The 72089-nt window shown below is 35.7% G+C and overlaps 3 protein-coding genes and 1 long non-coding RNA gene across 4 annotated transcripts; all 4 read left to right on the top strand.

Annotated features, from left to right (window-relative positions):
* The first annotated feature begins 1897 nt into the window (after positions 1-1897).
* Positions 1898-4745, top strand: LOC104085800 (E3 ubiquitin-protein ligase RING1-like). The gene is made up of 2 exons (XM_009589922.4): positions 1898-2902; positions 4442-4745. Exon 1 carries the CDS (start codon positions 1958-1960, stop codon positions 2900-2902), a length of 945 nt encoding a protein of 314 aa, XP_009588217.1. The 5' UTR covers positions 1898-1957; the 3' UTR covers positions 4442-4745.
* Positions 4746-36926: 32181 nt separating this feature from the next.
* Positions 36927-38499, top strand: LOC104085802 (transcription factor TCP7-like). Its single transcript, XM_009589924.4, has one exon. The coding sequence runs from the start codon at positions 37238-37240 to the stop codon at positions 38021-38023; it is 786 nt and encodes a 261-aa protein (XP_009588219.1). The 5' UTR covers positions 36927-37237; the 3' UTR covers positions 38024-38499.
* A 1591-nt stretch (positions 38500-40090) lies between these two features.
* On the top strand, positions 40091-44896 carry LOC104107838 (uncharacterized). The gene is made up of 19 exons (XR_011415281.1): positions 40091-40123; positions 40240-40273; positions 40390-40479; positions 40596-40629; positions 40746-40835; positions 40952-40985; positions 41102-41191; positions 41396-41429; positions 41896-41985; positions 42102-42135; positions 42252-42341; positions 42458-42491; positions 42608-42697; positions 42814-42847; positions 42964-43053; positions 43170-43259; positions 43502-43758; positions 43875-44045; positions 44161-44896. It is a non-coding gene; the product is annotated as an uncharacterized lncRNA (long non-coding RNA).
* Positions 44897-69557: 24661 nt separating this feature from the next.
* LOC138909316 (uncharacterized) lies at positions 69558-70019 on the top strand. Its single transcript, XM_070200501.1, has one exon. The coding sequence runs from the start codon at positions 69558-69560 to the stop codon at positions 70017-70019; it is 462 nt and encodes a 153-aa protein (XP_070056602.1).
* The last annotated feature ends 2070 nt before the right edge of the window (positions 70020-72089 follow it).

The following is a 72089-nucleotide window of genomic DNA, read 5'->3' as shown; positions in this document are numbered from 1 at the left end:
TGATGAGGAACTCCTTGGTCCTGAAATATCCTATCTTAGTTGGTGCACTTATGTATCTTGCTAATGTTATAAGGCCTGACATAGCATTTTTTGTTAATTTACTAGTAAGATATAGTTCTTCTCCTACACGGAGACATTGGGACGGGATTAAGCATATATTCTGATATTTAAAGAGAACTCTTGATATGTGTTTATTTTATGCTAACAAAGGTAGTGCAGATCTTGTTGGTTATGCAAATGCAGATTATTTATCTGATCCCTATAAAGCTCGGTCTCAAATCGGGTACGTGTTTACATGTAGAGGTATTTGTCATATCATGGTGCTCCACAAAGTAATCTATTATTATTGCTTCTTCAAATCATGCCAGGATAATAGCTATTCATGAAGACAGTAGGGAATGCATATGGTTGAGATCAGTCATTCATTTAATTCGAGAAAAATATGGTTTAGAATGTGATAAAAACCCACAATTTTATACGAAGACAACATGCATAGCCCAATTGAAGGGAAGATTTATAAAAGGAGATAGAACGAAGCATATTTCACCAAAATTATTATACATACATGATCTTCAGAAAAATGGTGACATTGATGTGCAACAAATCCGTTCAAGTGACAATCCGACAGATTTATTTACTAAATCTTTGCCAACTTCAACTTTTGAGAAGATGGTATACAAGATTGAAATGCAGAGACTCAAATATTTGAAGCAAGTTTTTCATCAGGGGGAGTAAAATACGCGTTGTACTCTCTTTCCTTCACTAAGATTTTTTCCCACTGGATTTTTCCTAGTAAGTTTTTAACGAGTCACATTATCTTTTAATAAACATCAAATGAGCAGTGTTATGAAAATATTATATTATGGATGTCCATTTATTACTGCATTGTAGATAATCTTTCTGAAGAAGATTATCCATTTAGTACCCTATTGAAATTTATTTACAAGCAGCTGATGCAAGCAGGTTGCAAGCAACTCAACGAAATGACTTACAACAACTTCTTATTAAATAGGTAGGTTGCGAGCAGCTCATGCACCCATCTTACAAAGCATCTCAAGAAAAGCCTCTCAACTGCTTCCTGAAAAGCCTTGCAGCTACTTCCTGAAAAGCCTCGCATTTGCTTTCTTTCTTCTATAAATAGAATAGTTTTTAGTTCATTATATACATCACTTTAAAGTTGAATAATATATCAGTTTTTCTCTATACTTTGATTTATTTACTTTACAGTCGTTATTTTATAACATCCTAAACATTTTACAATGAAATATCGTTGATTGAATTGAAGAAGAAAAAAGCTACTAAAGTGTATATTCTTTTATTTCAAAAACTTATAGTATCAAATACTACGAAGTTCTAATTGTCAAAGAAAAGACCGTCTTAACTTAAATATGTGAAATAAAATAAAATGTGAAATTAAATACTAGACTCAATCAAATTAATTGATCAACAATATTACAATTAATAGATGCTAGTCATTCACTAGAATCATCTAGAATAACAAAAAATTCAATTTCCTTTTATATTTATTTTTTAGCAAACCGTAAAATCCATATTAATTTTAAATTTAAAAATAAAAATGCAAAGAATGAACTAATAAAGTACTCAGTATGTATCATCAATATATTACCTTAAACATTAAATTCAAAAAGAAAAATTGCTTATTTTTATACCCGAACGTACTCTAACAATTTTTGCTACATAAAATTTCTTGAATTTTCTTCGTCTTAGCAATCATAAAAACTTTTCTTTTTTAAAATCTGAAGCAAAAAAGAATACGTATCGTTTTCCAGAATTCGAAATAAGTACCTAAAGTCGGTTAATTTGCAATTTTCCTAAACCCTATGAGTATTTTTTTTAAATATATATATATATATATACACACAATATACATATATTTGACTGTTCAACTTCCCACATTCTTTTCATCTTCCATTTTTCTCTTGGGAAAAATCAAAAAATGTCTTCCGCTGGAATCACCGTCGCTGGCGACGGCGCATCGCTGTACTTCTGCCACAAATGCAGCAACACCGTCACCATCACCCCTTCTCCGACCGGCGATCTCCTCTGTCCTACTTGCAACTCTGACTTCGTTGAAGAATACGAAGAACCGGATCCCGACCCGGATCCATATCCGAACTTCCCCGACCCGGTTTACTCCTTGTTCAGCACTTTATTTAATCCTTCTCGCTCTACCACCGCTTCTCTTGACTCCCAAAACCCTAGAATTTACTCCTCAGCCCAAAACCCTAGGGACGAGATCCTCGGGTCGGGTGGTTTCGACCCGATTGGCTATCTTATGACCCATTTATCATCTCAGAGGGCAAGTGGTATCAACTTCGAATTCGTGATTGAAGGGGGTAATGGGGGTAGCGGGTTAGGGTTACCGGCGAACATAGGGGACTATTTTATTGGGCCACATTTTGAAGAATTGATCCAACAATTAGCGGAAAATGACCCGAACCGCTATGGAACCCCACCCGCATCGAAATCAGCTGTTGAGGGGCTGCCCAGTATTAAAGTTAATGAGGAATTGCTTAAATCCGAGCTGGCACAGTGTGCTGTGTGTAAGGATGATTTTGAGCTAGGGTTAGATGTGAAACAGCTGCCATGTAAGCATGTTTATCATGAGGGTTGTATTCTCCCGTGGCTTGAGTTGCATAATTCGTGCCCTGTTTGTCGATACGAGTTGCCAACGGATGATCCTGATTATGAGAATAGGGGAAGGGATAATGCTGGTGGTGGGGAGTCGAGTGGTGGGGGCGGCAGTGGTGGTTCGGGTTCTGGAGGAAGTGGTGGGGCAATAGGAGGGAGAAGGTTTACTACTATAGCGTTGCAATGGCCTTGGGGGAACTTTGAAGGATCAGAGTCTCGTGGTGGACAGCAGAACAGGGAGTCGAATTAGGTAGAGATATATACCAAACTGTAAATCTTTTTTGAATCTTTTTGATTGTTCAGTTCGTTCGATTCAAATACTGTTTAGTTTAAATGGATTAATGTGGTCAGCCAGTATTCATATTGCTTATCCCAACTTGTTTGATACTCAGGCGTAGTAGTTGCTGTTGTTGTTTAAAGTACTGTTTAAAACAGAAATTCATAGACTTGACTCTAGGAGTTGATATACCCTAAGTGCTAGAAATGTTTAAGGAACTCTCGAGTATGGAAGTGGCTAAACTGTTGTTCTTCACTTTACCAGGTAGTTGGGACATATCTAACTGTGTTCATGAGGCATTTGAGTCAATCAGCTATACCTAATTCCAGAACAGTTGGGTTCGGTTATATGGATCAGTTACATCCATTGGGGCTATTTAGGTCCATTTTTATGTTCCTATGTTCAGTGTATAGCCTGGTCACAAAAATAGACTAAGGAGGGGGTTGCGTTAGGTTTGCATCTAAAATAATTAAATTACGTGGATCCACGAGGCATTTGCTATAAAAATTTCCATTAACCTTGAAGAGTGATTTGTATTTAAGCTTCTTTTGGAAATGTGTTTAGTCAACAGTTCTGTTTCTTCAGATTCATATTTTTTATTACTCCTATATATATTCCTATATGCTTTGTATAAACCAATTAACAATGTTGGCAACATATGTAGATATGTCAAGCAAGCTTGGCTACTAGAGGTTACTGAGACAAGCTCTCTATATGTGGGATTTTAAACTGCATGTTTGTTTGTGGAATGTCTTAATTTAGCCTCTTATACTTTGCTATCTGTAGATCTACAAATGTATTTACAGCATAATAGACAATTAGACGTTCTTTTTCTAAGAAGTTATTTGTATTTGTCTTTATATGATAATGTACAAATAAATAGCCATTGAAATGCCCATTATGCCACTTCTTGAAACAAGGGATAGTGACCAAATCTTTATGAAAACCTTTACAGCAAAAAGTTGAGAAGAGTGACGTTATCTCCTGAATTTTATACCGTACGAAGAAGACTGAGTATCCCATGTATTTCCTGCGTTATTAATGGGTAGAGTTATTACATGTCCTCCTTAAGCCTTTGTTGAGCTCTTCAATGTGAGATTATACATCTTGTTGGTCTTCTTCATTTTGTACATCTGCTGGTATTTGGTGCGTGATATGTTTTAATGATATTTCACCATTGAACTCTAAAGTTTTGAATTTGCTCAAGTTGTCAAATAGGCAGGTTGAACCAACTTTTGCAGGTTAAAGTGAATCGAATGAATAAATGGGCTTAATCATAACCCGCCCAAAATATGCCTGGATCAAAATAGACGGGACCAATTTAGGCTAAACAACTGGTTAAAACCCAACCTATACAGCTTAAAATCATTTTTCATTTGTTTATCTGTTCTTTTTTAGTTTGATTAATTATCAACTCAAATTAATTTAAAAGCTCTTTCTTTTATTTATCTTGGCTATATTTGACCAATCAAACTCAATTTTATTTTAACATATGCTTTAATTACTGTACAGGTTAAAGTTTACTTGGCTTCCTTGCTTGCCAGCGTGTATCATGCATGACAAAGTTGGAGGAGTTTTTGGGTAGATAACAAGAAACTGCTAAAGCCCTACAAAGCTAAAGGGTTTGATTTCATCTTTTAACATAGATACATGTTTTACAGAATTTTAGATAGTAATACAAGGTTTTTGTCAACAATTTGTTTCAGAGATGTCCAAAGTTCTCTTTTGTGCTCCATCACGTGAATATTGTGGATTGCGTTGTTCTTTGTTTTGATTGATCTCTGTGCTGCTAGTTGATGAATTTCTTTGCTACATATATTTTATTCATCATAGGCCTATGATGCTAGTTGGAGGAGTAGGTTCGTTATGTTTTTGTGGATTTGACATTCAAATGCATAGGGCCTAATATCATTAATGCTGTGCGCCTGAATTGAATGTTGTCAAATTATTAATCTTCATTGTGAGCTGCTGCTTGTGCATTAAAATAAATCCCTTCTGACTACCATGACCCTGTTAATTACTTCAGTGCTGGTAAGTTACTTTTGACTATTTCTGTAACTCCACCCCTAAAGCGTGGCTAGAAGCACAGACATAAAGAGAAAAAGTAAGAGCACTTCTTTATCTATCTTGCTCAAGCATTGCAATTGGGGGTCGCATCGGAAGTGTTCTGCACTGTAATTTGCTATCTGGAATTTTCAGAAACCACTATTGTTTAGTGGCTATTAACTTCCTATAGCTACCATATACATAATTACTTCCTATAGCTACTATTCAGTTGTTACGGTAGTGTATTCACATGTATTCGCGCTGCTGTATTCATGAATACAACAGCAAAAAGCACCTAAAATCAGGTTAGTCCAACTGTACGCGCATGTACCATGTATTCATGAATACAACAGTATAAAGCGCCTAAAATCAGGGCAGTCTAGCTATACGCGCATGTATTCACATGTATTCACGCTGCTGTATTCATGAATACAACAGTAAAAAGTGCCTAAAATCAGGGCAGTCCAGCTGTGCGCGCATGTATTCGCGCCATGTATTCATGAATACAACAACAAAAAGCGCCTAAAATCAGGGCAGTCCAGTTGTGTGCGCATGTATTCATATGTATTCGCGCTGCTGTATTCATGAATACAGCTGTACGCGCATGTATTCACATGTATTCATGAATACAGTAACGACAATCCCTTAAAAATAGATATGTCCAGCTATCTAAGAGAGGAAAAACATAAATAGCGTATTTTATGTCTCAATGGTAGTATATACCATAAAATATTTATTTTGCTATAAAATATAAAAGATAACTATAGAAAATAATATTTTAAAATAATTTTGGTTTATAATAAATAGGGTGTATACCTTTACTATAGTAGTTAAAATTTCCAAATAACATCTCTTAGTGGTAATAATGTCTGCGCTAGTGTCTGCTATTAGCTAGCAGACTTTTCTCTTGAAAATTCTGCTCTTGATTTAACTTGTTCGGTAATAATGTCTGCGCTAGTGTCTGCTATTAGCTAGCAGACTTTTCTCTTGAAAATTCTGCTCTTGATTTAACTTGTTCTGTAACTTTGGTCTTCATAAAAACTTGAAGTCAAGTCTTGGGTTGTGCCTATATCTAAGGGCTTACGAACGAGTGAAGTGCTTACGGTTATGGTAGCAGCAGGTTTTTTGGGTCTTGCTTGCTTTCTCTTGCGCGTAGCGGTGTAAAATGGTTCGAAGAAAATAGTTAATCACCCATATTATCCACTAAAAAATGGGTTGGATAATGAACTTTTTAAAAACGAGTCAAATATAGATAAGAACCATATTATCCATTTAGAAAATGAATAACCTATGGGTCTAACTTTTACATTTGTAAAGTCTCAAATTGAGGGTTTCTCAAGTTAGGGAGACTAAGAATTCTCCCAAAAGTAATCATATGCAAGAAGTCATGGATAATATGGTTATCCATATTATCCGTCGGTTAGTCCGGTTTTTATCCGTATTAAATATGGGTCGAGTCGGATAATTTATCCGTTTTTTCATTATCCGTTTTCGACCCGACCCATATCCTACCCGACCCTCCTACTCGCGCGTGTTAGTGATCCTTTCTTTTTTTGCTATGCCTATCCATCCATTTAATTGACATCCAATCGGGTGAGTGATATCAATTCTTCTTACTAATCGATTTGTTGCAGCTAGTATAACAAAAAAAAATGCACGAGGATTTAGAATATTAAAATAAATTGATCTTCTGTACTTCCTTCACAAAGAAGGAAAAGCCAAACAGTTTGGCCTAACAAGAATGAGCAACGATGAAATGAGAAGATGAGGTGATTCGGTCACCCCCATTTTGAATTGAAAGAGAGGTTGAGGTCCAGTTGTAGCTTTCCTGTCCCCTTTTCGTAAGCCTAATTTGGTAACAGAAATTAATATAGTAATACCTTATTATAATTGCTAAAAATGCACTGAAAAATGTGGACATTCTGATGTACTATATAATTTAAATCTTTATACACAATTAACAGGGGAGTTGGGAAGATCAACTGCTAGCAACGATTGGCAGGCTAAAAAGCTTGTTGCCCACTTTCTAGCGTTTTGGCAAAATAAAGGCCCATATAAATGGGCCCTTATAAAATAATAGAAAAAAATTCGCTTTTAAAATAATAGTCGAAAAAATATCTTTTATATATTTTTTGTATATATATACATTCTCTATATTATTTACTAAAATTATACAATCTTCCACTATCAAACATAAATAGTTTCTGGCATTTGATTAAAAGTGAAAAGGCCCTAAAATAATCGTTTATAGAAAGATGAACCCCAAATTCTAACGGGCATTTGACAAAATAGTCCGAGAAATGCGAGGCGAAACCGTAATTTTTCGGGCCCATTTATTGGGCCCTACAAATCATTGTGTTGTATTAGGAATTAATAAAATAAGATCACAGATCATTATCTCAATATTAAACTATGGATTAGAAAAGGAATGTCTCATCATTTCCTTTTAAAAAATTGGATATTATCAACTCCCAAAAAGCACATCAATATCCATACCAAAGATCTTGCATCGTCGTGTAGTGAATATTAAACCATTATCATTATTGTAGTGCTTGGGCTAAAGCTAATAAATCTTTTTTCTCTTTTTTTAATTTAACTATTTAATATTTAAAATTTCTAACCCGATTAATTCGAACTTGCACAAAGTAGGCCCACTAGGAAAATAAAGTGCTCTTTCTAAAACCGTTTTTCATAATCATAGATCAAACTCAGACATATCTAGTTAGGGTAAAGAAGTTTTAATTTTAACCATTCATTTTACAGAGCTAACCCATATCCGCAGAACTAAGGAGTCTTCAATCCTTACTCTTTATCCCATTTTTGCACAGGTTAACGGGGCCTTACTTATTTAAGGAAGCCTCGAAAAGCACTATTGAGAGGAAGATCCTTGCCCCTCTTCACTCATTCATTCCATTGGGGGACAGGTGAGCGAACGATTACTCCAAACGTCACACATCCGCCGCCTACTTCCCATTTAGGTGGCACCAACCAGATGTTAAGATAAGGAATTCACGTTTCTCAATGGTAAAAGTAAATCTTATAATATGATGACTATCAAGGAAGTTGATCAATTTTTTGGCAAAATGTGCAGTAACCTAATGTGGAATATATGCACCCGTGTGCTTAATTTAAACTTTATAATTGCATGGTAATCATTGAGTAATGTCTTTTAAGCTGTACAGACACCGCATTACGCGGAGATTAAGCCGCCCTTATAATGATTAAATTAAACAAGACAAATCATAAAGTCTAGAATAAGTTTATTATTAGACAATATTTAATCATGTTTATCAAGAAACAATCATAGCTTTTGTTACGCTGTTAACAATTAAAATGATTGCTGCAAAAGTTATACAGGGTATTATTCTTTGTTTTAATCAATAATGTCAGTATATAAGTTGTTATTCCTTCTAATACGTTGTTTTCTAAACTTTGTTTCTTTATGTCAGTCAATTAAATGATTGAAGTGCCGCCTAATTCTCTACTTCCTATTTTTTGTCCAAAAGAAAATACTTAGATACTTCTACACTCTAGAGCTTCCAGGTATAGTGGATAAACGTAAACTTTAATTCATACCAGCATCTTGAATATGATAATCTTACATATAATCGATATAGAAAACATATCTGAAACGGAAGTCATCATCACGAAGTGGAAGCGTTAATTGGAATTGGTTTCTCGCCCCTTGCCCTATCTTTTGTTACTGTCGACTTTAGTAATGGAAGAGAGAATAGAAAATACGGTAACCCTATTGGGTGGGGAGAAGACCAATTTATAGAGATTCTCATTTAATCTGGTACGTCCATCAAGTAACTGATCGGACGGATGAGATTTACTCTTTAATTAAATATTAATTATGGGCCTTAAACCTATTGGGCCACCCATACGTAGAAAAATCTTACATTCTCCCACTTAGCCCAATAATCACATAAGATTAATATTTAATCACATAACATTAGTTGCGCATAAACAAATCTCTTCTATAATGTCCATCATAAATACCATTACGACAAATTACTAAATGTGAGTTATGGTGGTTATACATATTTTGTCTACATACTCCCTTCCATATACTGCAACATTAGTAACTCATCGTACTAGGTCCATAAACTATAAAATATTATGATCCACAATAATGTCTCGTTGAGACTTATCTAGTAATATCTCAAAATAATAATGTGTACACCATTATGAGAAACATGAAATCATTAATGTATATCAGAAATACATAAATGAGCTCAGAGTGTCAAAACATTATAAACACATCAATCATAAATACAGCCAAGTCCCATTTTATGTACATGTTCTTTAAATATCTTTGGTTGTAAACCTTTCGTTAACGGATCTGCAATCATGAGATCAGTTCTAATATGCTCAAGTGACACTCTTTGTTTCTGAACTTCCTCCTTGACGTTAAAGTACTTTAATTCCATATGTTTGGCACCTTTGGAGTACTTATCGTTCTTGAAGAAGAATACTGCTGCCGAATTATCACAGTAAATTTTCAGCGACTTGGTAATGGAGTCGACAACCCCAAGTCCTGAAATAAAGTTTCGCAGCAATAATGCATGAATTGTGGCTTCAAAACATGTCACAAATTATGCTTCCATCATGGATGTATTAATGACAGACTATTTGGCACTCTTCCACGATATTGCTCCTTCAATTAATTGGAACAAATAACCAAACGTGGACTTCCTAGTGTCAATAAATCCAGTGAAATCTGAATTCGAGTATCCAACAACTTCCAAATGCTTGGATCTCCTATACACGAGCATATAATCCTTCGTTCCTTTTAGGTACATCAAGACTTTCTTTGCAGTTTTTCAGTGATCAATTCCTGGGTTACTCTGATATCTTCCCAGGATTCCGCCCATAAAACTAATATCCGATCTTATGCAAGTCTGAGCATACATCAGACTACCAACAATAGAAGAGTAAGGAATTGATTTCATTTCTTTTCGCTCTACATCATTCGTAGGGCATTGCATGAGACTAAATTTATCCCCTTTTTGAATTGGAACAATTCCCGCTGAACAGTTATTCATGTTAAATTTCTTTCGATATAGTCTTTCTGAGACAATCCGAATAATCCTTATGATCTATCACGAAATATTTTTATTCCTATCACATAGGATGCCTCACCCATATCTTTCATTTCAAAATTCTTAAAGAGAAAATCTTTAGTCTCACGCAATATGCCTAAATCATTAGCAGTAAGTAGAATATCATCAACATACAGAACTAAAAATATAAACTTGCTCCCACTGATCATTTGGTATATACACCGATCAACAGTATTTTTTACAAATCCAAAAGATGTTATGGTATTATTAAACTTTATATACCATTGTCGTGAGACTTGTTTAAGTCCATATATTGACTTCTTCAGTTTACACACCATTTGGCATTTTCCTTTAGTTTCGAAACCCTCTAGTTGGTCCATATATACTTCCTCCTCGAGATCTCCATTAAGAAAGGTAGTTTTCACATCCATTTGGTGTAACTCTAAATCATAATGAGTCATCAAAGCCATAATAATTCTTAACGAGTCTTTCTTTGAGACTAGTGAAAAGATCTCTTTATAATCAATGCCTCCTTTTTTAGTACAACCCTTGGCAACAAGTCTAGCTTTAAATCGTTCAATATTGCCATTTGAATCGCGTTTGGTCTTAAAGACCCATCTATACCCAATTTTTTTAGAACTTTCTGGCAATTAAACGAGATCCCAGGCTTTATTGTATTCCATGGATTTTAACTCCTCCTTCATGGCATCAATCCATTTGTCAAGCTCACTACTTTCAATAGCTTGTGAAAATGAAATTGGATCCTTATTAAGACAATTGTCAAAATCTGACTCTTGCAAATAAACCACGTAATCATCCGAAATAACCAATTTTCTAACTCTTTGAGATTTCTTAATGGCATTTCTTGTGGTTCATTTGTGTAAGATATTTGTGAGTTAGTTTCTTTATGAAGTATTTCATCCAAATGTTGCTCGGTGTTGTCAAAGTGTTCTTCAACAATTGGAACAATATTTGGTATTTGTGTGAAAGTAGGCACATTCGTGGGTAATGGAACATTGACCCTCACCTCTTTTATTTTCACACTTTATTTTTAACACTCCCACTAACTTCAAAATTCTCAATGAATCTTGCATTATCGGTTTCAACAATTCTCGAACTATGGTTTGGATAGTAAAATGCATACCCTTTAGAATTCTGTGGGTAGCCAATAAAGTAACCATTTACCGTTCAAGAATCTAATTTCTTTTCTTGCTGATTATAAACTCTAGCCTCCGCTGGAAAACCCCAAATATGTAGGTGTCTTAAACTAGGTTTTCTTCCTGTCCACAGTTCAAAATGAGTCTTTGGAACTGCCTTACTAGGAACCCTGTTTAATAAATACACAACGATTTTAAGAGCATACATCCACAATGATTTGGGTAATGAGAAATTAATCATTATGCTCCTAACCATATCCATAAGTGTTCGGTTACGCCTTTCTGCAATACCATTTTGTTGAGGTATTCTTGGCATAATATATTGTGCACATATGTCACGTTCCTCGAGAAACTTTGCAAATGGACCTGGACATTGTCCTGATTCATTATATTTTTCATAATATTCACCACTTCTATCTGACCTAATAATTTTTGCATTTGTATCTAATTGCCTTTCAACCTCATTAACAAACACTTTGAGAGCATCTATGACTTGAGATTTTTCTTTCAGCAAATAGAGGTATCTATAACGTAAAAAATCATCGATAAAGGTGATAAAATACTTTTCTCCACCAAAAGATGGAACATCAAATGGTCTACAAATATCGGTGTGTATAATTTCAAGAAGATGGGTGCTTCTTGTGGCACCTTTCTTACTATGCTTGGTTTGCTTTCCCTTAATGCAATCCAAACATATAGTAAGATCAGTAAAATTTAGATTCGAAAGAATCTCATTTTTTACTAATCTTCCTAACCTTTCTTTGGATATATGACCCAGATGTCTATGCCACAAGTAAGCAGAACTTTCATCTAGTGAACTATATTTAATTCCAACATTATGTTGAACAAAAAGAAGGGATTCAGAAAAATCAATATCGAGTTTCAATTATATAAACCATCACTAAGAACACCATAACCAAAAAAAATAGCATTCTTATATAAATTGAAACATCCATTTCCAAACTTTAAATTAAATCCAGAAACATCAAGTCTTGAAAGAGAAATCAAATTCCTAGAAACTGAAGGTACATAAAGAGTATGTAATAGATCAAGGTGACGTCCAGTCTCTATGATCAAATGATAAGTCCTTATGCCTTCAATTGGAGCCTTCATGCGATTTCCCATGAACAAGAAATCCTTATTTGGATTTGTAGTTTGGATCGTAAGGAATCCCTGCAACGTAGTAGATACATGAGCAGTTGCACAAGAATCAAGCCACCAAGTATTATTAGGAACTTCTACTAAATTTGATTCGAAACATATAAAAGCACTAATTGTACCTTCTTTTCGAACCAAGCTTTACATTTCAGGCAATCTTTCTGATAGTGTCTTTCCTTGTCATAGAAACGACATGTATATACCCCGTGTTCCTTCTTAGCATCCTGTGAAGCTTTTGCAGGTGCTTTCTTCTTCTTGAACTTGTTGGCCTTCACTTTAAGTCCTTTACCAGCTCCTTGACCCATGAGGTTAATTGAATGACTCCCTTCTTTCTTAAGTCTTGACTCCTCCTGAGTAAGCATACGGGACAATTCACTAATATTTCACTTATCCTTAATAGTGTTATAGTTAATTTGAAAAGGTCCATACTCAGGAGGTAAAGAGTTCAGAATAAACTGAACCAAGAAGAAGTCATCCACTTTCATCCCCAAGGTCTGAAGTCATGTTGCGATGTTAGTCATCTCGATGATATAATTTTGTATAATGCGCGACCCATCAAACTTCATGGTCGTGAGTTCAGCCATTAGTGTACCAGCGAGAGACTTATCTGCAGAACGAAAACATTCTTACACAAAATTCAGGTATTCATTGGCACTTTCTGTCTGTGGAATAGTACTCTTAATGTTGTTGGCAATAGTCATCCGCATAAATATAAGGCTCAGCCTGTTAGAGCGTTCCCATGCTTTATGGAAAGACTTCTCATCCGTACTGCTCGTATTAGTAATGGTAGCGGGCTTATCATTCAACAGAGCCAAGTCAAGATCTATTACACCTAAGTGAAATTTGACTTGTTCATGCCATTCAGAGAAGTTCAATCCGTTGAATACAGTAACAGACGAAGCATGAGAATGAAGAGGAATAACTACAAAATAGATAATACATGCTCACAAATCAATATGGATTCAGTTAAACAATTAAAGCATATCGTAATTCTTTTTTGGGTAAATACTACGACACATTATCATAATTTAAATGCCATTTAGTCTTCAATAGATAATTAAATATTTTTAACCAAACATATATGACATCTTTGTACAAATAATATATATTTGACTAAAGAATATAAATTTACCTCATCATATTCACTATTCATAGAATAATTGATCTACCTTTGGGTAAATCCGTAAGTTCTAGCAATAGTGAAAATTAATGTATCCACTAATTTACAATTATAGGCGTTTCATTAATTTTATGGATAAACTATAATTTTATGTATGCACACTTTTTATGAACATACTAATTTGGCCACATTGGTGACTAAAAAGCTATATAAACATAAATGCACACATAAAATACACATCAGAAAATTTTATGCATGTAAATATTTTAAACATTCTAATTTGATCACTTTGGTGACTAACAAACTATATAACTTTTACGCACATACATTAATTGTTTCACAGTATAAGAACCAAATCACAATCAATATGTGGGGTTTACATATTGTTACTACAACATATGCAAAATCTGTAAATTAGTGGTCCTACATATTTAGGAATTAGACTGCATCATCTTCTTGAGTCCAAAGACCTTAGGCGGCTCACATACAAAAGTAATTAGCCTAATCTTCATATTTGGCTTGTTCTGGCTCAAGTAGATAATATAGTTATTTATTTATTTTAAAAACTAAACCATAAAATTAGTAACCCTAAGAGAGCATCAAACAGATATAGCAAAAAATATTAGACAGTGAAGGCTGTCGACATTAACTTTCTAAGAACGCCATCTCTATGGCTTTATCACCAAAATCCCTTAATTCCTAAACGTTGCTTTGTTTCAATTGCACATGATTCCATTATAAAATTATTTTAATGTAGATGCTTTAAACACAATAACATAATATTGTCTCCTACTTTGGCAGAATCCAAAACGGAATTTACGAGACAAATCTAAGCCTCCAAAACGTAATATTAGATTACTACTGTAATCATATTCAAATAAAGATGTTATCACGTCGAAGCTTAAGTCATCTAGGCTTTCATACACAAAGATTATCGGTTCAAATTCCATGCTCTGATACCACATATAAGCGTAAACTTTAATTCATACCAAGATCTTAAAAACGATAATCTTACATATAATCGGTATAGAAAATATACCTGAAGCGGAAGCGAAGCCATCATCACGAAGCGAAAGCGTTAATTGGAATTGGTTTCTCGCCTCTTGCCCTAACTTTCGTTACCGCCGACTTTAGTGATGGAAGAAAGAATAGAAAATACGATAGCCCTAATGGGCGGGGAGATGACCAATTTATAGAGGTTCTCATTTAATCCGATACGTCCATCAAGTAACCGATCGGACGGATGAGATTTTCTCATTAATTAAATTAATTACGAGCCTTAAATCTATTGAGCCACCCATACGTAGGAAAATCTTACATAGTGAACAAAATTATTTTAGAGCCCGTAATAAGAAAATAATTATGTGGTGTTATCCTTATATTACATCCGTTCATGTGTCTGGAAAACTTAGCATTGATTCGTTAGTAACTTCGTGAGAAGGAAGAAATGTCGAAAATATGGCACAACAACAATAACAGACTCAGTGTAATCTCACAAGTGAGGTTTGAGGATGGTAGTGTGTATGTAAATCTTACCCCTACCTTCAAGAAGGCAGAGAGATCGTCTTCGAAAGACTTGTTTGACCCAAAAATTTAGATCTGAGCTCAACCAATTAGATTTAAGTAAAATAAAGTCAATCTTAGCTAATAATAATATCCAAAAGACAAGATTATCGATTTTATGGTAGATGATATGTATATTTGGTCGGGTGACAATAAATGTGAGCAATAATAACGGTATTCAACGATCCAAAAGGGTGAAAGATAACATTAACTAATAATAAATAATATTTAAGTAAATAAAAATATGTGAGTCACTCGAAAGAAGGTGAGATCTGTGGATGTTCTTTCTGACAATGATGAATGATTGATGAGCCTTGGAACACTCAGGTTATTCTTGGATCAAGTGAAAAAGTTAGACAAAAATCTTAGTAAAAAGTTTGTTTTCGTATGCTTGTAATAATGTCAGATTCTCTCTATAAAGTCAATGTGTTTTTTTACCAATGGATATCTCATGTCCCCTATCATTATGTCTCTTTCTATTTATAGGGATTAGGGAGCATATTCCTAAAAACCCTAATAGTACAGGTACAGAGAATATCCACTAGAATATTCTCTTTTGTGTCATATCCTAAAACTAGTCGTTATAATTCTGTCTAAGATGCTCGACCTCGACCTTGATCTGCGACGACTTCTCGACCTTGATCCTTGCTGACTCTTCGGCCGCACCCTTCATCGCTTCAGGAGCCACTTCGACCTTGAGCGGGTTTGTATTGAAGTCGTGTTGATTACACATGGCAGTCTGTGAATGCTTCCTTAATGTTAACATGATTTGATCATATTAGAGATATTTTTTTTATCCATACAAGACCCTCGGCTTATAAAAGATACCAAAAATATAATCCAACATACATATCCTTCGAAGTCTCAAATGCACTTTTTGATCGGCAGCAAGGTGGGCAAGGCTCATTTGGTTAGCTGAGGTGAATTAATTCGACATGAGTTCTGCATAATTAGAGGATGAAAAGAGGATGGAAAGATGTAAGACCGACCAAAGGTCGTTTTATATAGCTCTTGTGCTTTTCTTGTGATATTATACTTTCATCGCAACAAGTATTTTGCTTTAGCTATCTAGTTATTTTAGCTGTTGTTATTTTTCTTTACGCGTGAAAAGTGAAAATAATTTTTAGGTTTTTATTTTAAAAAATCATTATTAATGTAATAGTTGTTTTGGCGAATTAAGTATTACTAATATTGTAAAACTACATAACTTATGTTGAATAGTAATACAACATTTATAACGTACATTCCAGTACGGTAATTATTTACTGACCAATGTTCGTGTTATCATAAACAAAACTATATTACACGTATAATGTAAGAATATATATATTTTTCTTTATTTAACATAAATAAAAGTTGTTTACTATTTGAGTTATTTTTATCATTTTAATTGTTTCGACAATGTATTTTTAGCATCCGTATTTTTATTCTAAATCATGTCTACCATCACCTATAGGTGTCAAGGGGCCGGGCGGTAAGGGGTAAAGGAAAAGGGAATCGGCCGGTTTCGTTACCGTGCCGGTTCCGGTTATTTTTTATCGGGTTTACCGGTTTCGGACTTCCCCGATGCAAAATTTAACCGGAACGGTTCCGGGTCTAATGGGTCGGACCAGGCTTAATTATTTTTTTCTCCGTATTTTGTATAACAATCGTAATTTATATTAAGATAAAGTAAAAATGTAAAACATTAAAAACTAACGTATAAAAAGAATGTTTGAATAAATTTCAAAGGCTTTAAAAATCTTATATTTGAAAAATTCATTACGAATTTAAGATAATACAATGAACATGAAAAAAATATAATTTATAGTATAAATCTTATACTGGACACTGGAGTGTTAATAACTTGATATATAAGGATCAAACTTCAAATGCTTTCATAGTTTCATTTCAAATTTTCATTGCATAATAATACTTCAAATCAATCTAACAAACTAAAACATTAAGCTTAAATAAGTCTAATAATTTTAAAATAACACAAATTGTCTCAGATCAAGTTAAATACGAATTTCTGGAGGACACTCAAGACAACTCTTCATATACCTCCTTAAACAGCCTGTGCCCTCCCACTTTCGACGAAAATTTAATACTCGGGCACAGTTCTTGCACTTTAATTTGTAAACTTCTTCATTTTCTTCTACCACCTCAAAGTGTTCCCAAACATATGAGCTCACTCTAGAAGCACGAGACATGATTTAACTTGAATTGAGAATTTGAGTTTGAGAATTGAGAGATGATTGAAGAAATGAAGAAGAATGGGGGTCTATTTATAGTTTTTCAAAAGGCTAAATTAGTAAATAATAAAAGTATTATTTTTGAAAAAAAATGTCCAAAAAAGGCTATTCTTGCAAATTAGCCGTTGGCAACAGTCAAAATGGCAGCTGACCGTTGCCAAACGGTCAACTTTATAAAATTAAAACAAAAAATCAAAATATAGCCATTGAACTGGTCTGGTCCGGTCCGATCCGATTAACCGGTTCCCATGTGACTTGACCATAACGGGTCGTACCGATACCAAAAAACTATCTGGCACAGTCCAATCGCCGTCCCAACCCAGCCCTTCCCGACCTTTTTATTACCGGACCGATCCGGTTCGGTCTAAAACCGGCCTGGGCCGGGCCGGAACTGGCCAGCTCGGGACGTTTGACAGCCATACCATCACCCCTTGACTTATGTAACCCAAAATCAGCCTTTACTTTTTCCTCTTTTTCTCTTATCGTTATTGATTAATGACATAAATAAAATTATGACGTCATTAACCTGTAAAATCTAGTGGTGAGCGCGTGCTGTACGTATTTTTTCCGTGTTTTATTTGTAACCGACTAACCGTATAAGCTTTTGTGCCCGTGTGAGCTGAAAGTGGCAAATTATGTAATTTTGGTGTTTGTTAGTGTCTGATTTCGTAACTTTATATTACATGAGTCACCTCTGAGTACTGCACACTGGCAACTGAGTGCATTAAAACGATTTGAGCTAATCCTACTCTTCATGCTTTCCTCAGCGCGTGTATTCACGATTTTCCTAATGCTCCCGTGTGGTAATTTGAGGCTGTTACATTTCCAGTAGTTAATCTTAGTTACAGGTAAGAATTGAATGAGATAAATAAGATCCTTCCATTTTTATTTAAATATCATGTGTTCAAGTTTTTAGAACGGTAAAGGTTCAAATATGTCTTTATACTATACGAAATTGAGTATATTTGCCCTTCGTTAATATTTTAGCTCAAATATATCCTTACTGTCACATAGTTGATCCATATATGTCCTTAGAGTTACACAGTTGGCGCATATATACTCTTTTCGAAACGGAATCCACCCAAACTAATTAGCTCTTTCGTTAATTGTATTAAAGTGTATTACAAACACTATTTCCTTTTTATTAGTACTTTTCTTTATCTTTCTCTTTTCTTTTTCTTTTTTTTTTCTTCTCTCTTTTTTTCCTTTTTCTTTCTCCCTTATCCGATTTCCTCCATTACTGATGTCTTCTTCATTTTCATCACCAATTTCACTTGACAAAATTCATAAATTTCAATTACTAAGAAAATTCTCCCATAAGAATATTTTTATAGATCATATGTTTTTCAATTTTTAAATTTTTACTGAACATATATTTAGTTCTAAAAAATTTAACAAAGTAAGATTGAAATAATATTTATGTGACAAAAAATCCGAAAATCCAACAAAACCGAACAATCCAAACCGATATAATTGGTTTGATTTAATTTTGATAAAAATCGAATCAACCCGTTCCATGTACACCCCTAATTTACATAGTTAATAAAAAAATAAAAAATGTTCAGCTAAAAAAAGACTAACAACTCAAATTTATAACACTACAACTTGAACTCTAGGCTTTTAATCATTAAATTATCTTTCTGGAAATAATTTAAATATTTTGGTCTTTTGAGTATTGTTAAAGGTTGAGATTTTTTTATATTATTTTAAAATTTAAACCATAATTTTTGGAATAATTTAATTTTATTTATTTAGAGGGCCAGTGAAATTGGAACTTGATTACCTTATGGGAGAATTTTCTTAGTAATTGAAATTCATGAGTTTTGTCAAGTGAAATTGGTGACGAAAATGGAGAAGAGATCAGTAATGGAGGAAACGGATAAGGGAGAAAGAAAAAGAAAAAAAAAGAGTAGAAAAGAAAAAAGAAGAAAGAAAAGAGAAGGGTAAAGGAAAAAAAGTACTAATACAAAGGAAATAGTGTTTGTAATACACTTTAATACAATTAACGAAAGAGCTAATTAGTTTGAATGTATTCCGTTTCGAAAAGAGCATATATGGGCCAATTGTGTAACTCTAAGGGCATATATGGACCAACTATGTGACGGTAAGGATATATTTGAGCTAAAGTATTAACGAATGACAAATATGCTCAATTTCCTATAGTACAAAGGCATATTTAAACTTTTGCCCTTCTTAGAATAGAAAAATCTTCATAGAAAGCATCTTTTCGTTTAATGTGACTTATGCATCTCAAATCTCGAATAGTCGGGACTTTAATACATATAACATGCACGAATGAAAACCACAAAAAAGAAGTCCTCAATTGATTTAGTAGGCGTTTGGACATAAGAATTGTAAAATTTCGAAAAAAATAAAAAAAAAAGTAAAAATGGTATTTAAAAATTAGAGTTGTGTTTGGACATGAATATAATTTTGGGTTGTTTTTGAATTTTTATGAGTGATCTGAGAGAAAATTTTGAAAAATAGCTTTTTGGAGTTTTTAAAATTTTCAAAAAATTTCAAAATTTATATTCAAATGAAAATTAAAAATTTTATGGCCAAACACTGATTTCGAAAAAAATAAAAAAAAAAAATCATGGCCAAACGGGCTCTTAAAACACTGAAGCGGAACACGCGTTTGTCATCTATGTTCCAAATAATCACACAATTGAAATATTTATTTATTATTTAAAAGAATGAAACAACTAAAATGGAGGCTTATAATTAGGAGGCCTCTAAAAATGTTTGCTTCTTTTACCAGTTTAAGAAAACGATCGAATGATTTTGTAATTCAATGTCGCTGAAATGGGGAACAGACAATAGAATTGGAGTAACGTTTAACTTTCAAGACTTTAACCTTCTTTACTCTTTCAGGCAAGTTCCTTTATTTTATTTAAACATCGATATTTGTAACACATCAATATATTATAGGTGTGTTTTGCATGCATGTTATAATATAACTATATTTAATTAGTACGGTACTTGATCTAAAATATTAGTAGTTATTTTGATAGAATGTATTTGTTTTAAAATAATTGATGCTTTTAAAAAAGAATTATTATGATTTCCCTATAAATCTACCTTACTATTATAATTATTTGAGTGTTAAACTATGCGATATGTTTGGAAAATGATATAAAGGGTAGTTTAAACAAATAGTCTAATAATTAAGACTATGAAATTGAAATGTGTTTGTAACTTGTAAGAAGTGTGAAATAACGTGGACCAGATGTAGTATATATTTCGAATTAATGTGTTGTTTATCAAAGAAAAAATAATTGATAGTATTTGGATTAAACACATATGTAAATTGAAATTTGGACTATAAAACATATATGTTAGTATTTACTTGTTATTCTAATTAATGTGAGTTATCATGATTTTCATTCAACAAACTTTTAAACGATATTGCATGAACGAATTTGTATTTATTAATTTCCACCATATTATAAAACCTCGATTATTATTTTTTTATTCTAAGTTGATAATAGTAATTGCTTTAGTTTTTTTTTTTATTGGTTGTCAATTAACGTAGTCAAAATAAACGGGCACATAGATGTAGGATAAAAACAGAACAGAATCATTTGAATATGGTAATGTTGACAATGTAACTACAAAGAGATATCTTCATCTATGTGTTATCAACCAATCATAGATTCAATGGGGTTGGAAAATTTTAGCACTTCATCTGAATGGAACTCGTGCCTCCGAAATCACTAATCACATGTTAAAACTATTGAAGATGTAAGTGAGTAAAAGTGTTTTTTATCCTTAGCATTTTAGATTTTTAGATCAGATAGTCATACAATTTAACATAGTATTCCGCTAAATAGAAGTCTTATGTACACAAAATGTATGTGAGTGACGTTAGGTGTGTCCTGATTTTCTTATCATATTTGGTTTTCTTATCTCTTGAAGGAAATGGTAACATGTTTACCATAATTGAGTCTTTTTTTCCTAAAAGAAAAATAATTCTTTCATATTTGGCTAGTCCATTTTCTTGGAGGAAAAAGGTTGGACTTTTATAAATTGAGGATCCTTCTTTCTCATTTAGCAGCATCTATAACGAAACCATAAGGGATTTGAGAGCCTTGTTTAAGGGGAGAATGTCATGACCCAAAATCCAACTAGATGTGATGGCACCTAACCCAACCTGCTAGGTAAGCCAATTAACAATAAACACAATCCAGATGAGATTACTAGAAAATAAATGATGAAATATATGAATTTTTATACAATAACCCAAGGACTGTTAGTATAAGTCACGAGCCACTAAGACTTACATTTACAAAGCTGGTAGGAAGTAACACAATATCTGTTTGATTATACATAAACAAAACTCAAATCTAAGACTGCCAAGAACAAGTGGTAGCCATGTCCGAACAACGGGTATATCTTCAATGCCAACTCCCGCCATGTACCGCAACATCAGCTCCAAAATCTGAACGCAAGATGCAGAAGTGTAGTATGAGTACAACCGACCCTATGTACTCAATAAATATCATAACTAACCTCAGCGAGATAATAAGAGCAAGAATTATAAATGATACTCACCAGTCACCTGTACAAGTTCTTTAATACAACAGGTATAGAACAGATATATGATCAAATCAAGAAAATACAAGTAAAACCACTTTGGTGCTCACAATTCTTTATTTTAAAGTATTCTACTCAATCAACAATCCAGCATATAAGGAAGATATGCAAGTAAATCAGGTAAACAGTTAAGGAAATTCCAAGTAAAGATGAAATGCAATAACCAAATATCAGTTCATTGGGCGTGCAATCCGATCCAAATAACAATAAGCCAATAAGGCCCGTTGGGGCGTACAACCCGATCCAAATAACAATAACCAACTCTCCCAGAGCTCACATCAACCAGAAACCTATTGGTTTCTCACAACTAGTGTGTACACCGTCAAGAGACAAACATGAGAGTATGACCCTAGGGGGATGGATCTATATCCACAAGCAAGCACAACCAATTCAATGTGCTACCAGCCCGGTGTGGTCACTGGCTCAATATCATAATCCTCCCGGCATAGTCACAAACTCAATATGATAGATCCGCCCGGCGTGATCACAGGCATAACAATACAATCCGCCCGACATGCTTACATGAATAACAATACAAACTGCCTGATGTGGTTACAAGCATAATAATATAATCTGTCCGGCGTGGTCACAAACATAACAATACAATCCCTCTTGCGTGGTCACATGCATAATAATATAATCCGCTCGTCATGGTCAAAGGCATCTAGTCCAAATCATATCACATAGAAGTAAATATACAAGAATACGTGTATATGATCAATGAATATCACATTTTATGTTCCTGGACTGTCATAAGTGTCAAGCTAAAGTGTATGCATGTGCAAAGCATACTATCATATCTCAAATCGACAATTTCATCACGAGAATAGAAAATATCAGGTTCAACCAGGAAATCAGCCTCTATGCAATCTCAAAACATGTGATCAAATAGCTCATAACAGTCAATTCAAGGTATATCATAGCCTAAGAACTACCCGAGCATGGATAAATACCTTCGGTGCTCGCACATGGGCTCAAACCCCACACATATGCGCACTCATAGTACGTAGCTATCATAAATAACTCCGAAAACTAGTGCCTCAATCAAGTTTAGATAAGATACTTACTCAAGCAAGTCAAATCAAATACCGAGCAAGCTAAATAATGCTCTATAAGCGCCATCCCACACAAATCGATCTCCGAACGACTCGAAACTAACCAAAAGTAACTCAAAAATATCAAATAATGCCAAAAGAAACAAACTCAAACGATAAATGTCGAATCTTTGATCAATTACTTAAAGTTAACCAAAAAGTCAAATTCGGGCCCGTACCTTGGAACCTGACAAGACTCCCATCCGACAACTCATTTGAATACGAGTCCAACCATACTAATTTCACTCAAATCCGACTCTGAATCGATGTTCAAATCTGCTGCTCCACACATGCGCCCATAGTTCCGCAGGTGCAATCACACCAGGTATCAAAAATCTCAACAATGCCAACATGATCCGAAGTGGTTCTAAATCAATCTGAAACACATCCGGGCCCCTCGGAACCCCGTCTGAACATACCAACAAGTTCCAAAACATAACACAGATCCACTCGGGGCCTCAAATCACACCCAACAATATCAAAATCATGAATAGCTCTTCAAATCAAACTTAATAAATTTTTGAACTTTCAACTTCTAAAACTTGTGTTGAATCATATCAAATCAACTTGGATTGACCTCAAATTTTGCGCACAAGTCCCAAATGAAATAACAAACCTATTCCAACTCCCGAAACCACAACCTGAATCCGATAATACCAAAGTCAATCCGAATTCGAATTCGAATCCGAGCATATACCCAAGTTTAAAAAATTACCATCCGGATCTAATAGAACCATTAAAACTCCGATACGGGGTCAAATACATAAAATTCAAACTTTGTCAGCTCTTCCAACTTAAAGCTTCTACAATGAAGATCATTTTTCCAAATAAATTTTGAATCACCCAAAAATCAAAATCAACGATACACCCAAGTCGTAATACTCCATACGAAGCTACTCACGACCTCAAACCTCTGATCCAAATATAAATGCTCAAAATGACCAATCGAGTCATTACAGAGAACTTTTCGGGACAAATGTTAGTGTGTCGCTTGTGTTTGCCTCTTTATGAGGTTGTTCTCTTGATATTTTATACTCTCTTTTATATAGTGGATTGTTCATCTCTATCTGTGGACGTAGGTTAATTGACTGAACCACGTTAAATATTTGTGTCTCTTTTGGTATATTTCTCTTTTGTTGTCTGATTTATCTCATTCAAGATTTCCTTTACTAACTTCTGCATGACACCTGATTATTTCGATCCTAACAAATGATACCGTATTGAAATTAGTGATACCTCATACTTTCATGATTCTTTTAAATATGTTTGACCGATGAAATAAATCAGAAGCGAGTTCAAAATATATTAAGTAACAAACGTGTGCTCCTTTAGAATAATTTAATTAATTATTTAACTGAGATAATAACATACTTTCTTATAGTCCGTTTAAAAAAGAATAACATATTTTATAATTGAAAATAACTTAGCTTTAAACTCTGATTTAGCCAAACAAATGTCATAATAGGTTTAAAGTTTAAATCCATAAGTTTCTTCTTATAACAAACGAATGTTGTAGCATGTTTTAAAATTATAAGTTTCAAAAGTCGTTATTTCTTTTTTATATTTCACGTTGAATCAAATTACATTACATAAATCAAAATAAAAGAGTATATAAAATCAAGGTGTAAAGCTACTATAATCTTGGAATACCAAAAAATACTAGAGGGAGGATGTGCATAAAAGTGCATGTGTTGCAACTAAGGCTGTCCAACGGGACGGGACGGGACGATATTTAGCCGGGAAGATGGCTGGATGGGCCTAAACGTGTAACGACCCGGCCGGTCATTTTGGGTATTACAATCCTGTTCCCCCATTTACTACTCTATTTGTGCTTTATAGTTATATTATGACTTACCGGATTAGTTGGTTTGGGTCCGGAAGAATTTCACAGTGAAATGAGACACTTAGTCTTATAATGAAAAGTTTAAGTTGAAAAAGTCGATCGGATATTGATTTATGTATAAGCGACCTCAGATTTGAATTTTGATATTTCCAGTAGCTCCGTATGGTAATTTTGGACTTCGGAGCGTGTCCGGAAAATTATTTGGAGGTCCGTAGTGTAATTAGGCTTGAAATGGCAAAAGTTGAATTTTTGAAAGTTTGACCGGGGATTTGACTTTTTGATATCGGGGTCGGAATCCGATTCTGAAAATGGAAATAACTTTGTTATGTCATTTATAACTTGTGTGTAAAATTTAAAGTCATTCCGGGTTGATTTGCTATGTTTCGACACGAGTTATTGAAGTTGAAAAGTTCAAAGTTCATAAATTTCGATTTGAGGTATGATTTGTCGTTTTGATATTGTTATGTGTGTTTTGAGGCCTCGAGTAGGTACGTATTGTGTTATGTAACTTGTTGGTATGTTCGGACGGGGTCCCGGGGGGCTCGATTGAATTTCGGACATAGTTCGGATCATTTCAAATGGCTTTGCATTGCTGGTTTTTCTTTGTTACCTGTTGCTTCTGGCGTTCTTCGCGATCGCGAAGGTTTAGCCGCGATCGCAAAAGGTGTTTGGTAAGTGAAGCTATTTGTTCTTTGCGTTCGCGCTTCTGAGGTCGTATTCGCACTTGGTTGAAGATTTTTGTCTTCGCGTCCATTTCTATGCGTTCACGTAGTGTTGAGGTTTGGCAGCTGGGAGTTGGAGAATTCTTCAACGCGATCGCAAAGTCGCATTCGCGAAGCTTTGCATCAGTGGTCATCGCGTTCGCGTGGGGTGTATCACGAACGCGTAGTGCTTTTGGTGGCAGTGTATTTTTGTTCTTCGCGAACACGATGGACTTCCCGCGTTCACGTAGAGGAAATGGAGCAAAAGTGGAGGTTACACGTTTGTGCTTCGAGATCGCGTGGACGAGTCCGCGACCGCGTAGGTATGTGAAGTTAGGCATCGCAATTGTGTGGTCATGTCCGCGATCGCGTAAGGTTAAATCTGGTCAGGGGCAAACTGTACTTCGCAATCGCGTAGAGCAAATGATTGGGCAGAGAGTTTAAGTTCTGAAAATGGAACTTCATCCCATTTTCCATTTTTACCAATTTGGAGCTCGGGAAGAGGCAATTTTTGGGAGATTTTCAAGAAAAACAACAGGGTAAGTGTTCTTAACTCAATATTGGTCAAATTACCCGAATCCATGGTTGTTTTTAACATTTAATTGGTGAATTAAGTTGAAAAATTGTGAAAACCCTCTTGGTTTAATTTGAAGATTTGAGGGTCAAGTTGATGACGGATTTGAGTAAAATTTGTATGGTTGAACTTGTAATTGGATGAGTTATCAGATTTTGTGAGTTTCGTCGGATTCCAAGACGTGAGCCCCACTAGCTATTTTTGGAGTGTAATTTCGGATTTGTGGAAAAATATTAGTATTTTGATATAAAATTAATTCCTGTAAATTGTGTGGACTGAAACAAATTTATTGTGGCTAGATTCGAACCGTTCAGGAGTTGATACGCACAGAATGAGATTTCTGGAGCATTGTTTATCTTGCTCGTCATTGGATTCGTTTTGTTCGAGGTAAGTAACTCTTCTAATTTTGGAGTTGAGGGTATGAACCCTGAATATACGTATTATGTGAATTGTTTGAAGGTGACGCACATGCTAAGTGACAGGCGTGTGGGCGTGCACTATAGAAATTGTGACGTAATTGTTTCTGTGGAATTCTGTAGTCAAATAATCTTGGCATTTTCTATGCAGTTTTATGTGTTAAGGAAATTGAGCTGAGAATCATATTAAAAATCATCCTGAGGCTATGTGCCAGTATTATTGAGACCCACAGAGGTCATATTGCTGTGAATGATTTATTTAAATTGAAATTTCATACTCAATCATATTCATTTCATTGTATATTATATCTCAGTCTCTATTGTTATCTATTGATGCATCATATCATCATTTTGGACTAGTTTCATGACATTGTGACCCCGAGATACTGGAGAGATTGATGACTGAGTGAGGCCGAGGGCCTGATTGTAAGGATAATTATGGGATTGGGCTGCACACGCAACAGGCCATATTGGCTTTATATATTATTATTATTATTACTATTATTATTATTATTATTATTATTATTATTATTATTATTATTATTATTATTATTATGTGGATCGGGGCTGGCCGCCTGCGGCAGGCCTTATAGGCTTTATTATAGCACGTGAGTTATCCGTACGGATACAGATATTGATATTATAGCACGTGAGTTGTCCTTGCAGCACGTGAATTATCCGTGCAGATTATAGCGCTTGGGCTGAAGGAGCCCCTCCAGAGTCTGTACACACCCCTAGTGAGCGCAAGTACCTACTGAGTGCGAATGCCTAGTGCCGAGCGATTGAGAGGACTAAGTGACTATGAGGACTGAGTGACTGCGATGACTGAGTGGCCGTGAGAACTGAATGACTGGAAGGACTGAGTGATTGGGAGGACTGAGTGAAATGATACTCTGAGAGTATGCATATGGTCTTTATCACTGATTTGCATCGCATTGACATGCACACATGACATACATACATAGAGATGTATTTTCCTCATGTTGTACGGTATCACGTTATTCATGACTTCTTACACCTACTGGCCTATGGGCATAATGATGCAGTTTTCACTGGCTATCTGGAAAGAAAATGAAACATCTTATTTATTGTGGAAAGGAATTTTGGAAAAATTACTGTTTTCAACTTACTCATATTTTTGACAACTTCGGTAAACGATTTGGGTTTTCTTCATTGATGTACTTGAAAGGCAGAATTTTTTTCAGAAATCATGATTCAGCTGAGCATTTTATATCTAGGTTACTCCTTTTATTACTTGCTTTGTATTATTACGAATTGTTACTGCTTATGGGAGTTGGACTCTGACCTTGGTACAAGCTCGTCACTACTTTCAACCTAAGGTTAGATTTGTTACTTATTGAGTACATGTGGTCGGTTGTACTCATACTACACTTCTCCACCTTGCGTGCAGATATTGGATGTTGATGTTACTGTGATCGACATGAGCTGGATTTGAAGATGCACACGCGTTCTGATTGTAGCTGCCTCTTGTTTATGGTAGCCTTATATTTATAAAAATATGTTTATGTACATTTCGAACAGATGATGTATTTATTTCATACCGGCTTTGAAATTTCAAATTTTAAAAGCTCATAATTTGTACTACCAGTCCTTGGGGAGTGAATTAGAGTCAGTTAAATATTAATTGAATCGGATGATTATTGTTGGGCTTACCTAGAGGGTGAGGTTAGGTGTCATCACGGCTAGTTGGATTTTGGGTCGTGACAAGGTGGTACCGGAGCTCTAGGTTCATAGGTTCTACGAGTCATGAGCAAGTGTCTAGTAGAGTCTTGCGGATCGGTATGATGACGTCTATACTTATCTTCGAGAGGCTACAGGGCATTTAGGATAATTTTTCATCTTTCTTTCCTTATCGTGAAGGATTGATTCGGCTTGAAAAATAACTTTTTGAATTCCTTCCACGCATTCGTGTGCGTATGTGAGCGCTCGGTATCAGTTGGGTATCGCCGGATTTTGATTTCAGGGATGATGTGCGAGATGTGTATGCTGTGTTTTGGTGATAGACTAGTTTAGATACTTGAGGCCAGGTTTGGACCGTAGCTTAGGCTCGGTAGCTTCAGTTGTGACTTGTACATTTGAACTCATATGTCTAGTAGTATCCCTATGAGTGGAAATAATTGTGGCTCGATGAGCGATCGAATGGCTATATGATGAGCATGATGCGATTGCGGGATATGTTAAGATGGATTGAATGTGACAAGAAGTGTTTCCTTGGAATGTAAAGAGGGCCATTGGGTGCTTGATTTTCGTTTGATGTGACGTACAGTCTCGAATTGTGAGTATGTTGAAGGATCTATCATCCAGTTTAATTGTGGAGAGAATTAGATTTTTCATGTCTTGTTAATGAGTTTGGACTCATGAAGATTAAGTGATTGCGTAGTAATTGTGGATGCGAAAGGGTATAACAAGATGTCAATTTGAGGCTAAGCAGGTGGGTTATCCACTGCGGAGTAATCTACATATGTGTATTCCTTGTGATGTGAGCAGAGAGTTTCTCTTCTGCCGGCGGGGCGTATGTGTTGAGATTTGAATTTGAATCTGGTTGAGAAAGTTGACTTGACTGTCAAGAGAATGAATGCGAGATTAGCGGATGATTGACGTATTTTATGGTTGGTGTTGCATGGGCCTGAGAAGAATTTTCGTTGAACTGACTACGATATTAAGGCAGTAATAGAGTATTGGTATTGCGAGTTATCGAGCGTTTTAATCTATGTCTTTGATTCAAGTGGGGGAGCCTGCTATTGGCAATTCAATTTCATGGTTATATATAAAGGTTTAGTTTTGGGTTGAAGCATACTTGTGGGCTAGTTATGACTTGCAGAGGTTGAGATCGAGGATGACTCGAATAAAGAAATTCCTGGATACGGGTTATATTGCACTTATGAATATATGCAAAATCATGGAATGAGTGACTTGTTATTTGTGAAGGATGTAGTGCGCACGGAGTATGAATTTAATTGGTGGTGTTAAGGCAAGGGTACTTCTTTTAGTGTTGTTATGCTAATGAGGCATGTGTCTTTCGGCCGGTTTGGGCGGTGCAATTGATATTTGAGCAGAGTGAATGACTCTCGAGAAAGTTCTAATGGATTCAAGATTAATATGTAACAATTGAGAGTTTTTGGCGAATTTGATTATGGCTAAAATATGGGATTTAAGTTGGATGGTATCGAGACTTGTGGCATTTTTATATATCATTATGGATTTTATATTTCGGTATCAGGAAGGTGAATGAAACGGCCTTAGACTCAAATAAGGTATTTTTAGAGTGGGTGTCTCGGTTGTGGTATTTATAGGGGTAACTATGATGTGGTGAGACTTTACAGATGGTTTGGTGGCAATATTCTTGGGTTTTGGTGACCTCCGTGGTTTGGTCGAGTTAGAGGAATTTAGTTCTAATAGCTTGGTTATGTGCATATGGATTTCAAAGTGTTCTTGATGGTTTCTACCATGGTTTGAATCGAATATTTTCTACTGGTGTGGAAAACGTGTTGTGTATTGTAATTTCCTCCTGGAAGGAAGCAAGAGGAAGGTTTCTAACTAACCAGGTATGTAATTTGCTGGTGACTCAGAGTTGATAATATGATTCTTGTGCTTGTCACATGATGGCATAATAGATGTGGTGTGTTGCATGAGATTATGACATGTACAAGGTGACAGTTCAGTCTTGAAGAGAAGGTAACGAATGTTGGACAACATGGTCAGTTTGAGATATTTCGATGAATGTTGTAACTGCTTGATAATTCCTGAGAAGGGTGCGCATTTCAGAAGGCAGGTTGTGTTTTGACTTATGGATGTTCATCGGTATTGCAATACTCATCTGGTTGATAGACTGTTGATATTCAAATTATTGCTATGTGGCACGGAAGAATTATGAAAGTATTCCTTATGGGATTATCGTGAATGGAAGATGTGTTAGTCATTCTAGTGCTGGAGTTGGGATCAGTTACGGTGATTCATGTGTTCGATCAATTTGGAGACTGGGAGTTCTCAGAAGTACATTGTTTCGGGTTGCATCCTATTTGAGGTGAGTATTTTATTTTAACTCAGTGGAGGCACTAGTTGCGTTAATTATTTGTGATAGATACGCGCTATAAGTGTGCATATATGTTAGGTTTGAGCCAATGTGCGGGCATTGGGGCAGGTATTTATACTCGAAAGAATGCTTGGCCTATGATATGCCTAGAGTTGACTGTTAAGCGTAAAGTTATAACGTTTCTCGTGTTCTTACCTTTGTTGAGAACTATCTGGGCTACACTTGAGGTTACAAAGAGGCTAATTCCCTGAATAAATGGGGTATTTACTATTTCTGCGTTAAATTACCGATTTGAAGTGTGATAGCAGACTTTGCACATGCTTACACTATGGAGTGTTATTTATATCAGTCCAGGAGCATGGAAATCTTACTTCATTATCATATACAAGTGTACTTTTTTAATTGCTCCTGTATGATATGCTGTGACTGGAGGCCTGTGACCATGCCGGTCGATTCATATTATGGGCACGTGAATTGTCCGTGTCGTGTGTGAGAATTTTATTTCTATGATAATTTATCTAATTCATTAATTTCCTTCCTCTATAATTGTGCACATGCGCCTACGGTTATCCTCTTCACGAAATTTGAGGAGTTGGTTGTAACATTGTGGTTGTGGTAGTACTTGTTGAACTTGCAATATGGTTCTCTTCCTTGAGACATCTCCTATATTTGGGTACACTAATTGTGCAGATGTGACTAGAGTTATATTGATGTGGCATGTCTGTGGGATAGTTGCATTTAATAATGTAAGGTCATTGGACCTATCATGTTTGATTACAGTATATTCGGAAGGATAATACTGAAAGTAGGCTTAACAAGTGATTATAGTTTTGATTGGGGCGAGAGAGCTCCATGACGTGTTGATCTGAGAAGGGGTTACGAGATTCTGCGTATTTCTTTTATTATCAACAGTGTACGAAGGTGTTGGGATGAGGTTTTGTTCGATATGAGGTTTAATGCTAGTACTTGGTTGGTTTGGAGTAGTTACTGTGATCAGGAATGGTGCTACGAATGGGCGAGTTGTATAATATGGTGGGTGATTATATCCGTGATTATAGTTATAGCTCGATGCAGCTTGTTCAGACTCATAAAGTGTGTAAATGTAAGATTCGTGTCTTGAAAAGAAATTCTGATGGTTGGGAATTTAATTCCAAGGTTTTTGGGCTAAGGTTAAATTAAGAATTTTTAGTTGTATTGTGTTTCCAGGCCTATGTGAAATAGGGTGATGTGGGATCACCCCCGGGTATGTACGTGGTAAGATGGAATAATGATTTGATGGCTTGGGAACAACTCTTGGCACATTCGAGGATGACCGTATGGTTAAGTGGGGGAGAATGTAATGACCCGGCCGGTCCTTTTAGGTATTACAACCCCGTTCTCCCATTTACTGCTCTATTTATATTTTGTAGCTGTCTTATGACTTACCGGGTTAGTTGGTTCGGGTCCGTAAGGATTTCGAAGTGAAATGAGACACTTAGTCTCATAATGGAAAGCTTAAGTTGAAAAAGTCGACTGGATGTTAATTTATATATAAACGACCTCAGATTTGAATTCTGATGTTTCCAGTAGCTCAGTATGGTGATTTTGGACTTAGGAGCGTGTCCGAAAAATATTTAGGACTAGTTTCATGACATTGTGACCCCGAGAGACTGGAGAGATTGATGACTGAGTGAGGCCGAGGGCCTGATTGTAAGGATAATTATGGGATCGAGTTGCACACACAGCAGGCCATATATATATATATATATTATTATTATTATTATTATTATTATTATTATTATTATTATTATTATTATTATTATTATTATTATTATTATTATTATTATTATTATTATTATTATGTGGATCGGGGTTGCCCGCCTGCAGCAGGCCTTATAGGCTTTATTATAGCACGTGAGTTGTCCGTATGGATACAGATATTAATACTATAGCACGTGAATTGTCCGTGTAGATTATAGCGCTTGGGTTGAAGGAGCCCCTCCGAAGTCTGTACACACCCCCAGTGAGCGCATGTACCTACTGAGTGCGAGTGTTGAGTGTCGAGTGCTGAGCGATTGGGAGGACTGAGTGACTGTGAGGACTGAGTGACCGTGAGAATTGAGTGACTGGGAGGATTAAGTGAAATGATACTCTGAGAGTATGCATATGGTATTTATCACTGATTTGCATCGCATTGACATGCACACATGACATACATGCATATAGATGTATTTTTCTCATGTTGTACGGTATCACATTATTCATGACTTCTTACACCTACTGGCCTATGGGTATAATGATGCATTTTCACTGGATATCTGGAAAGAAAATAAAATATCTTATTTATTGTGAAAAGAATTTTTGGAAAAATTACTGTTTTCAACTTACGCATATTTTTGGCAACTTCGGTAAATGATTTGGATTTTTTTCACTGATGTACTTGAAAGGCAGAGTTTTTTTTCAGAAATCATGATTCAGCTGAGCATTTTATATCTGGGTTACTCCTTTTATTACTTGCTTTGTGTTGTTACAAATTGTTGTTGCTTATAGGAGTTGGACTCTGACCTTGGTACAAGCTCGTTACTACTTTCAACCTAAGGTTAGGTTTGTTACTTATTGAGTACATGTGATCGGTTGTACTCATATTACACTTCTGCACCTTGCGTGCAGATATTGGATGCTGATGTTGCTGTGATCGACGGGAGCTGGATTTGAAGACGTACCTGCGTTCTGGTTGTAGCTGCCTCTTGTTCATGGTAGCCTTAGATTTATAAAAATCTGTTTATGTACATTTCGAATAGATGGTGTATTTATTTTATACCAGCTTTGAAATTTCTAATTTTAGAAGCTCATGATTTGTTCTACCAGTCCTTGGGGAGTGAATTAGAGTTAGTTAAATATTAATTGAATCAGATTATTGTTATTGGACTTACCTAACGGGTGTGGTTAGGTGCCATCACGGCTAGTTAAATTTTGGGTCGTGACAAAATGGGACAGGATAAACGGAACGAAATGATAGGCCCATCCCATCCCGCTAACAAACGGGGTAGGACGGGATGGGACGGGACGGTTTCGCGGGCCTTAAGTCGGTCGTTCTTTTTAAAAAAAAAATTGTTTATGCATTAAGTTTGGCAACGACTAATTTTTTAACAATGACTAAGTTTTTAAAGTTTGCAACAACTAGTTTTTTGACTTATTTAATAAACTTAAACGTAATAAGTTATAAAGAAATTAGGAAACTAAGTAAAGAATTATAAAATATTAAAACAAAAGACTTGTAATGAAATATTTTAGTAATTATAATAGAGTTATAATTTATTTAATATAATTTCAAGCCATTAAGTAACTAAGTAAGAGTGTAAGCCAATTCATAAAAAATTTCAAGGCTTAGAGTCTTTTCTTTTATTAATAGAACTTTCAAATTTCACATACAAATATAATTCTTTTGAAAAGCACCTAATATACGCAGTCACCTTCTAGGAAGGGTTCTGTTTGAACTAGGCCTCTTAGTAGACAATTACAAATTATCATACTAATATTTGTAAGCTCCTATATAGTTTCGTTGTAACTTATCTATAATTTTTCTCGGACATTGTTCTGGAATTGGCAATGTTGATTGATGTTCCATGGGTTCCATGTCGTCATCGCTCCCGGTGCTAAGTATCTCATTGTATTCTTCTTCTTCTTCCCTAGTGGTTAATTTTTCAAAACCAAGATTTTCTCTTTCTAAATTAATCCAATTTCTGAATAAAACGAAAATCTCTAGGCTGTCCTTCACTAATGAATGTCTATGATCTCCGATTTGAAATCTTGCCGCGCTAAAATCACTCTCTGATGCTACTGATAGGTTGAATTTGTTTTATACTTACCAAATACAATAGAAATTTCACAAATATATCATAATATTTAAAAAAACACGTGGGATAGACGGGACAGGCGGAACGAGACGGAAATGGGATAAACGGGACGAAATGGGCATCCCGTCCCATCCCGTGTACCGTTTAACATGGGCCCATCCCGTTTATATTTAAGTGGGACGAGATATGGGACGGGAGGGGCCGTCCCGTTGGACAGCCTTAGTTGCAACTCTTTTTTTTCTTTTCTAATAGACTTTAGGGGATGTTTAGCCATGAATTTTATTCACTTTTTTTCAGAATAATTTTTTACTTTATTTCAAAATCAAAATTTCGTTATAAATTTCCAAGTTCAAAGCTTATTTACTTTTGGTAAAACATTAAAAACTCTGTTGGAACACATGCATCATTTTATTGTCCACTTTGGTAATAAAGAGAAGTTGTGCAAATTACAATGCGAGACTACTCAAGTCATTTAAAACTCAAGCCTGAACAGACCAATTATTGATCAAGTGAGAGGGAGGAAAAAGTTGTGGGACCCACCAATGACCTAACCATAAAGTAAATGAGGAAAATGAGGGGACCAATTTTAACTTGAAATTAAAATGGAAAAAATAATAGTATAGAAAAATTAACCTAAATAATCATGAACATAACCGCTTAGAATAAAAATAGAAAACGGATATATAATATAAGTACGACTCATATATGATATATGTATAATTATTTATAATTGATGTATAATTTATATATATTAATTATAAAAAATAAGTAATAAATCTAATCGATTATTTGAAAATATATTTATATAAATAAGCTTCAAAATATTTCCCTCTCTAGAGACTTTTGGTCCACAGTACGGATTAGAATGGACCCACTCTGACAACCTTTAAAGCTTAAATTCTCCCTATTTTCTTTCTTGATATGACATATGGTAGTAAGTTGTTATATGTTCCAATTACTCTATCCCTCCGTTTCAATTTATATAAACTCATTTGACTGGATATAAAGTTTAAAACAAACAAATTTTTAAATTTATAATATAAAATAAGATATATATATTTTGTATAGCTATAAATCATTACATAAAGATAAATTATTTACAAATAAAGAAAGAGGTTATTCTTTTTTAGCACGGATTAAAAAAAAATATGTTCACATAAATTAAAACGGAGGGAGTATAATACTAAAACCTTTTTATAATTAAAGTTATTTATTTTTGCATGTTTCTTTTGCAATTGGGTGATTCCGTGATTGACATATAATCTATGTTATATTAATGGGTTTAAAAAACAAAAATTTAATGCAAATGGTACTTGTGATATTAATAATTTTAACTTTATATTTAATATTTTCATTTCTTACTTAAGATGACAGATCTATTTTATCAATTTTTAAATATCTAAATTTCAAAATATTAAATTAATGTAACATAATTTAACTTCAAAAATTAATAAATTTAACTTTCAATAAACGAAAAGTATCACAGGGACAAAAGAAGTAATAAAACTAAAAGACACAAAATGAGACAGAGGGCACGGAACACTAAACAGAGAAGAGATTGAACCGTGCATCAATTTATATTGTAAAATTTCCCTCAATCTCACCTTGGAGCAAAAGTAACGTGTCTTCACGTTACTTACCGGTCATGAGTTTGAATTGTAAAACTAGTCGATAATGCTTCCATTAAGACTGTCTATATTTTATACACCGAGTTATTTTTTCCTCGATCTCACATAGGGCTGACATTTGACAATTAGACTTATTGGTTATCGACTTATAAATATACCAATTCACTAGACACATAATAAAATATTGAATGAATTAATATCAGATTAACGATTATTGGACGGTTTATCGGCTGAATCAAATAGACAATAAAAATTACATAAATAAGTAAGACATTAAACGATAGATAGATGATCCAATCACAATCACACTTTAGTACGCTATTGAAGCTCTCATTATTAATGGTAGTTTCTTCTTCTTTAATTCTTTTACAATAAATAAGCTAAAATATAAATTGGGGATCCTTAACCAGTAATAGAAGTTCAGTCAACATGAATTTTGGATATAGTTTTGCTTCAGCTATCAAGTTAAATGATTTATTTGAGCATAAAGATATCAAACTATCCAAATTTACAGTACTACCATAAAAACAAGTTATGATGACGTTAAAGTTCAAGTTGCTAAGAATTTGCTTTATAATGAGTAAAAATATAAATATAATAATTCTTAATCAGTTAACGGATTATTTGATAAGAAAATTAAGTAATCTATTCTGAATTAATAAATTATTAATTATAAAATTTCAATGTATTCATCAACTATTAATCTAATAATCCAATACTATTAAATTATTAAGTTATTTTTACGATTCGGTTAACTGTTACGGTTCAGTATTTACTACCTTAATTTTTACTCTTCACAATACTGCTACCAAACAAGAGTGAGCGCGTGAACTAAAGGGCGGGTGTAGTACATGAGCAGTAGCAATGAGCTGTGAATTTTGTGTAAGATAAGTACTAGTCCCCACCACCCATGTGCCCCTCTCCTGTCTCCACCAGTTTCTGCTTCTCAATCATTTGAGCCCTCCTCTCTCCTCTCTTCTCCCCATATTTTCAGCTTCCATTTCCTCTATTGTTGAACTCTTATCAACCATTTCTTCAACTTATTTCTCAAGTAATCCTTTTCTATTCCTTAGTTGAGGTGCAATTTTTGCTCAATTCAGCTCTATTTATCCTCCTAAGCACACATTACTCAGAATTTGGTTATCAAGTAATTTATCAAATTTGTTACTTCTTCATTGTTGGGATACAATTTGAGTATTGTTGAGCCTTTATTTTTACTTCTATGTCGACGTCAGCAGAAGGAAACGGAGCTATAATTGATCCTCATCAAAGGCAGCAACAGCAAAATCCTTCTGGGGGCGGAGGTACAAACGGCGCTTTAACAGTGAAAAAGCCGCCAGTAAAAGACCGTCATAGCAAAGTTGACGGTAGAGGAAGGCGTATAAGGATGCCAATTGTATGTGCAGCTAGGGTTTTTCAGCTCACACGTGAACTAGGTCACAAGTCTGATGGCCAAACTATTGAATGGTTGCTTCGTCAAGCTGAGCCGTCAATTATAGCTGCAACTGGTACTGGTACAATACCAGCTAGTTTTTCTACTGTATCGGTTTCAGTTCGAAGCTCATCGTCATCGATATTAACTTCATCCATTTCGGCTCCGCTTGATCATAAGCAGCCGCCATCATCACAGCCGTTGATTTCTCCTGCTCCGTTTATACTCGGGAAACGCCTCCGGCCTGATGATGAGAGCATTGAAAACGGGAATAAGGAGGATGTGGGACCTGCTGCTACGGTTGTGGGTCCCACGTCCGGGTTCTGGGCTGTTCCAGCTCGGCCAGATTTTGGCCAAATTTGGAGTTTTGCTGCGGCGCCACCAGAAATGATGGCGCCAACATCAGCAGCGTTAAGTTTGCAGAGTTCAAGATTCTTTCAGCAGCAGATGGGAGAGGCTTCAGCAGCTAGAGTGGGGAATTATTTACCCATGACTCAAGGACACCTCAATTTGCTAGCTTCTTTATCAGGTCCGCTGCAGCCTTCTTCTGGTAGAAGAGACGCCGACGGACGCTGAAGATATGGATATTATTATTATTGTTGTTGTTGTTGTTGTTAATATATCGTATAAATATGTGTTAATGTTCTAGTTTGTTCATGTTGTGTTAGATGAGAAATTGTTGTTGAATTTTGGGAGTTAGGTTCTAGTGAGTGATGAATTATCGCTAGGATTAGGTTGTTTGCTTCGTCGAATTTGTTAGCATTTAAATTCTCCAAATTTTGGGTGTTGTAGCTGTGGGAAGATAACAAGGGACACAAGTATCAGGGGATTTGCTTGTGATGAATTTGGTGGGGATTTCCACTTTTGTTGTTGTAGACCTCATAATAAGCTACTTGATCAAGTGGTTACTAGAGATAATAGGGACAAGTGTGGACTATGAAAACCTGTAGTTCCACATGAATGTTTTGTAAGGAAACCGTGGAGGTTTCCATTTAATTCAGTTATGTAATTTGTTGAAACTATCAGTTGTGAGCTAAACTTTCCTACTCAAATTTGAGTGCTATGGACTTCCATTACTGAACTTACTTTGTGTTATGTTGAATGAAATGTTTTTTACTCAATGATTGAGTTGATACCATACTGGATAAAATGAAATATTCATTTCTTGCTCTGCCCAATTCCCCCTGCCCCCACCTCCCTTTCCGAATCATTTTAAAAGCATTGCTTGATTCACTTGCGACTGATCGATCAACTGATACATAGGACACTGAGAAGTGAAATCAATAGACTGATGAATATAACTTGAACAGGATCTTGATTGATCATGTGAAATGTTGTTGAATCGAATATATAGAAATGGAGGAAATAAAATATTTTTACACTCTGAGCTTTCTTAAATTGATTATGGACCAGATAAATTTTGCTGCAGCTTGATGTCTATTCCATAAATAAATGTGCGATGAGTGCCACATGATTTTATGTTAATGATCTTCATGCTATAAATTCCTCCCTAGTACTCAGAAGATAGTGTAGTTATTAAAAATGTTACAGTGTCCTATACATTTAAGAATGACATGATGCCCTATTTTATCATGTGCTGCTTCAACTTGGAGGAGGAAAGGATCTATACTGCAGCATCTGATATTTTTTACAGCAACTGGGAGGATTCTGCTCTGCAGCATCTGAGATTAACACCTTTCAGCTTTAATTTTGCATCCGATTAGGTAAGATGTGGTTAAATTCTTTGTGCGTGTGAATTTATTTTTGAATCTTTTAAGTTTAGAAGCATATAGATAAGTTATCTGACCTCCAAAAGCGAGAGAACAAAATGATTTTGTAACATCTGGTTTGTCTTATTTCAACTTGACAAAGAGCTAGGCATGCCTGCTAGCTATCCTGGTAGGAAAACAAGAAGGTTTATGTAAGTCTGTGGAGATTTCAGCGCCTCCTTATGTTCTGATTAGTCTTATTTCGAGTTGACACAGAGCTACCTGCTAACTATCCTGGTAGGAAATCGAGGAGGTTTATGTACATCGTGGAGATTTGCAGCTCTTTTATTGTAGATTGTTTCTCTAATATAGGGTGGTTCAGGGTAGTATATCATGCTTTGTTACCTGAAGGCTCTTTTTAACAACTACTTGTCCCTAAGGTTAGTAAGATTCTTCTTTACATACTGAGATACAATTTCTAGAATGTGTTTGATTTTACTGTTTCTTTTCAAACTCTGCTAACTCTTTGAGTTGCTGAAGTTTTTAAACTATCATCCGGAGTAGCAAATGGTGCAAGACTGCATATCTGGTAGAAGCTCATAATATAAGGAATTGCTGAATCTAGAATCTTTAAGCTTTGATTGATATTCTTTTTACTTCCTACTTTACAACACAATTCATATACGCTGGGAGATCCATGGGATATTCAAAGCCAAAGGCTACTGAACCCTGTCATAACACCAGACAGATGCTTAGGAAAGGTAATGTTATTGTTCTCCACATGCCTATGATCACATTATTCGTCTTCTCTTGTGTTAGTCTTGCTGTATCTGTCTTTGTTATATTCCTAAGAAAGTATATGTTGCAATCGCGGGAGCAGGAATTTTAACTAAGCAGGGTCAAAATGTAAAGAAGTAAATCCATGAAGAAGGGGGGGGGGGGTTCAATATGTAGTGTGTATATGATGGTAGGTTATAATCTCATGTTTTAGTCGATTATTACATTCCAATTTACTGCACTTTAGTTGAGTTTAAGCTTTAATCGCTAGTATTTTGCACTAATTGTGTGTTTTATGTCTTGTAGGAGTAATTGCGAGCTATGTAGTGTGTATATGATGGTAGGCTATAATCTCATGTTTTAGTCGATTATTACATTCCAATTTACTACACTTTAGTTGAGTTTAAGCTTTAATCGCTAGTGTTTTGCACTAATTGTGTGTTTTATGCCTTGTAGGAGTGATTGCGAGCTATGTAGATGTTATGGAATGAATTCAAGTGATTTGGAGCTTTGAAGTCTGAGTAAATATGTAGTGTGTATATGATGGTAGGTTATAATCTCATGTTTTAGTCGATTATTACATTCCAATTTACTGCACTTTAGTTGAGTTTAAGCTTTAATCGCTAGTATTTTGCACTAATTGTGTGTTTTATGTCTTGTAGGAGTAATTGCGAGCTATGTAGTGTGTATATGATGGTAAGCTATAATCTCATGTTTTAGTCGATTATTACATTCCAATTTACTACACTTTAGTTGAGTTTAAGCTTTAATCGCTAGTGTTTTGCACTAATTGTGTGTTTTATGCCTTGTAGGAGTGATTGCGAGCTATGTAGATGTTATGGAATTAATTCAAGTGATTTGGAGCTTTGAAGTCTGAGTAAATATGTAGTGTGTATATGATGGTAGGCTATAATCTCATGTTTTAGTCGATTATTACATTCCAATTTATCGCACTTTAGTTGAGTTTAAGCTTTAATCGCTAGTATTTTGCACTAATTGTGTGTTTTATGTCTTGTAGGAGTGATTGCGAGCTATGTAGTGTGTATATGATGGTAGGCTATAATATCATGTTTTAGTCGATTATTACATTCCAATTTACTACACTTTAGTTGAGTTTAAGCTTTAATCGCTAGTGTTTTGCACTAATTGTGTGTTTTATGCCTTTTAGGAGTGATTGCGAGCTATGTAAATGTTATGGAATGAATTCAAGTGATTTGGAGCTTTGAAGTCTGAGTAAATATGTAGTGTGTATATGATGGTAGGTTATAATCTCACCAATTGTAAAGAAGTAAATGTCGGGGGAGGGGGGGGGGGGGGGGGGTTCAATATGTAGTGTGTATATGATGGTAGGCTATAATCTCATGTTTTAGTCGATTATTACATTCCAATTTACTGCACTTTAGTTGAGTTTAAGCTTTAATCGCTAGTGTTTTGCACTAATTGTGTGTTTTATGTTTTGTAGGAGTGATTGCGAGCTATGTAGTGTGTATATGATGGTAGGCTATAATCTCATGTTTTAGTCGATTATGATGGGAAGCTATAATCTCATGTTTTAGTCGATTATTACATTCCAATTTACTACACTTTAGTTGAGTTTAAGCTTTAATCGTTAGTGTTTTGCACTAATGGGGGGAGTTCAATATGTAGTGTGTATATGATGGTAGGCTATAATCTCATGTTTTAGTCGATTATTACATTCCAATTTACTGCACTTTAGTTGAGTTTAAGCTTTAATCGCTAGTGTTTTGCACTAATTGTGTGTTTTATGTTTTGTAGGAGTGATTGCGAGCTATGTAGTGTGTATATGATGGTAGGCTATAATCTCATGTTTTAGTCGATTATGATGGGAAGCTATAATCTCATGTTTTAGTCGATTATTACATTCCAATTTACTACACTTTAGTTGAGTTTAAGCTTTAATCGTTAGTGTTTTGCACTAATTGTGTGTTTTATGCCTTGTAGGAGTGATTGCGAGCTATGTAGATGTTATGGAATGAATTCAAGTGATTTGGAGTTTTGAAGTCTGAGTAAATATGTAGTGTGTATATGATGGTAGGTTATAATCTCATGTTTTAGTCGACTATTACATTCCAATTTACTGCACTTTAGTTGAGTTTAAGCTTTAATCGCTAGTATTTTGCACTAATTGTGTGTTTTATGTCTTGTAGGAGTGATTGCGAGATATGTAGTGTGTATATGATGGTAGGCTATAATCTCATGTTTTAGTCGATTATTACATTCCAATTTACTACACTTTAGTTGAGTTTAAGCTTTAATCGCTAGTGTTTTGCACTAATTGTGTGTTTTATGCTTAGTAGGAGTGATTGCGAGCTATGTAGATGTTATGGAATGAATTCAAGTGATTTGGAGCTTTGAAGTCTGAGTAAATATGTAGTGTGTATATGATGGTAGGTTATAATCTCATGTTTTAATCGATTATTACATTCCAATTTACTGCACTTTAGTTGAGTTTAAGCTTTAATCGCTAGTATTTTGCACTAATTATGTGTTTTATGTCTTGTAGGAGTGATTGCGAGCTATGTAGTGTGTATATGATGGTAGGCTATAATCTCATGTTTTAGTCGATTATTACATTCAAATTTACTACACTTTAGTTGAGTTTAAGCTTTAATCGCTAGTGTTTTGCACTAATTGTGTGTTTTATGCCTTTTAGGAGTGATTGCGAGCTATGTAGATGTTATGGAATGAATTCAAGTGATTTGGAGCTTTGAAGTCTGAGTAAATATGTAGTGTGTATATGATGGTAGGTTATAATCTCATGTTTTAGTCGACTATTACATTCCAATTTACTGCACTTTAGTTGAGTTTAAGCTTTAATCGCTAGTATTTTGCACTAATTGTGTGTTTTATGTCTTGTAGGAGTAATTGCGAGCTATGTAGTGTGTATATGATGGTAAGCTATAATCTCATGTTTTAGTCGATTATTACATTCCAATTTACTACACTTTAGTTGAGTTTAAGCTTTAATCGCTAGTGTTTTGCACTAATTGTGTGTTTTATGCCTTGTAGGAGTGATTGCGAGCTATGTAGATGTTATGGAATGAATTCAAGTGATTTGGAGCTTTGAAGTCTGAGTAAATATGTAGTGTGTATATGATGGTAGGTTATAATCTCATGTTTTAGTCGATTATTACATTCCAATTTACTGCACTTTAGTTGAGTTTAAGCTTTAATCGCTAGTGTTTTGCACTAATTGTGTGTTTTATGCCTTTTAGGAGTGATTGCGAGCTATGTAGATGTTATGGAATGAATTCAAGTGATTTGGAGTTTTGAAGTCTGAGTAAATATGTAGTGTGTATATGATGGTAGGTTATAATCTCATGTTTTAGTCGACTATTACATTCCAATTTACTGCACTTTAGTTGAGTTTAAGCTTTAATCGCTAGTATTTTGCACTAATTGTGTGTGAGCTATGTAGTGTGTATATGATGGTAAGCTATAATCTCATGTTTTAGTCGATTATTACATTCCAATTTACTACACTTTAGTTGAGTTTAAGCTTTAATCGCTAGTGTTTTGCACTAATTGTGTGTTTTATGCCTTGTAGGAGTGATTGCGAGCTATGTAGATGTTATGGAATTAATTCAAGTGATTTGGAGCTTTGAAGTCTGAGTAAATATGTAGTGTGTATATGATGGTAGGTTATAATCTCATGTTTTAGTCGATTATTACATTCCAATTTACTGCACTTTAGTTGAGTTTTATGCCTTGTAGGAGTGATTGCGAGCTATGTAGATGTTATGGAATTAATTCAAGTGATTTGGAGTTTTGAAGTCTGAGTAACTATGTAGTGTGTATATGATGGTAGGCTATAATCTCATGTTTTAGTCGATTATTACATTCCAATTTATCGCACTTTAGTTGAGTTTAAGTTTTAATCGCTAGTGTTTTGCACTAATTGTGTGTTTTATGTCTTGTAGGAGTGATTGCGAGTTATGTAGTGTGTATATGATGGTAGAAGCCCAAGGAATTAAGCCGGGATCGTGTTCGGGGATCAACGGATGATATTGGAACGAAACGAAGAATCGAGCATGCATATTGCGCAGTGTCTAGTAATATGCACATATGTAGTGTGTAGTGTGTATATGATGGTAGGCTATAATCTCATGTTTTAGTCGATTATTACATTCCAATTTACTACACTTTAGTTGAGTTTAAGCTTTAATCGTTAGTGTTTTGAACTAATTGTGTGTTTATGCCTTGTAGGAGTGATTGCGAGCTATGTAGATGTTATGGAATAAATTCAAGTGATTTGTAGCTTTGAAGTCTGAGTAAAAGTCCAAGAAATTAAGCTGGGATCGTGTTCGGGGATCAACGGATGATATTGGAACGAAACGAAGAATCGAGCAGTCATATTGCGAAGTGTCTAGTAATATGCACATAACCTTTCGCTTGAAACTCCATTTGGGACCCACGATATATTGTTGGAAATCTAATTTAAAGGGCTACAACTTTCACGTTTTACGTTTTTTCAAATTCCCAATATAACAGGGTGAAAAGTGCGCGTCCGCGCACTGATCGCGTATATGTGGCAGAACTGTGTGAAAAGTGCGCGGACACATTTCTAAGTGCGCGGCCGCGCACGTCCTGTCCGGGAAAAGTGTCATTTTTCGCGTAGGAGAAGGTGTATGTGTTTGGTCACGACCCTACTTGGTATATATACATGGAAAAACGGTATTTTGATGACTTTTGACACATCTAAGACCTAAGGAGGCTAAAGAGAAGTTGGAGAAGCAAGAGCACAAAGATTTCATCATTCAATCCTTACTCAAGACAAGAGTTTGGATTGTTTTATGTGTTTCTTTGACTTAAACATTTTATTGATGAATTACTCCATATCCATGGAGTAGTTCTCTTTGTGTTTTATGAATTTGGTGTATTGATACTTGTTTGTGAATAATTAACTCTAGTTTTATGTATTGAATCATTTTAGATGTTTTAACCGTTGCATCTATATTCACTAGTTCATGTAATCAAGAGAGGCATAACTTGTGATTTTTTTACATTCTATCTTGTTAGTTGAATTCAATTGATTCTTCTTCGTAATCGAAAGAGGCTAGTTGAATTGTTGATTAAACTTAGTTAGGAGGATAATCGAGAGAGGCTCTCCTAAAGACCAATCCACTACGGATTCGTGCATATCTTCACGTGCTTAAAATTAGTTCATCTTGTGAGTTTGAAACTTAATCGAGAGAGGAGTTTCTACTAAACAATTGAATTCTAGAGACTCACTTGAACATTATAAGTGAATTAACTAGAGTTAGATCTCAAACACTTGTCTTGCATCTATCCTATCAACCCTATCTTCTCCCAATTAATAACCTTCTTTGCTCATTACTTGCGTAGATTGTCATTAGCCAATAATTTAGTGTAACGATCCGGCCAGTCATTCTGAGAGTTTTAGCCCCGTTTTCCCCATTTCTGCTTCTTTATAAGTTGTTCAGCGGTGTTGAGTTGTATCGAGTTGGTAGGTTTGAGTTCGGAGTAGTTTTGGAGTGAAATGAGACACTTAGTCCTTAGTTAGAAAGCTAAGTTAGAAAAGTCAACGGGAAGTTAGAGTAGGTTCGTAGTGTCATTTGTGACGTGTGTGAAAAATTTGAGGTCATTTGGACGTGGTTTGATAAGTTTCGGCGTCGTTGGCGAATTTTGGAAGTTTAGAAGTTCTTAGACTTGAATTCGAGGTTGATTTGGTGTTGTTTTGGGTGTTCAGGAGGTTCGACTAAGTTCAGGTAGTGATATATGACTTGTTGGAATTATTGGTTGAGGTTCCAAGGGTCTCGGGTGAGTTTCGGATAGGTTGGGTTGTGTTGCGCTTGTTTTTCTTATGTTTCGATGCCGTTTCTTCAAGCATAAATTATATCATATTGAACAAACGAGTTCCGATTTCTTTTTTGATTGAAGAATTAGATCTGTATTGTAATTACGGACCCGTATCAAAAAGAATCGTCGAATTTGGACATCGTATGAGGATTTTATGGTCATTTTACTAAGAATTAGGTTGCTAGATTTTTCAGATTAATTACGAAATTGCCACTGACGGCGTATTTAAAAATCTGCACTATTTGTAAATATTGAAACCAACATATCTCCTTCATTAAAAGGTCAAATTTAGTGATTCAAAAGACTAACTGGACTAGAATTTCACAAGAAATCTATTGGGGGCATAAAAAGCGAGTTTCAGGATCGTTTGGCATGAGAAACAAGGCAGAATAGCTGGCAGAAAAATATATAAAACAAGACTTTGTTCATTCGGTCATATTTTGAGTTGGGGAGCTCGGATTGGGGCGATTTTGGAGGCGATTTTTACCATAGGGATTAGGGTAAGTGTTCTATACTCGGTTTTGGTTATATTGCATGAATCCATCTTCGTTTTTGGGATTTGATTGATGATTTCAAAGTGAAATTGAGGGAGTTAGGACTTGAGTTTTGGAGAGTTTTAGGTAGGGATTTGAGGACCAAACGGAGTCCGATTTTGATAAATTTTATATGGTTAGACTCGGGAGAGGACGAGAGTTTTGATTCTGCCATTATTGATTGGTTCTGAGACGTGGGCCCGGGGGCCGGGTTTTGGCCGGTTTTGGATTTTGGCATATTTTGTAGTTTTTATTGTGGAATTCGATTCGTTAGCCTATGTTGATGGTATTAATCTGATTATGGTTAGATTTGGAGCTTTTGGAGACCGAGTCCAGAGACGCGGGCATCCCGGAGTAAGATTTTACGCTGTTAAGGTAAGTAACAGTTTTAACTCTGGCCTTGAGGGTATAAACCCGGAGAATTTGATATCATATGATTGTTTGGAGATGATGTCCACGCTAGGTGACGGGTGTGTGGGGGTATACCTAGAGGGATTGAGACTTGGTCCGTACCGTGAGGCTGTGAGGCCTAATAACCATTATCTGTGTTTATGCATTTACTTGTTGGTGAACTTGTCTGTCTTCACGTTAGAGATCATGTTTAGGCTTCATTCATGCTCACGTTATTTGTACTCAGTCATAGAAATTATTGTACATGTTTACCTCAGTCTCTATTATTTTGCTGATATGTTGTGATACTTGATGTGGGCCGTGTCCCCTTATTTGTGGTGCATTGTGAGGTTGAAGAGGTACATGACTAAGTGAGGCCGAAGGCCTGGTTGTGAGGATATTAATACCATAGCCCGTGATTTGTCCGCGTAGCACTTGAGCTGACCATGCGGGTCCATGTATTGATACCATAGCGCATGAGTTGACCGTGCGGATCCAGGGATTGATATTATGGCATGTGAGTTATCCGTGAAATATGTGAGTTTTCTGTGCTTAGCGCTTGGGCTTTGGGAGACCCTCTAGAGTCTGTACACACCCCCAGTGGGCGCAGGTACCTATTGAGTGTTGAGTGTTGAGTGCGAGTGCCGAGAGTCGAGTGCTGAGTGATGGAGTGACATTGCTGTGAGGATTCATTGCTTTTGTTGTTGCTGTATTTTACCCATTAATTACTTTGTAGCATTTATTGAGTTGATGGAATTTACCTACTTATTTCTGTTTATTTTAAATTGTGATAAAGAAATAATTGAAATGTTCTACTTATCTCGTCACTACTTCTAAGTTCCTTAGTTATTTATGTTACTACTGAGTCGGTTGTACTCATACTACACCCTACACTTTATGTGCAGATCCGGGTGAGTTAGAGCGCGACGATCGTTGAGTTCAGGCCAACTATCGTTGGAGACTGCAAGATAGCTGCTAGCGTCTGCAGGACCTTATTACTCCTTTTATCATTTCTTCTTTTGGACTGTATTGTCAGTTAGACAGTTTTATTTTTTAGTTCAAAGATTTAGACGCTCATGACTTAGTGACACCCCGATGTTTGGGGCTCGTTTCCGTATTTTCTATAATTATATTTAGAGTTGATTTAGTTTATGAAAAATTCAAATGTTGGAAATGTTTTATTAAATTCTTATAATCGATTTAGTAGTAATATTTTGGGAAATAGGTTTGCCTTGTAACACGATAGGCGCCATCACGACCATGGTTAGATTTTGGGTTGTGACAAGTTGGTATCAAAGCCTAGGTTACATAAGTCTCACGAGTCATGAGCGGGTTTAGTAGAGTCTTGCGGATCGGTACGGAGACGTCTGTACTTATCTTCGAGAGACTGCAGAACCTTTAGGAAAACTTCACCTTCTTGAATTCTTATCGTGCTGTATTGATTGAGCTTAAAGTGTAACCCTTTGAATTCCTTCCACGCATTCGCATGCGCACATGAGCGCTCAGTATCGGTTGTGCATCGACGGATTGTGATTCCCTGGATGAGGTGCGAGGGGAGATTTCTGTGTGTTGATGTTTGGCCAGTCTGGAGGACTTGAGGCCGGGTTTTGACTGTAGCTTGAGCACTGAGGTATTGATTGTGTGAGCGCGTTCTTGTGGACTTATATGTCAAATAGTGTCCCTATTAGTGGAAATGATGGCTTTTGGAACAACTCTTGAAAAGTTCGAGGACGAACGTTTGTTTAAGAGGGGGAGGATGTAACGACCCGGCCAGTCGTTCCGAGAGTTTTAACCCCGTTTTCCCCATTTCTCCTTCTTTATAAGTTGTTCAGCGGTGTTGAGTTGTATCGAGTTGGTAGGTTTGGGTCCAGAGTAGTTTTGGAGTGAAATGGGACACTTAATCCCTTAGTTAGAAAGCTAAGTTAGAAAAGTCAACCGGAGGTTGAAATAGGTTCGTAATGTCATTTGTGACATGTGTGCAAAATTTGAGGTCATTTAGACGTGGTTTGATAAGTTTCGGCGTCGTTGGCAAATTTTGGAAGTTTAGAAGTTCTTAGTCTTGAATTCGAGGTTGATTTGGTGTTTTGGGTGTTCTAGAGGTTCGACTAAGTTCAGGTAGTGATATATGACTTGTTGGAATTATTGGTTGAGGTACCGAGAGCCACAGGTGAGTTTCAGATAGGTTTGGGTTGTGTTGCGCTCATTTTTTTTTATGTTTCGACGTCGTTTCTTCAAGCATAAATGATATCATATTGAACAAATGAGCTCTGATTTCTTTTTTGATTGAAGTATTAGATCCGTATCGTAATTATGGACTCGTATAAAAAAGAATCGTCGAATTTGGACATCGTATGAGAATTTTGTGGATATTTTACTAAGAATTAGGTTGCTAAATTTTTCAGATTAATTACGAAGTTGCCACTGACGGCATATTTAAAAATCCGCACTATTTGCAAATATTGAAACCAACATATCTCCTTCATTATAAGGTCAAATTGAGTGATTCAAAAGACTAAATTGACTAGAATTTCACAAGGAATCCATTGGAGGCATAAAAAGTGAGTGTCGGGATCGTTTGGCATGAGAAACGAGGCAGAATAGCTGGCAGAAAAATATATAAAATAATAGTTTGTTTATTCGGTCATATTTTGAGTTGGGGAGCTCGGATTGGGGCGATTTTGGAGGCGCTTTTCACCATAGGGATTAGGGTAAGTATTCTCTACTCGGTTTAGGTTATATTTTATGAATCCATCTTCGTTTTGATTGATGATTTCAAAGTGAAATTGAGGGAGATAGGGCTTGAGTTTTAGAGAGTTTTAGGTAGGGATTTGAGGGACCAAACGGAGTCTGATTTTGATAAATTTTATATGATTAGACTCGGGAGAGGACGAAAGTTTTGATTCTTCCATTGTTGACTGGTTCCGAGACATGGGCCCACGGCCCAGGTTTTGGCCGATTTCAGAATTTTGGCATATTTTGTAGTTTTTATTGTGGAATTCGATTCGTTAGCCTATGTTGATGGTATTAATATGATTATGGTTAGATTTGGAGCTTTTGGAGACCGAGTCCAGAGATGAGGGCATCCCGGAGTAGGATTTTACGCTGTTAAGGTAAGTAACAGTTTTAACTCCGGCCTTGAGGGTTTAAACCCGAAGAATTTGATATCATATGATTGTTTGGAGGTGATTCCCACGCTAGGTGACGGGCGTGTGTGTGTATACCTCGAGAAATTGAGACTTTGTCCGTCCCGTGAGGCTGTGAGGCCTAATAACCATTATCTGTGTTTATGCATTTACTTGTTGGTGAACTTGTCTGCCTTCACGTTAGAGATCATGTTTAGGCTTCATTCATGCTCACATTATTTGTACTCATTCATAGAAATTATTGTACATGTTTACCTCAGTCTCTATTATTTTGCTGATATATTGTGATACTTGATGTGGGTTGTGTCCCCTTATTTGTGGTGCATTGTGAGGCTGGAGAGGTACATGACTGAGTGAGGTCAAGGGCCTGGTTGTGAGGATATTAATACCATAGCGCGTGAGCTATCCGCGTAGCTCGTGAGCTGACCGTGCGGGTCCAGGTATTGATACCATAGCGCGTGGGTTGTCCGCGTAGCATGTGAATTGACCGTGCGGATCCAGGGATTGATATTATGGCACGTGCGTTGCCCGTGCAACGCGTGAGTTATCCGTGCTTAGCATTTGGGTTTTGGGAGCCCCTCCGGAGTCTGTACACACCCCTAGTGAGCGCATGTACCTATTGAGTGTTGAATGTTGAGTGTTGAGTACGAGTGTCGAGAGTCGAGTGCTGAGTGATAGAGTGACATTGTTGTGAGGATTCATTACTTTTGTTGTTGCTGCATTTTGCCTGTTAATTTCTTTGTAGCATTTATTGAGTTGATGGAATTTACCTGTTTATTCTTGTTTATTTTAAATTGTGATAAAGAAATAATTGAATTGTTCTACTTAGCTCGTCATTACTACTCAGTTCCTTAGTTATTTATGTTACTACTGAGTCGGTTGTACTCATACTATACCCTGCACTTTATGTGCAGATCCAGGTGAGTTAGAGCGCAGCGATCGTTGAGTTCAGGCCGGCTATCGTTGGAGATTGCAAGGTAGCTGCTAGTGTCTGCCAAACCTTGTTACTCCTTTTATTATTTCTTCTTTTGGATTGTATTGACAGTTAGACAGTTTTATTTCTTAGTTCATAGATTTAGACGCTCATGACTTAGTGACACCCCGATGTTTGGGGCTCGTTTCCGTATTTTCTATAATTATATTTATAGTTGATTTAGTTTATGAAAAATTCAAATGTTGGAAATATTTTATTAAATTCTTATAATCGATTTAGTAGTAATATTTTGGGAAATAGGTTTGCCTTGTAACACGATAGGCACCATCACGATCATGGTTAGATTTTGGGTCGTGACATTTAGATTCTTAGTTAATTTTAGTATTAATTACAAAACTCTCAATTGTTGATCATCTTAGATAGTAATCTAGCTACAAACTATGATAATACTGTTTAAATTCAATCCCTGTGGATATGATAATTTTCTGTACTATTTTCGGTGTTTTTAGCTGGTCAGTATACGTACTTTTTTTAAACTTGATGAAGGGGTGTCTTGAAACCCCTTGAATACATGTTGTTCAGCCACTGCAAGGGAGCAGTCATGCCATTTCCGCATTATAAGACAGGGTTTGGCTTTGGGCTGTACTTACTCTATGACCTGCTTGTTTCCTGATCTCCTTTGAATTTGGAACAAGTTTAAGATGTTACTCTTACTAATATAGTGTTTTGTTATGATTCACATATGGAATTTCAATTTTAGTTGTCAAATCAACTATTAGTTGGTAGTCTAGTTTACCAGAATTAGATTTTTCCTCACTGCAGGAAGATAAGAATGTATCTGCAATCAGTATCATATAAGCCTTGATCACATAATTATGTGTGTTTGGTCTCATATGAAGTTGCTTGCTTCAGTACAGAGGCGGATCTAAGATTTAAACTTTATAGGTTTAACTTTTAAGATTTTTAATATTGAACCTATTATATTTTTAAAGGTATGAGTTCATATCTACTATTTTTACAATTTTATCAAATTTTTAAATTTTTACTTCACGTCGAAAGTTATGAGTTTGATTAAATCTGTCATTACCACACTACATCCGCCTCCGGCTTCAAAGAGAGTTTTTCATTTCATGAGACGGCATAAAACATGGTCAAGACCTTGTGAGACTTTGTTATTTGGGAAACAATGGAGCTTTTTCTTTCTCAACTCTCCGTGGAAAGGCTGCCTTTTCGTCTCCTATCTTTGGCTCAATGTACAAAAGAAGTCGAATTGCTGATTTGTTCATTGGTCTGCATCTGTCCATGCTACGCACCTAATACCAGATCTACTCATTCCAATACACTGTATTATTTTAAAAAACTTGATGTTGTACTTGAATATTCATTCACGTGTTTTTCATTTTTTTCTCCACTACAATATTTTGTTGGTTTCTTATCACATGATTTTTCTTAGTTGACTTTAGAGGCAGAGCCAAGACTTGAACCTAATAGGTTTGAGATTCTATTTTTTTTAAGTTATTGAGTTCTAAATTAATAATTTATACATATTCAATGAGTTTTAAGATAAATAAAAAGTATAGTATGGATCAAAACTACTGATTTCGATCAAACCCGCGTCCGAAACTCTAGCTCCGCCCTGACTGACTGTATTTCTTAGATTAACTTGACCTCTTAAGTTCATCATAGTATGTTATTGAATAGTTCGACATATGTAAGACTCCCACTTCCCCCGGATCTTTGGAATGTTGGAATTGATGAGATGTGTGCAATTTGGAGATTCAGGTCATCTTAGCAGTTCACTAGGTAAATGTGATGATAACATAAGCACTTTCAGGTTTTTCTTTGTCATAGTTTGTTGGTAAAAATATAATTACAGTTGAAAAATAAGATGGAGAAAACTAAATCAATATTTTTCAGGTTGATGCGCGAATATTTCGGTCTCTTTAACGAGATTCAAATCCATTGCGGTAGCATCTTCACCGGTCCAACAGTAATACTCTTGAATTGTTTCCCCCATGATACAATAACTCGATCGCGTTGTGTGACTCGAACAAACTCTGGACAAATTATTGAGTCCCAAGCTCCATCAAAATGAACACCTTCCTTCCTGCAACAGAAATAATATTCTCTTTTGTCGAGAATAAGTCGGAGACTTAGATTTTCTCCTTCTCTTAACTCTCTTTTTCATTACACCAAGTTTACTTTTTTTCATACACACTACCAAATTTTTCCATACCAAATACAAGGAAGAAATATCACTATTTATAAGTGTAGAAACTCTTCCATAAAATAAATAATAAGGTAGTGGGATAATAAAGTTATAGAACACGATTGGTGGTTACAAAATTTAGCCTTTAGTGGGTAATTAGCGGTAGATCATGGCATTAGTGATTTCATGAGTTAGTGTTACACCAATGTAATGATCACTGTCTTGCCAATTTATAACCACTATCTCACAAGAAATAACACACTTTAATATTATAATTTTAATATTAAAATGCACTAACACCAACATTCTCCCACTCATTTTAATATTAAAATAAGAGAGTTTACCAGTTGAAGGGAGACTATTATGCATAATGAATGTGTGCTCTGCATTGAACCTCCACTTAGTAAAACAACAATCTACTCCAGAGTCAGTAGTGGTCTCAGACTTGAACTATGACTACTTTAGGAAAATAAAGTATCACTGCTTACACATAATAATTAAGGTGTTGACAAGAGCTTTATTAGCCAGCACATTACGACTTTGTGCTATCTCAGTTTTCATGAGTGTTTTTGAGAATAAGCCCAATTCTCATAGGAAGCGGCCTACTTCCACACTCATATAGGTGAAATCCGTCAAGGGTGCTCCTGTTACACTAACACCCCACTCTTACGAGCTATAGAATTTCATTAAGAGTTAATAAAAACTCAACCTCGCAAAACGTTACTGGATAAATATACTCATACCATATGGACAGAAATAATAATAAATTTAATAGTACATTTCATAACAAGTCACCATATGATTCGTTCTTGCCATTGAACATGGTTATAGGATCTCTAGTCCCTAGGTTAGGTTTCCTCGTAAGTGACTTATGAGTTTATGAGCTTCAATCTCATCCCCCTCGATGCACTCCAGACCATTTCTCTTGCCAAGACCTTGGTTAGTGGATCTGCAAAATTATTACTTAATCAACATCAATATTACTACTTTTCAAATATCACACAATATTGTGTTTTCTTCTTATAGGTCTGGATTTACCGTTGCAATAACGGTTTTATACTTTACCAATAGCAGTGGCGCTATCACAGTAAATTAAAATAGGAGGAATTGATTTTTCAAATTAAAAAATTTGAAATAATAAATCTCTCAACCAATTCGCTTCCTCACTAGCTGAAGTTAAAGCAATTAGCTCACCCTCCATAGTAAAGTTAACAATTATTGTTTGTTTTTTTTAATTTTCAATAAATAGCACCATCTCTCAAAGATAAAGTGTTTCAATCTGGATCAGAAAATCCTTCGAGTGCAACATGATATTTTTTTATAAAACAAGCCATAGATTTTTGTACCAAGTAAATACTCATAACTCTTGTTATGGCATGTCAATGTTTATTACCTGGCTTGCTTGTAAACCTGCTAAACACTCCTACTGCGTATGCAATATCAGGACGAGTGCAATTAGTCACATATATCAAGCTTCCAATTAAGCTTAGCATATTCCTTTTGATTTATCACATCATTGTCATTTTGTACAGGAAATAAATGAACGCTTGAATCAAAAGGAGTTACAACATGTTTGCAATCAATAAAATTATATTTTTTTAAAAAAATCTTAACATAATGTGACTGGTCAAGGAAATATTCATCACATGTTCTAGTAATATTTAGGGAGAATTACACAAAAATATAGTCAACCCATATACATTGCAGCAGAATAACCCAGTTACAACTTTGCAAATCTGTAGCCTATTAACAATAGGCCAAAGTTCGAAAAATAAGCATTTTTTAAATCTTCAAGCACAAAAATTTGGTGATTTTTATTCTTCTTCCCTAAGCTTGTATATATTTCTATTCCAACTACAAAAAATTCAAATTCATGTATAATGCAACTTGAAAACCTTAAATTTTCTTCTTTTCCAAGTTCCAAATAGCATAAATAAAAAATAAAAATTAAAAAACTTATTGCACGTTCATGATTTGGCAAATAAATTAACAAGAAAAGTCGATTTATACATAGACTGAACATATAAAATTTTAATTTTAGATTTAACTGCACAAGTGCATTACATGTATAATGATGTATAACTTTGTATAAACTTATATATACAATCTCTAATAATGTATATAAAAAAAAAGATAAAGAAGAAAAAAAAAGTGCCAAACATCCATGGGGGATTTGCAGTCGTACCCTATATATGTGTTACCTTTTAACCTGTACCCTATGTTTTAAAATTATTGATTTGGTAGTCATCTCACAAAAAATCCGTAATAATATGACAATTACACCCCTCACAAAAGATATAAAACAATCTCCTCCTCTCCTCTCAGCAACTTTATAAAAAAATCAGAAATTTGTCCAGATTCATCTTCAGAGTCACACTTGCATGAAGTTGTTTCACCTTGAAGCTAAAACTTCATGCTAATGTAGCATGAAATTGTTTCATGTTGAAGCTAAAATTTCATGCTAATGCATGCTGAAGTTATTTATCATACAGTCTATAGTTTTGTCATGAATTTTATCCAAAACTTCTGTCTAAACATGCTGAAGTTATTTAGTTCATTTGCTAAAATTTCAGACTAAACATGCTGAAGTTATTTAGTTCATTTGCTAAAATTTCAGACTAAACATGCTTAAGTTATTTAGTTCATTTGCTAAAATTTCAGACTAAACATGCTTAAGTTATTTAGTTTATTTACTAAAACTTCAGACTAAACATGCTTAAATTTTTTAGTTCATTTGCTAAAACTTCAGACTAAATATGCTTAAGTTTTTATCTTGTAGTATGTAATTTTCTAATGAGTTTTTGCTAATACATGCTGAAGTTATTTAGTTCATTTGCTAAAATTTCAGACAAAACATGCTGAAGTTATTTAGTTCATTTGCTAAAATTTCAGACTAAACATGCTGAAATTTTTTAGTTCATTTGCTAAAATTTCAGACTAAACATGCTTAAGTTTTTGTCTTGCAGTATGTAATTTGCTAAAGAGTTTTTGTTAATTCATGCTGAAGTTTTTTTAGTTCATTTGCTAAAATTTCATACCAAAACATGCTGAAATTTTGTAACGTAGTCTACAGTTTTGTCCTGAGTTTTATCCGAAACTTCAGTCAAAACAAGTTGAAGTTTTGTAGTTTATTTGCTAAAACTTCAGCCTAAACATGCTTAAATTTTTGTCCTGCAGTTTGTCAATAGTCTTTTATTAAAAAGGGTAAAATCATCTTTTTAAAATATTTTTAACAAAAAAATAAGTACGGATGCAAACGGAAAAATAAAATGGGTATAAGTTAAAAAGGGGCGACCAAATAGGGCGCCCATGCAATTTTTACAACATCCATGGATGCCTATTATACACGTACAATGTATATACACACACTTATACATTAAAAATATAGATAATTTATACAACATTGTACGCAGTTATACACACTTATACATATTTATACAATATTATATAAGTGTGTATAAACACTACCTATACAAATTTACACTAGAAAACGCCTTCTGTCCATCACCACATTACAGTTTTCGGTGTTTGCTGATGTTGAATTTTTCCGGCGAGGTTTTGACATTCAAATCTAGGCTTCACCAATAGCAAATGATGAAACAAAAACTAAGAGAAATAAGAAAATATGAGACGAGGTCGCCAGAGATGCTCTTTTAGGCAAGATCTGATAGTTTTTGGACTGATATGCCAATTTTATTGTAGTTCCTTAACCTCCTTTTGTCAATTAACTCAAAAATCGAAATCTAATTGACATAGAATGCAAGGATTAAATATTCACTGTGCACATATGTTTAGAGCACAAAAATTACTAAAATAATACAGTACTTGTTTTTGTTTCTTCACTTGAGTGCTCAAAAGCAATTATCACGAGTGTGTACAAAAAAAATCTGTAATTTTTAGGGAGAACGAAGAGAGAGGCGAGTGAAGAGAGATTGAGTATGCTGGGAAAGAAGAAAGAAGAAAAGAAAAAATCCCTAGAAGTATGTCTTTAATAATGGGCTAAAGAGTGCAAAGTTTCTTTCAAATTATATACAACCTGGGCCAAATCGGGTAAAGACTTCAAACCTAGGCCATTTTTAGTTGGGCTGCTGGGCCAAGTGATTAGATCCATAATTCTTTCTAATTTTTATTCCAAGAATGAAATTTGCCTCACCCAAATCTTTCATATCAAAATGGCTAATAAGAATACTTTTAGTTTCTCCAATAACATTCATGTTAAAGCAAAATATTAATAAATCATCAATATAGAGGCAAATAATAATATGTGAATTATTCCAAGACTTATGATAGATGCACTTATCACACTTTTTGATTTAATCAACTTTCACTCATGCATGAATATTCAGATTTTTCATGCAAGTATTTTTTATTTCTTTTACCCCAATTATTTCTAGAATTATAAAAATTTATTTTTCATGAAAAAACATATTACATATTCATGAAAAATATAAGTTAAAAAGTTTATACCTTTCCCCCGCCCGAGTTAAGCGAATAGAAATATACTTTACCCTACCATCTCTTAAAGAGTAAACTTCTACCTTGATATCTGCTATTTTTTTAACTGCATAAAAAAATAGAATCTCCTTAAAATTGTTAGTGAAAATACAATTACAGTTGAAAAATAAGATGAAGAAAAGTAAATAAATATTCTTCAGGCTGAGGCGCGGATATCTCTTTCTCTTTAAGGAGATTCAAGTACACTGCGGTAGCATCTTCACCGATCTAGCAGTAATACTCTTGACTTGTCTCCCCCAGGATACGACAATCTGATCACGTCGTATGACTCGAATAAACTCTGGACAAGTTGTTGAGTCCAAAGCTCCAACAAAATGAACACCTTCCTGCAACATAAATAATATTCTCTTTTGTCGAGAATAAGTTGGAGATTTAGATTTTCTCCTTCTCTTAATTCTCTTTTTCACTACACCAAGTTTACTTTTTTCACTAGTGAATATATCCGTACTTTGCACGGTTAAAAAAAAGAATACTGAATACATAAAAATTATTGTTTTGCAAGTTTAGTTGAGGTATAAGAGATTAATTTTGTTTTATATGATTATAAAATAAATTTTATATCATATTATAAATCTTTCATTAGAGTTTTCTTCTCATGGTTGTTCTTTTTATGTACATATCATTAGAATTTAGAACCTTCAATGTTATGTCCTATACTTATAATTATTGTGCTGCCAAGAAAGAGAATAGTGAATACACAAAATTAATTTTTGCAAGTTTAGTTGAGACAGAAGAGATTAAAAAGGTAATGTATATAAGTATAAAATTAATTTTATATCACAAACATAAATCTTTTCCTAGAGTCACCTGTCACTCCTCTTCTTTCTCGCGAAAATCGGGTTTCGACGTGGACAACTCTTTTAAAAGGAAGGGTTATTAAAAGAGAGAGTCGCCACCTAACAGATTAAGGTGCGTTAGGGCACCTATCGCAAATAACTCGGGTTTACTAGTTTGCGTCACCAAAAATCGGGTAAGGGCTCAAATTATCTCGAGGAGAAGGTGTTAGGCACTCCTCGAGGTCCACAACGGTGGGTCCCGGCCGAACTTAACTCGTGTGAATTAGTCTAAGAGAGAAGAGAAACATAAAGAAAGAGTTATTTTAATAGGAGTGGGGGGGGGAGGGGTTCCTAAGTATTTTAGCCTAAAGGATCACCCCGTGTAACATAAATAATACTTTGTAACTCTCCCAAGACGGAGGTGTTACTCATATTATCCAGCGGTCACAGACTATCATATCCTGCTACCCGATTACTATCTTTAAGTTATTTACATAAAGCGATCTAATCAATTCTAAATCGTACCTATGCGTGCATTACCCGTCCCTTGCCTATGGCCCAGGAGGCGTTTGGACCTCTATTTTTGGATGGTTCTAGTCTTAACTTAGATTACTCAAAAATGATAAAAACTAGGCGACATACAAAATAAATTGGACTTTTATGTAAAAGCAAATAAGGTCTCAGGTTAGCCTCCACACTTAGGCAGCAAATGCACGCAAACAAATTAGGCGTTTTGACAGTTTCAACAATTGAAGTCGTTAGGCCCTATATACATGATTTCTATATGATTCTGGATTTTAATCATGCAAGCAGTTATGCAAAGTAATTTTTAAGTGACTGCACAGTTGTCTACTGGTTATAAGTATAAGCGGTTGAAACCTATAAACATGCTATCTAGGTGATTTATATAGTATTTGACAGTAGTAAACACGAGAGATATTCAGAATTACTCAGTTGTTCCTATAGGCATGCTTTCTGCTGGCGTTCAACGAGGCAGTGTTTTTAAGCCTACTTTTAGTACTTAACACAGATAGTGATTATCCTATAGACATGATTCCTACCCTTGATGATTGAAACTGATTTTAGTTCTTATATACTAAATGGGCAAGTATGACAATAACATATCAATCAATTAAGAACCCTAAGGGCATGACTTCTAAAAATGCAGATTTATAAATGACCCTATGATCATGATGCCTAATGAATATGTTGCAATGAAAATTGAGATTTGGTTATTTTATTCCCTATAGGCATGATATCTAAAAAGCAGAATAGGCAGGTTATCCATAGAGCTTATTTGAGCAAAATAAACACCTATAGGCAGGTTATCTAATATACAATAGCAGAATGAGCAAAGTAAATACCTATAGGCAGGTTATCTAACACACAATAGCAGAATGAGCAAAGTAAACACCTATAAGCAGGATTTCTACCCATTCTCATGCAAATCTTAAAATAGACCCAGTTTTCCAATTTACTAATACTCCAATTGTTATTATAAAAATTATTACATACTAGAATTGAATAAATGAATTACAAAGTATAAAACTATAGGAAGCCTGCAGCAGGCCCAAATTCACTTGGACAGGCCAGGACTTCTGATGTGTGGCTATAATTCCATAGTTTTGTATATTATGTGCTTTGCATTTTACATGATTTAATGATAAATTATACTTTATTGGTGCATAATGGAGTCTATTTTATGTGTAGGTGAATTGAAGATAAAAGTAGAGCAAAAGGGATACTTAAACGTTGAAAGTGTGCTCGAGAACAGTGAAAGGGAGAGACCAGGCTTTAGCCTGGTAAGGCCAGCCTAAGGCCAGGCTGGACCAGGCTTTAGCCTGGCGAGGCCAGCCTAACGCCAGGTCCAATCCGAGTTTTTGAAGACTTAATTTGTTTCGGGTTTTGACTAGGACCCGGCCCACACGTTTAGGGTTTATTTTACACATATAAATAGACCTAAAACACCACTTGGAAGGTGGTGGTTTCAGCAGCCAAGGAGTTCTATGAGCAGCCAAAATGTTTTTGGGAAGCTAGAGGCAAGAAGAGCTTGTGGAATCACTCCTTGGAGTTAGAATCATCATTTTTATATCTTTTCATCTTTACTTTCTATTTTAATTATGCAAAATATTTGGGATATTATTATTATGAGTATGAGTAGCTAAATTTCTAATCTAGGGTTTTGATGGAACCTATTGAAAGATGATTTTCTTGTTATGTTAATATAGATTTGCCGTAGTATTTTCTCTATTTGTTCAACTATATTATTCTTGTGGTTGATTGAAGGGCTCTCAATTAGCTGTGCCTATTTGGTATGTATTACACGGGAGAGAGTGCATATTTAGGTAGTTGTTGAACAACATCACTCCTAAACGTATATGAGGGATCAATACAGAGGTTTAAAGGTGGGATTAGGGATAACAAAACCTTTGTGCAATTTGAGTGAGCTGTGCTTAATGCTAGCTAGCGTAATTCAGGAGAATATGTCTAGTAAATTATGGTAATTACTCGAGAGAGAGTTACGACAGTTAGAGTGCTCATGGTCGATAAAGAAAACTTAGGCAAATTTATAGGAAACGTAGCGAGAAGGATTCCGACAATTGGGGAAATCATAACTCTAGACCTCCTTAGTCTTGTATAGAATTTCATCCATGTTAGTTGATAATTTTACCGGTTTATAATATTTGCTAGTTAATTAGATAAAAATAAATATTATAATCTTTATAATTAGAAAATTACTTGAACTTGTGTTTCTCAGCGATATTGAACAGCTGTAGTTAAGCCTTAGTTCTCTGTGGGATTCGACTCCGGACTTGTAAACCGAATTATATTTGCAACGATCGCTTAGTCCTTTTTATAAGGCATAGTTGGGCGTGATCAAATTTTAGCGCCGTTACCGGGGAACTAACGGTTTAGTTATAGGTGTTTATATTGCAAAGAAATACATTACTAGGTTGATAAAGAAATACTTATAGTTGTAGGTGTACATATTGCTAGGTTGCAAGTTTGAACTTTTATTTTTGCTTTCTTGTATTTGATTTTATTTTTTTGTTTTACTTGTTAATTTTAGAAACATGGCATCTTGGAATTATGACAGTTTTGATGTTGGTAATTCTACTTTTGATCCTCCTTATGTACATTGTGGAGGAAACCACTCATGGAAAAATTATTAAAATATTCCTGAGAGCGAGTTATGTGCACCAACTCAATGTTATGTGTGGAATGTGTGTGATATGTGTGGTGGTCAAGATGGTCACTTTCATGGTTGTGTTTATATGTCTTATACTCCCCCAACCCCTTACTTTAATGGTTCTACATTTTCATGTGAAGTGAATAAGAATAAAGAATCTTGGGAAGATGACCTAAAAAAGATCGAAGATATGTTAAAGGTCCTCATGGAACAATATGATGAGAAATTACTGCAGATACAAAGGCAAGATGCAACTATTCACAATTTGGAAGCTCAAGCTAATAAACTAAGTGAACCTTATAAAGTGCAACAAGCTCGCATTATGGATAATAGCCAAGAAGAGCATGAATGGGCTGCAGAAATTGCCATTATAATGGAGGAGTTGAGAGTAGAATTTGACCAAACCAACCAACTAGAATTTGATGATGCCAATATTGTAGAAGAGATATTAGAGTCAAGCAAGGACATTGAAGATACAAATTTAGTTGGCTCTAGTGTGATTGGTATTGAGGAGGTTGAAAACTTTGAAGTTCACATATTTGAGCACGTTGGACCTCATTCCAAACACTTCTCTACAGTATGTTCAGATGGTGAAATGGAAACTGATCTGTATGAGCCAATGCAGGAGTCAAAGGAAGAGGTAGATGAGCCTTATATTTTGAAATTTTCAAGGCCATCTAGGCAAGGTAATACTCCTCGGTCGAGAGCCAAAAAGTGTAGAAGACTTTATCTAATTTTTGGCTTACAAGAATTTGTACCACCCCAAGAGCATAATCATAAGCTTGAAGCAAAACTTGGGGTTCAATTCATAAGCTCGAGGTGGAGGCAAAAAGCGGTTCACGTCGTGCCGCGACGTTAAATCAAGCGCTCGTTGGGAGGCAACCCAGTTTTATTGCTCTCTTTTATTTTGTTATTATTATTATTATTATTATTTTATTTTTTTATGTTTTTTTAATTGTATTATGTTTGTAGTGTCGATTTTTGATTTTCTAGGAGCATGGAAAGCAAAGCTATTGGAAGGATGCAACAACAAACTAGATGGTTGGAACTAAGTGTGAGGTACCCGCACGAAGGACCAAGCCTGGGAGAAGTCTGAGTACCCCATGAGTTGCTAGTGCTTTGGCCTTTGGCCTACCAGGGAGTTTCTTTTACCCTCTTATTAGTTATGGTGTGCATTGGGGACAATGCACAATTTTAAGTGTGGGGTGAGGAGATTGTCTAGGTGACTTTCTATGCTATTTTAATTGTGTTAGTTTAATTGAATATTTTTTTTAGAGAACAAAAATAGAAAAGATTGGACTTTTTCCGAGGATGGATCTATTAGACAATTTTCTTGAGGGATTTAAGTCAAAAGGAAAAAGACAAAAAGATTTTCTTTTGTTAGGTAGTGTAGCAATTCCCCCTTAGTTTTTCTTTGTACCGCGGCTCTTTTTCAAGGGTTTTGTTTGAACCGGGTGTAGTTAGTTTTATTTGTTTTTAGGAATAGGAACCATTGTGCCATGAATTGAATTGAAGCAATATCTCTTAGCTTTGTTATGCCTTGAGAATAGTTAGTACTATGGTTATGACGCTTAGGCTCGGGTTTTAACTCTCGCATAAATACCTTAAATCGTAGATTCCTAATTTGCTTAACTGCTTTGACTGGAATGTCGTGATGAAACCAATCTAGCATATGAATGTTATTTCTGAGAGCGAGAGAATTCTTCCTATATAGAGTTCCTACGGTCTTAAAATTCATTGTGTGTGGAACTAATCTCTTTGATTGGGTGAGGGCACATGATTCATAAAGAAAAGGTAATGTTGTTGACATCCATGTTAGAGTAAGTAAGTGAATTGTGAATAAGGCATGGTATTTGTAAGTCGAATCTTGAGGCGAGGATGTCACACTTGTGTGCTTAAACTATTTAAAAAATTCTTGGTGTAATGAGTTAGGATAATTGCATAAAAAGGCCGTATCTATAAGTGTACTTTGATTGCTCGAGGACGAGCAATGTTTAAGTGTGGGGTATTAATGTGTGGCTATAATTCCATAGTTTCGTACATTATGTGCCTTGCATTTTATATGATTTAATGATAAATTACACTTTATTTGTGCATAATGGAGACTATTTTATGTGTAGGTGAATTGGAGATGAAAGTAGAGCAAAAGGGATACTTAAACGTTGAAAGTGTGCTCGAGAACAGTGAAAGGGAGAGACCAGGCTTTAGCCTGGTAAGGCCAGCCTAAGGCCAGGCTGGACTAGGCTTTAGCCTGACGAGGCCAGCCTAAGGCCAGGCTGGACCAGGCTTTAGCCTGGCGAGGCCAGCCTAAGGCCAGGCTGGACCAGGCTTTAGCCTGGCGAGGCCAGCCTAAGGCCAGGCTGGACCAGGTTTTAGCCTGGCGAGGCCAGCCTAACGCCAGGTCCAATCCGAGTTTTTGAAGACTTAATTTGTTCCGGGTTTTGACTAGGACCCGACCCACACGTTTAGGGTTTATTCTACACATATAAATAGACCTAAAACACCACTTGGAAGGTGGTGGTTTCAGTAGCCAAGGAGTTCTATGAGCAGCCAAAACGTTTTTGGGAAGCTAGAGGCAAGAAGAGCTTGTGGAATCACTCCTTGGAGTTAGAATCATCATTTTTACATCTTTTCATATTTACTCTCTATTTTAATTATGCAAAATATTTTGGATATTGTTATTATGAGTATGAGTAGCTAAATTTCTAATCTAGGGTTTTGATGGAACCTATTGAAGGATGATTTTCTTGTTATGTTAATATAGATTTACCATAGTATTTTCTCTATTTGTTCAACTATATTATTCTTGTGGTTGATTGAAGGGCTCTCAATTAGCTGTGCCTATTTAGTATGTATTACTCGGGAGAGAGTGCATATTTAGGTAGTTGTTGAACAACATCACTCCTAAACGTATATGAGGGATCAATACAGAGGTTTAAAGGTGGGATTAGGGATAACGAAACCTTGGTGCAATCTGAGTGAGCTGTGCTTAATGCTAGCTAGCATAATTCGAGAGAATATGTCTAGTAAATTGTGGTAATTACTCGGGAGAGAGTTACGACAGTTAGAGTGCTCATGGTCGATAGAGAAGACTTAGGCAAATTTATAAAAAACGTAGCGGAAAGGATTCCGACAATTGGAAAAATCATAACTCTAGACCTCCTTAGTCTTGTATAGAATTTCATCCATGTTAGTTGATAATTTTACCGGTTTATAATATTTGCTAGTTAATTAGATAAAAATAAATATTATAATCTTTATAATTAGAAAATTACTTGAACTTGTATTTCTTAGCGATATTGAATAGCAGTAGTTAAGCCTTAGTTCTCTGTGGGATTCGACTCCGGACTTGTAAATCGGATTATATTTGCAACGACCGCTTAGTCCTTTTTATAAGGCATAGTTGGGCGTGATCACCTTCAACTCACAATAGTTCCAAAAGCCTATGTTTATAGAGACACAGTAACCAGCGGTGAATGATTCACCCATATTTTTAGGATAAGCATACAGAACCCAAATCTCTAGTATGTTAGAGTTCCCAAGGGCTTCAAGAATCCAGGGCAGTGCTCACACTAGAGAAGAATGATCAGAATAATTCAAAGAAGACTAGGGACCAAATCCTAGTGTGTCAGAGTTCATGAGGGTCTCATATGAACCCTGAGCAGTGCTCACACTAGGGAGGCCAAGGGACAGAACCTAAATTGTTTTGGCTTTCAGCCGGCTAAGAATAAGAATTCAGAAGGACCAGATAGTAAAGGTATTTCATTGAAGGCCAGAATCCAAATTGAGCATACACAACAAATAACAGGCATGCTTGAACCTAGGAAGACTTAGTCAAATTTCAGAAAATAAACTCAATCACATGCTAACAAGACAAATCATAAGACAGATTTATAATGATAAAGGGGGATCCAGATTAAGTTAAGTGCAAAAATTAGTGTCATAAGAAGAAATCAATTAGCAAAAGATCAGGACATGTTAGGAACTAATTAGGGCAGTTACTAGGGGTGTCAAAATATAATAAAGACAAAGTCAAACGGGCCACATTATGATGCACTCAGAAACAGACTTGTTATCCTATTAAAGAAGACATCTATACCTAGTTAACTATTCTATAGTAGGAGATATGAGAACATGTTCAAAGAGAAAGATAATAACAAACTTAAACTTCAAGAGATTGCTATTAGTGACATATAAGTTAAGCAGAATCGAACTAACAAAACTCAAAGTAGATTTAAGCATGTCTCAAACTACAAATGTAACAACATTTAGGATATCATAGTCTAATTGAAGTAGCACATTAAACAAATAATCAAAATGAAATGGCAGAGATATGATAACTCACCAGTTAAGATGAAGCAAGGAAGAAGGAAATCCAACAGTATTGTGAGTATCACCAAACAAAGCAAGAACTTAGCAATTTATGGCCTTGGCTTTCAGCCGGCCAAGAATAAAAAATACAGAACAAGTTTATTCAAGAATGAAGAATGTACAGCCTTAGTTTTATAGCTTTTTTCAATGATTTTCGAATTGTTTCAAAGGGGAGTGGGGAGGGTTTTTTAAGTGTAGGAACTGAACACATAAATACGGAAATATAATTAATTCAAACAATCAGTAAAGAAGAAATTTTTTGAAACCCTAGTTTTTAGGTAAACTCCACAAAATCGACAGAAAATAAAGGTAAAGAATCACATATTGTATAAAATGAATAAACATGAATATTATTCACAAAACAGAGAACCGAATCAGATTTGGTTCAAATAAAAAGGATCTAAAACCCTAATTTAGGGCAAGTAAAAATAATCGACAGAAATAGACAGATTCATACATAATAAGGTGAATGTAGACGAGATAGTACTTAATATTAAAGTTTGAACCTATTTCGGTTAGAATCAAAGAGAATTTGTAAACCATAACCTTAGGGTTAAGTACGGATCAACGAGATAAAAGAGAATTATTACAAAATAACGTGCTTGGACTCAAGGTTATCCAGATTCAAGAGACAAACATAGATTTGGACAGAATCAAGGCGGGGTACTTGCCATGTTTAGAAAAGTACTAAGTAATACTGTAAAGAATCAACCAATAAAGGAAATATGTCAAAATGGTAAGTAAATGGGAAGAAAATCCCATTAGGAACGAGATTAGGGGATGATTTGGAGTGGTGGCGGGCTAGGGTTCATGAGAGATGAGAGACAAGAGGGTTCCAGAGCGGCAGGGGTGGTGTAGAATGATTAGGGTTAGGGGTTTAGGTATAATTAAAGGGGAAGGTGTAATGTGGGCTGTTGATCTCATATATCAACGGTCACGATTAGTCGGGGGTTCTGGGTCGGGTTAGTGAAACAGGTCACGACCGGGTATGGGGTTGGGTTAATTGGTTTGGGCTCAAGGGTCATTGGGCTGGGATTGGGTGGTTAGGTCCGAAATTAAAAGGAATTTAGGGCTAGATTTTAAATACCCAATATTTAATAAATAAATAATTTATAAAAGTAATTAATAAATATAAAAATTATCATTTATGCATGAAAATGATTAAAAATAATTATTTAACATTATAAAAATATAAAAGTTATTTTTTGCATAAATAAAGTAATTATAAGTACATATGGGCTATTATTGCAAAATATATAATTTAGCCTAAAAATGCAAATATAATTATAACAAAATAGAAATAAAATATTTAAAACCTAATATGGGTGTAAATGAAAAGTGTAGATGATAAAATCATTATAAAAATAAGTTACAAGGTATTTAATTGATATTTATATAATAAAATGTAGGAATAAATTGATTTAAAGCCTTTAAAATACCATAGAAAATTATAAAAAATACTTGTATATGCTCGTAGATCAAATGATGGTGCATATGCACTATTTTGAATATATATATTTGAAAAATATGAGAAAAAAATTGGGTATCAACATCTCCTTCTCATGGTTGTTTTTTATTATGTACAAACCTTCAATTTTATGGAATACACTTGTAACTATTATTATCCTCATTATAGCAATAATCATTCTTTTATTTTAACAAAAATATTTGTCGCATGTAATTCTTTTTCAACACTTGATACTTGTAGTCATGACTCAAAACCCTCATTGATTGACATGAAGGGTTTGGATTGAAAGCGCATAATGAAGTGTTTCTTAATATAAGGAAAGGAAATTATGTAAATAATTAAGAAATTAAATAATAATTTGCATTGTCATTTACCTAAATATTGGAAGATATGTTGTGTTATATTGAAAAAATTATTATCATAACTTACATGATTCAATTTTAAAGATCAGCTGTAAATAAATAAAAGAGGGGGAAAAATAAGCCTAGACCCCTCATCTCTGTCTCTTTCCCTAAGCGAATCAACCTGAAACAAAAAAATAAAGTAGATCAAAATCTCAAAGAGTACAACCTCATAAGCATAAAGTAAAGGGCAATATGTTGTATTATATTAACAAAATAATTGTCACGACTATAAATAAATAAAATAAATATAAGAAGATACAATATGCTTAAGAAAAAAAATACTTATGAGTGTTACCCCACTTTGCATATTGGGATTATGTCACCTGATCGTAGGCAACACAAGCACACCATCAAAATTAGTGGAGATTTTACAATAGTAGCCGATAAAAATTAAAGTACAAATGAATTTCCTCTATTGTTATCCATTATTCTAGGAACAATAGCCATATTTAGATCTTTTTTAAGTTTCTGTGCCGTGAAGCATATGTATTTTGTAGCTGAAGAATAACATGAGCAACAACTGAACTAAACATCAAGAAAAGAATATCCAAATATTATACTAAAGAAAACTCATAGTGAATAAAAATGGCCAAATACGTATTCATAATTTTACAACAATAACAACGCAATATAATCCCACAAGTGTAAATAAGTTGCTCAAATTGTGCCACCAGTGAATCCAGTGGAGGATCCTGTTATTGAGGAGTAGGGTGAGGTGCCTGCGGCGGAGCCAGCCCAGTGGATTTCATGTTCGTACCAGGATTCCAGGAGGTCATGGGCCGGATGTTGCGGTTCATGGATTCTATGACACATGCTAGTTTATTTCCAGCAGACCCGGCCACAACTCAGGCGGGAGGGGGAACACAAACCCCTACCGCTTAGGCTTCAGGGCATGCAGCTGCCGTATATCAGACCCTGAGCGCACTACGCGTGGGCAGAGCTCAGCCAGTTGCAACAGCTATACCTGCAGTCGGCGAGTAGCAGAAGCTATTGGATAGATGGACCAGGCTACATCCTCCTATCTTTGGAGGTGAGCGACATGGGGACCCCTAAGACTTTATTGATCGTTGCAGGGATAAACTGCACAACATGAGGATATTGGAGTCCCACGGGGTGGACTTTACCACCTTTCAGCTGCAGGGCAGGGCCCGTAGATGGTGGCGGTCCTATATTCTTGGCAGGCCAGCAGGTTCCCCCTCCTCCGTTCTCCTCCCTTGACTTGGGACCAGTTCACATGTCTCTTTCTGGATAGATATATTCCACCCTCTTAGAGGGAAGAGTTACAATTTCAGTTCGAGCAGCTTCAGTAGGGTCAAATGTAGGTGACCGACTATGAGGCGAGATTCTCTGAGTTGTCTCGCCATACACTTATGATACTCCCCTCCGATGCAGAGAGAGTGCGGAGGTTTGTTGTTGGCTTGCACTCTGGTATCCAGTACACTATGGCCTGAGAAGTTGAGATGAGGATTTCTTACAAGCTAGTTGTGGAGATAGCTCTGGGGATCGAGGGTGTAAGTCAGTGGGGCCGAGAGCAGACGCCAAGGGACAAGCAGTTTCAATATTCTAGAGGGTTCAATGGTGCTCCGTCTGGGGGCAGAGGTTATTTTGTGAGGGGTCAGTCCAGTAGGCCCACATATCCAGCACCTTCGCCTCCTTGGGGTGCTCCAGTTCGACCATATTTCAGCGCCATTCCAAAAAGCTCCTACCGTCCACCGGCCATTCAGGGTTCCTCCAGTGGGAGTTCAGGTCCCCAAAGTCATACTCAGGGTTCATCATTTTCTGCACTGAGAGGTTGTTTCGAGTACGGAGATCTTGGTCCTGTGAGGAGATTCTGATCCAAGTTTCGGGGTATGGCAGTACAGCAGGGCCACCAGTCTATGATTAAAGCACCAACTACCACACCAGTCGTCCGGCCGCCCAGAGGCGGAGGGCGGGTGGGTAGGAGCCGTCCTAGAGGTGGAGGCCATTCAGGTGGCTCTCCAGCTAGGTTCTATCCCTTTCCATCCATACCTGATGCAATAGCCTCAGATACCGTGATCACATGTATTATTTCTGTCTGCGGTAGGGATGCTTCAGTACTATTTGATCCAGGGTCTACGTATTCATATGTTTTATCTCTGTATGCTCATTTTCTGTGTGTTCCTCATGAGTCCCTGGGTACTCTTGTATATGTGTCCATGCCAGTGGGCGATTCTGTTGTTGTGGATCGGATCTACCGGTCCTATATCGTGACTTTCTGTGGTTATGACACTAGAGTGGATCTTCTGTTGCTTGATATGACCGACTTTGAGGTCATCCTAGGCATGGAATGATTATCTCCATACCACGTTGTCCTTGATTTCCTTGCCAAGACTGTTACCTTGGCGATGCCAGAGTTGCCTAGATTGGAGTGGAAGGGTTTGTCTGTCAGTGCATCTAGTCGGGTTATCTCTTTTCTGAAGGCTCGACACATATTCAAAAAGGGCTGTTTGGCTTATCTAGCTTATGTTCTGGATACGGTTGCAGAGACTCCGACGATTGATTCAGTGCCCATGGTTCGGAAGTTCTCTAATATGTTTTCTTCTAATCTACCAGGCATGCCACCAGATCGTGATATCGATTTCTATATTGATTTGGTTCCAGGTACCCAGCCTATCTTTATTCCACCGAACCACATGGCTCCGAAGGAGTTGAAAAAACAACTTGAAGAGTTGCTAGCAAAGGGGTTCGTCAGACCGAGTGTGTCATCTTGGGGTGTACCGGTGTTGTTCGTGAAGAAGAAAGATGGGACTATGCAGATGTGCATTGATTACCACCAGTTGAACAAAGTTTCCATTAAGAACAAGTACCCGTTGTCGCGTATTGATGATTTGTTTGACTAGTTGCAGGGTGCCAGGGTGTTCTTTTAGATTGACTTAAGATCGGGGTATCATCAGTTAAAGATTCGTGATCCAGATGTTTCGAAGACGGCTTTACAGATTAGATATGGCCATTATGAGTTTCTAGTGATGTCCTTCGGCTTGACTAATGCGCCGGTGGCGTTTATGGGTTTGATGAACCGGGTGTTCAAGCCATATATTGACTCCTTTTTCATTGTCTTCATTGATGACATATTGATCTACTTACGTAGCATAGAGGAGCACGAGCAACATTTGAGAGTGGTGCTTCAGACCTTGCGGGAACAGAAACTACATGCTAAGCTCTCCAAATGCGATTCCTGATTAGATTATGTGGCATTCTTGGGGCATGTTGTATCATGCGAGGGTATTAAGGTAGATCCTAGGAAGATCGAGGCAGTTCAAAGTTGGCCTCGTCCTACCATAACGACCGAGATCAGGAGCTTCTTGGGGTTAGCAGGTTATTATCGTCGGTTTGTGACCCAGAAGGGTGCTTCATTCTGATGGTCCGGTGATTGCGAGGCGGGCTTTCAGAAGCTCAAGACCGCATTGAGTACAACACCGATGTTAGTGTTGCCTTTCGGTTTAGGGATGTATACTGTGTATTGCGATGCTTTATACGTTGTCTTAGGTTGTGTATTGATGCAGGAGGGGCGAGTTATTGCATATGCTTCATGCTAGCTGAAACCCCATGAGAAGAATTACCCCACACACGATTTGGAGTTGGCCGCGATAGTTCATGCTCTCAAAATCTGGAGGCATTATCTTTATGGGGTGTCATGTGAGGTTTACACTGATCATCACAGCTTGCATCATTTTTTCAAGCTTAGGGATCTCAACTTGAGGCAGCACAAGTGGCTTGAGTTACTAAAGGATTATGATATTACCATCCTTTATTATCCGGACAAGGAAAATATGGTTGCGGATGCCTTAAGCAAAAAGGCTGAGAGTATGGGTAGTTTGGCATTCATTTCAGCAGAGGAGAGGCCATTGGCTTGGGACATTCAGTCTTTGGCTAACAGACTTATGAGGTTGGATATTTCAGAGCCCAACCGAGTTCTTGCACGCGTCGTCGCTCAGTATTCATTATATGAGCAAATCAAGGCTCATTAGTTCGACGATTCGCAGTTGTTGGTTCTTAAGGAGACGGTACTACAAGGTGGTGCCAAGGAGGTTACTGTCGTTGAGGATTGTGTTCTATGACTTCAGGGCCGTCTATGTGTTCCTAATGTTGATGGATTGAGGAAGAAGATTCTAGAGAAGGCACACAGTTCTCGGTATTCTATTCATCCAAGTGCTACGAAGATGTATCGTGACCTGAGGTAGCATTATTGGTGGCGGCTGATGAAGAAAGACGTAGTAGAGTATGTAGCGAGATGCCTAAATTGCCAGCAGGTTAAGTATGAGCACTGGAGGCCAGGTGGCCTACTCCAGCAGATGGTTATACCTGAGGCTAAGTGGCCATTGGCTTGGGTCATTCAGTCCTTGGCTAATAGACTTGTGAGG

Source organism: Nicotiana tomentosiformis, chromosome 4 (genome assembly GCF_000390325.3).
Source record: "Nicotiana tomentosiformis chromosome 4, ASM39032v3, whole genome shotgun sequence".
In the NCBI taxonomy this organism is placed as follows: Eukaryota; Viridiplantae; Streptophyta; class Magnoliopsida; order Solanales; family Solanaceae; genus Nicotiana; species Nicotiana tomentosiformis.
Note: the sequence above shows the minus strand (reverse complement) of the source record. Positions and strands in the feature narration are given on the sequence as shown.

Excerpts from the sequence above, each read along its gene's own strand:
- LOC104085800 (XM_009589922.4), top strand. The coding sequence starts at position 1,958 with ATGTCTTCCGCTGGAATCACCGTCGCTGGCGACGGCGCATCGCTGTAC.
- LOC104085802 (XM_009589924.4), top strand. The coding sequence starts at position 37,238 with ATGTCGACGTCAGCAGAAGGAAACGGAGCTATAATTGATCCTCATCAA.
- LOC138909316 (XM_070200501.1), top strand. The coding sequence starts at position 69,558 with ATGGCAGTACAGCAGGGCCACCAGTCTATGATTAAAGCACCAACTACC.